The sequence below is a fragment of the Gymnogyps californianus genome, unplaced genomic scaffold, assembly GCF_018139145.2.
Source record: "Gymnogyps californianus isolate 813 unplaced genomic scaffold, ASM1813914v2 HiC_scaffold_203, whole genome shotgun sequence".
In the NCBI taxonomy this organism is placed as follows: domain Eukaryota; kingdom Metazoa; phylum Chordata; class Aves; order Accipitriformes; family Cathartidae; genus Gymnogyps; species Gymnogyps californianus.
The window spans coordinates 7,090-68,235 of record NW_026114084.1 but is presented as its reverse complement, the minus strand read 5'-3'; the positions used below and the strand labels follow the sequence as shown (position 1 = coordinate 68,235).

General features: G+C 55.4%; 1 protein-coding gene and 2 gene segments (V, D, J or C); 1 reads left to right on the top strand and 2 right to left on the bottom strand.

Moving 5' to 3' along the window:
* Positions 1-8,470: 8,470 nt before the first annotated feature.
* On the bottom strand, positions 8,471-28,592 carry LOC127028133 (Ig mu chain C region-like). The segment is given in 6 exon segments: positions 8,471-8,996; positions 10,864-11,193; positions 11,318-11,641; positions 14,354-14,662; positions 24,761-24,863; positions 28,584-28,592. Coding segments are annotated over 6 exon segments (1,470 nt in total).
* An 11,608-nt stretch (positions 28,593-40,200) lies between these two features.
* Positions 40,201-40,980, bottom strand: LOC127028132 (immunoglobulin heavy variable 3-23-like). The segment is given in 2 exon segments: positions 40,201-40,814; positions 40,929-40,980. Coding segments are annotated over 2 exon segments (666 nt in total).
* A 14,751-nt stretch (positions 40,981-55,731) lies between these two features.
* Positions 55,732-57,398, top strand: LOC127028131 (immunoglobulin gamma-1 heavy chain-like). Its single transcript, XM_050913923.1, has 4 exons — positions 55,732-55,911; positions 56,148-56,244; positions 56,352-56,678; positions 56,986-57,398. The coding sequence occupies exons 1-4, from the start codon at positions 55,732-55,734 to the stop codon at positions 57,396-57,398; spliced, it is 1,017 nt and encodes a 338-aa protein (XP_050769880.1).
* Positions 57,399-61,146: the final 3,748 nt, after the last annotated feature.

Genomic DNA, 61,146 nt, shown 5'->3' with positions numbered 1-61,146 from the left:
CCCATTGAAAGACCCCAAAATAACTCCTAGGAGCTTACACCTTATTGTAACCCCCCCCAAATATCTCCTAGGAGCACACACCCCATTGAGAGACCCCCAAAATAACTCCTAGGAGCTTACACCTTATTGTAACCCCCCCAAAATATCTCCTAGGAGCACACACCCCATTGAGAGACCCCCAAAATACCTCCTAGGAGCTTACACCCCATTGCAACCCCCCCATAATAACTCCTAGGAGCACGTACCCCATTGGGAGACCCCCAAAACCACTCCTAGGAGCACACACCCTATTGTAACCCCCCCTAAATAACTTCTAGGAGCTTACACCCCATTGAGAGACCCCCAAAACATCTCCTAGGAGCTTACACCCTATTGTAAGCCCCCCAAAATAACTCCTAGGAGCACGTACCCCATTGGGAGACCCCCAAAATATGTCCTAGGAGCACGCACCCTATTGTAACGCCCCCTAAATAACTCCTAGGAGCATGCACCCCATTGAAAGACCCCCAAAATAACTCCTAGGAGCTTACACCTTATTGTAACCCCCCCCAAATATCTCCTAGGAGCACACACCCCATTGAGAGACCCCCAAAATACCTCCTAGGAGCTTACACCCCATTGCAACCCCCCCATAATAACTCCTAGGAGCACGTACCCCATTGGGAGACCCCCAAAACCACTCCTAGGAGCACACACCCTATTGTAACCCCCCCTAAATAACTTCTAGGAGCTTACACCCCATTGAGAGACCCCCAAAACATCTCCTAGGAGCTTACACCCTATTGTAAGCCCCCCCAAAATAACTCCTAGGAGCACGTACCCCATTGGGAGACCCCCAAAATAACTCCTAGGAGTTTACACCCTATTGTAACCCCCCAAAACCACTCCTAGGAGCACGCACCCCATTGGGAGACACCCAAAATATCTCCTAGGAGCTTACACCCCATTGCAACCCCCCCAAAATAACTCCTAGGAGCACACACCCCATTGAGAGACCCCCAAAACCACTCCTAGGAGCACACACCCTATTGTAACCCCCCCTAAATAACTCCTAGGAGCATGCACCCCATTGAGAGACCCCCAAAACATCTCCTAGGAGCTTACACCCCGTTGCAACCCCCCCAAAATAACTCCTAGGAGCATGCACCCCATTGAGAGACCCCCAAAATATCTCCCAGGAGCTTACGCCCTATTGTAACCCCCCCAAATATCTCCTAGGTGCACACACCCCATTGGGAGACCCCCAAAATATCTCCTGGGAGCTTACACCCTATTGTAACCCCCCAAAATAACTCCTAGGAGCACGCACCCCATTGAGAGACCCCCAAAATATCTCCTAGGAGCTTACACCCTGTTGTAACCCCCCAAAATAACTCCTAGGAGCACGCATCCCATTGAGAGACCCCCAAAATATCTCCTAGGAGCTTACGCCCTACTGTAACCCCCAAAATATCTCCTAGTAGCACGCACCCTATTGTAACCCCCCCAAAATAACTCCTAGGAGCACGCACCCCATTGACAGACCCCCAAAATATCTCCTAGGAGCTTACACCGCGTTGCAGCCCCCCCAAAATAACTCCTAGGAGCTTACACCCCATTGAGAGACCCCCAAAATATCTCCTAGGAGCTTACACCCTATTGTAACCCCCCAAAATATCTCCTAGGAGCACGCACCCCATTGAGAGACCCCCAAAACATCTCCTAGGAGCTTACGCCCTATTGTAACCCCCCCAAAATATCTCCTAGGAGCACACACCCCATTGAGAGACCCCCAAAACATCTCCTAGGAGCTTACGCCCTATTGTAACCCCCCCAAAACCACTCCTAGGAGCACGCACCCCATTGAGAGTCCCCCAAAACGGGTCCCTGCTGTGACGCCCACCCGAATGCGCCCCCAAAATCTTTCCTCCCCCTACCCACCCCCCCACCCCCCCCCGAAAAAGAAGCGGGTGCTGGGGTTGCCCCCCCTCCGGGGCTGCGACGTGGGGGTTCCTCCGCCCTTGCGTTGCGTAACCCCAGAGAAAATCCCGTGGGAAATGGAGGAAAAAAAAAAAAAGGAAAATTTTATTTGGAGGACGGTGAATATTTACAAGGGGGAGGGAATACGAGTGGGGTCGGAGAATCCCGAAAAATTCCGGCAACGTCCGGCGGCGGAGGGGATGAGGCGTTGGTTTCAGGCGGAGAAATGGATCGGGAGCCGGGTTATTTCACCTGGGAAGGGGGGGGGGGAAAGGGAATTAATGAGTAATTAATTAATTGGGGTAATTAGGGGTGATGGGAGGTTGTGGCGGCGCCTACCCAGCCGCTCGCGGAGGGAGAGGGCGTCAAATCCTGGCTCTGGCAAGCCGGATCCGAGCGAAAAAATCCCGTTAAGAGAGAGGATTGATGGAAAAAATTCCATGAATGGGAGGGGGGAATAGATTGTTTTGGCAAGGACGGGGGAAAAAAACGGGATTTTAGTGAAAATGCGGGGGGGAATTAGGGATTTTAGCAAAAATGGAGGGAAAATGGGGATTTTTTGGAAGGAAGGGGAGAAAAATAGGGATTTTAGTGAAAATGAGGGGGAAATAGGGACTTTGGCAAGCATGGGGGAAAAAATAGGGATTTTTGCAAGGATTGGGGGGAAATAGGGATTTTTTGCAAGGATGGGGTGGAAAAAATAGGGAGTTTTTGCAAGAATTGGGGAATAAATAGGGGTTTTTCCAGGATGAGGGGAAAAATAGGGATTTTTGCAAGGATGGGGGGAAAGAAAAAGAGATTTTTTGCAAGGATGAGGGAAAAAATAGGGGGTTTCGGCAAGGATGGGGGAAAAATAGGGATTTTAGCAAGGATGGGGGGAAAAGGGGGATTTTTTGCAAGAACTGGGGGAAAAAATAGGGATATTTTGCAAAGATGGGGGAAAAAGAGGGATTTTTGCAAGGATATGGGGGGAAAAATAGGGATTTTTTGGCAAGGATGGGGAAAAATAAGGGGTTTTGGCAAGGATGGGGGAAAAAATAGGGATTTTAGCAAGGATGGGGGGAAAAGGGGGATTTTTTGCAAGAATTGGGGGAAAAAAAGATATTTTTGCAAAGATGGGGGAAAAATAGGGATTTTTGCAAGGATATGGGGGAAAAATAGGGATTTTTTGGCAAGGATGGGGGAAAAATAGGGATTTTAGCAAGGATGGGAGGAAAAGGGGGATTTTTTGCAAGAATTGGGGGAAAAAATAGGGATATTTTGCAAAGATGGGGGAAATAGGGATTTTTGCAAGGATATGGAGGAAAAATAGGGATTTTTTGGCAAGGATGGGGAAAAATAGGGGGTTTCGGCAAGGATGGGGGAAAAATAGGGATTTTAGCAAGGATGGGAGGAAAAGGGGGATTTTTTGCAAGAATTGGGGGAAAAAATAGGGATATTTTGCAAAGATGGGGGAAAAAGAGGGATTTTTGCAAGGATATGGGGAAAAAGAGGATTTTTTTGCAAGGATGGTGGGAAAAACGGGGATTTTTAGCGAGGAAGGGGGGAAAAAAGGGAGAGCTTTTGCAAGAATTGGGAAAAAAATATGGATTTTTTGCGAGGATGGGGGGGGCGGCGCGGAAATCGGGATTTTTTGCAAAGTTTGGGGGGGAAAACAGGGATTTTGGGGGGGGGGGGGCAGGATGGGTGCCGGCCACCCCGTACCTTGATCAAGGTGACCGTGGCGCTGTAGAAGAGGCTGAGGATGAAGAGGACGATGAAGGTCGAGGCCGTCGCCCAGAGGTTGTTGAGGTCCTCCTCCTCCACCTCCGTGAAGCCATCGAGGAAGGCTTTGGGGGGGGGGGGGGACACAAGATGGGGGGGGGTTAGCGGCGTCACCCGGCCGAGGGGAGCACCCTTGGGTGCAGCACCCTGGGGTGCAAAGGGAGGGGGAGGCGGGAGACCCGGTTTTGGGTTGATTTGGGGCTATTTTGGTTGCGCAGGAGGCTGGGAAGAGGGGGGGGTTTGGGGTGCGGAGGTGATGGCGGGGGGATGGGGGGGGTTGCTTAGCAAGCGAGGGAGGGGGCACCCCGAAGTCGAGGGCATGTACCCCAAAATCTGGGGCGCGCACCCTGAAAGCCGGGGGTTGTACAACAAAATCGGGGGTGCGCCCCCCCAAATATGGGGGTTGTACCCCAAAAATCTGGGGCGCGCACCCTGAAACCCGGGGGTTGTACAACAAAATCGGGGGTGCGCCCCCAAAACGCGGGGTTTATACCCTAAAATCTGGGGCGCGCCCCCTAAAACGCGGGGGTTGTACAACGAAATGCGGGGCGCGCACCCCCAAAACGCGGGGTTTATACCCTAAAATCTGGGGCGCGCCCCCTAAAACGCGGGGTCTGTATAACAAAATCTGGGGTGCGCCCCCCAAAATCCGAAGTTTATACCCCAAAATCTGGGGTGCGCCCCCCAAAACGCGGGGGTTGTACAACGAAATGCGGGGCGCGCACCCCCAAAACGCGGGGTTTATACCCTAAAATCCGGGGCACGCACCCTGAAACCGGGGGTTCTACCCCAAAATCTGGGGTGCGCCCCCCCCAAAATCCGAGCTTTGTACCCCAAAAGGTGGGACGCGCGCCCCAAATTCCGGGCTTTATACCCCAAAATCCGGGGTGCGCTGCCCAAAATCCGGGCTTTGTACCCCAAAATTGGGGCGCACCGCCCAAAATCTGGGTTTTGTACCCCAAAATTGGGGCGCACCACCCAAAATCCGGGCTTTGTACCCCAAAATCGGGGGCGTACCGCCCAAAATCCGGGCTTTGTCCCCCAAAATTGGGGCGCACCGCCCAAAATCCGGGCTTTGTACCCCAAAATCGGGGGCGCACCACCCAAAATCCGGGCTTTATCCCCCAAAATCCAGGGTGCACCGCCCAAAATCCGGGCTTTGTACCCCAAAATTGGGGCGCACCGCCCAAAATCCGGGCTTTGTCCCCCAAAATTGGGGCACACCGCCCAAAATCCGGGCTTTGTCCCCCAAAATCGGGGGCGCACCACCCAAAATCCGGGCTTTGTACCCCAAAATCGGGGGGGGGGGGGGCGCGCCCCCCCAAAAGCCAAAGGCTCGGCCTCATTGCATGCAGCCCCTCCCCCCCAAGGCCTCCCCTCCCCCCCCCCCCCCCCCAATTTCTCGGCCTCCTCGCCTTCCGCCCCTAAATCGCCCCTTTTTGACCCAAAACGGCGGCGGGATCGCCTACACCGGCCGGAGCCCCCCCAAAAAAAGGGGGGGCGAGAGCAAATTTGCAAATTTTGCGGGATTTTGGGGGGGGTGGGCGGCGGCGGGGGGGTGGGTGGGGGGGTGGTGGGAAAAAAGGGGTGCGCCTTCCTGCGAGGGGTGCGAGGGGAGGGTGCGAGGGTGGGGTGGGTGCAAGGAGAGGGTGTAAGGGTGGGGTGGGTGCAAGGGGAGGGTGGGTGCAAGGGGAGGGTGCAAATGAGGGTGGGTGCAAGGGGAGGGTCCAAGGGGAGGGTGGGTGCAAAAGAAGGGTGGGTGCAAGGGGAGGGTGGGTGCAAGGGGAGGGTGCAAGGGGAGGGTGGGTGCAAGGGGAGGGTGGGTGCAAGGGGAGGGTGGGTGCAAGAGGAGAGTGGGTGCAAGGGGAGGGTGCAAGGGGAAGATGGGTGCAAGAGGAGGGTGCAAGAGGAGGGTGCATGCAAGGGGAGGGTGGGTGCAAGGGGAGGGTGGGTGCAAGGGGAGGGTGGGTGCAAGAGGAGGGTGCAAGGGGAGGGTGCAAGGGGAGGGTGCAAGGGGAGGGTGCATGCAAGGGGAGGGTGGGTGCAAGGGGAGGGTGTGTGCAAGAGGAGGGTGCAAGAGGAGGGTGCATGCAAGGGGAGGGTGGGTGCGAGGGGAGGGTGCAGGAGGAGGGTGCAAGGGGAGGGTGCAAGGGGAGGGTGCAAGGGGAGGGTGCAAGGGGAGGGTGCGTGCAAGAGGAGAGTGGGTGCAAGGGGAGGGTGGGTGCAAGAGGAGGGTGCAAGGGGAGGGTGCGTGCAAGAGGAGGGTGCAAGGGGACGGTGCATGCAAGGGGAGGGTGGGTGCAAGGGGAGGGTGGGTGCGAGGGGAGGGTGGGTGCGAGGGAGGGTGCAAGGGGAGGGTGCAAGGGGAGGGTGCAAGGGGAGGGTGCAAGGGGAGGGTGGGTGCAAGAGGAGGGTGCAAGAGGAGGGTGCAAGAGGAGAGTGGGTGCAAGGGGAGGGTGCAAATGAGTGTGGGTGCAAGGGGAGGGTGCAAGGGTGGGGCGCGTGCAAGAGGAGGGTGCAAGAGGAAGGTGGGTGCAAGGGGAGGGTGGGTGCAAGAGCAGAGTGCAACGGGAGGGTGCAAGGGGAGGGTGCAAGGGGAGGGTGGGTGCAAGGGGAGGGTGCAAGGGGAGGGTGGGTGCAAGGGGAGGGTGCAAGGGGAGGGTGGGTGCAAGGGGAGGGTGCAAACGCCGGTGCAAGGGGATGCAAAGCACGGGGACGGCGCAGGGCGGGACGGCGCGAGCGAGGGCGCGGCAGAGGAGGGGGCAGAGGGGGCAGCAGGAGGCCGGGCGCAGGAGGCCGCAGCCAAGGGCCGGCGGGGGGACGGCGGGGGGACAACGCAGCAAGAAGGGGACGCGGCAGGGTGCAAGAGGCGGCCGCTTGCAAGAGGTGCACGCAGCAGGATGCAAGAAGCGGACGCAGCAGGATGCAAGAGTCGGTCGCTTGCAAGAGGACGCAGCAGGATGCAAGAGGAGGACGCTTGCAAGAAGTGAGCGCTCGCAAGAAGCAGATGCAGCAGGATGCAAGAGGAGGACGCTTGCAAGAAGAGACTGCTCGCAAGAAGCGGATGCAGCAGGATGCAAGAGGAGGATGCAGCAAGAAGCAAATGCTTGCAAGAAGAGGACGCAGCAGGATGCGAGCGGAGGACGCTTGCAAGAAGCGAACGCTTGCAAGAAGCGGATGCAGCAGGGTGCAAGAGGAGGATGCAGCAAGAGGTGGACGCCTGCAAGAAGAGGATGCAGCAGGATGCGAGCAGAGGACGCTTGCAAGAAGCGAACGCTTGCAAGAAGCAGATGCAGCAGGGTGCAAGAGGAGGATGCAGCAAGAGGCGGACGCTTGCAAGAAGAGGATGCTTGCAAGAGGAGGACGCAGCAGGATGCGAGCAGAGGACGCTTGCAAGAAGCGAACGCTTGCAAGAAGCGGATGCAGCAGGATGCAAGAACCAGAGGATGCAGCAAGAGGCGGACGCTTGCAAGAAGCAGATGCAGCAGGGTGCAAGAGGACGCACGCTTGCAAGAAGCGGACGCTCGCAAGATGCGGACGCAGCAGGGCGCGAGAGGACGACGCACGCTTGCAAGGGGAGGACGCTCCAGCCGCGGGACGCAGCTTCCCCCAGAAGCACCCCCAAAACCAGCCGCCCCGCCCCCTCCCCCCCTCTTTTTTACCCCCCCTTTTACCAAATATTTGAATAAATAAACGAAGGAAGGAAGGAACGAGCGCCCCAAGAGTTGCCGGGCCGGCGCTTTCCGGACCGGGGGAGAACCGCAAGGCCGCAATCCCGCCGCCCCCCATCCCCGCACCGTCCCCGCCGCAAAGATCCGGGGCGCCGCGGCGCTTCTTTTCCAGGGGAGGGGGGAAAATAATAATAATGATGTTGATTTTATTGCTTTTTTGTTTGTTTGTTTGTTTGTTTGCTTTTTTGTTGTTGTTTGGGGGGGGGGGGGGGGGGGCGGGCGATGCCCGGAGGTTTTGCTTTCCAGGAATCCGTACACGGGGAAAAAAAAAACAACCCACAAAAAAACCCCCCAAAATAAAGCAAAATGAAGCAAAATGAAGCAAAATAATAAAGCAAAATGAAGCAAAATGAAGCAAAATAAAGCAAAATAAAGCAAAATAAAGCAAAATGAAGCAAAATGAAGCAAAATGAAGCAAAATGAAGCAAAATGAAGCAAAATGAAGCAAAATAATAAAGCAAAATAAAGAAAAATGAAGCAAAATGAAGCAAAATAAAGCAAAATAAAGCAAAATAAAGCAAAATAATAAAGCAAAATAAAGAAAAATGAAGCAAAATGAAGCAAAATGAAGCAAAATAATGAAGCAAAATAAAGAAAAATGAAGCAAAATGAAGCAAAATGAAGCAAAATAATAAAGCAAAATAAAGCAAAATAATAAAGCAAAATAAAGCAAAATAATAAAGCAAAATAAAGCAAAATAATAAAGCAAAATAAAGCAAAATTAAGCAAAATAATAAAGCAAAATAAAGCAAAATAAAGCAAAATAAAGCAAAATAATAAAGCAAAATAAAGCAAAATAAAGCAAAATAAAGCAAAATAAATCAAAATAATAAAGCAAAATAAACCAAAATAAAGCAAAATAAAGCAAAATAAAGCAAAATAATAAAGCAAAATAAAGCAAAATAAAGCAAAATAAACCAAAATAAACTAAAATAAAGCAAAATAAACTAAAATAAACTAAAATAAACCAAAATAAACTAAAATAGACCAAAATAATAAACCAAAATAAACCCAAATAAACTAAAATAAACCCAAATAAACCCAAAACCCCCCAAAATAAACCCAAATAAACCAAAAGGGGGGGAAAAAAGGGGGGAAACCCCGACAATAAAGAAGCAAAAGACCCCAAGAGCCGAGGGAAGGGGATTTAATAGCAGGCGGCGGCGGTGTCGGAGAGCACCAGGGACACGTTGACGGCGGTGGGTTTACCCGAAGCTTTGTCCACGGATTTCTGCGCCACCTGCAAGGGGATTTGCTCGTGGCCCACCAGGCAGGTGAAGACGTTGCCGGCCCCCCAGTCCTCGCCGCTGACGGTCAGGGAGCTGTAGGTGAAGAAGGCGGCGGGCGGCTGGGAGTCGGCGAGGGGCGGCGCGGTGACGTAGTCGGCGGGGGGCAAGGGTTCGCCGTTGCGGAGCCAGCGGACGAAGAGGTCGGGAGGGTTGAAGCCCTTCACCAGGCAGGTGAGGGTGGCGGTTTTGTGGAGGGCGAGTTGTTCGGGCGGAGGGGGGAAGACGTAGACGGAGGGGGCTCGGGCGTCGCGGCCTGGGAAAGGGGGATAGGGAGGGAGAGAGAGAGAAAGGTTGGGAAAGAGCGGAAGAAGAGGTGCGGGAGCGTAGGCCCTCCGTTCGGGAACGAAGGGGCGGGCGCGGTTGCGTCCTCCTTCCTTTCTTTTTGCAAAAAGAAACGGTGCGATTGCATCCTCCTTCCTTTCATTTTGCAAAAATGCAAACAGGTGCGATTGCATCCTCCTTCCCTTCGTTTTGCAAAAAATCAACGATGCAATTGCATCCTCCTTCCTTCGTTTTGCAATTGCGTCTCCTTCTTTTGCAAAAAATATTAGGTGCAATTGCATCCTCCTTCCCTTCTTTCTTTTGCAAAAAAGAAACTGGTGCAATTGCATCCTCCTTCCCTTGCTTGCTGGTCAATTGCATCCTCCTTCTTTTGCAAAAAATCAACGGTGCAATTGCATCCTCCTTCCCTTTCTTCTGCAGTGTGCATTGCTCTCCTTCTTCTTTGCAAAAAGAAACGGTGCAATTGCATCCTCCTTCCTCTTTTGCAAATATTCTGTGATTGCATCCTCCTTCCCTTCGTTTTGCAAAAATATTTGGTGCAATTGCATCCTCCTTCCCTTTGCTTTGCTAAAGGAATCGCATCTTTTGCAAATCGTGCAGTCCTCCTTCCCTTCGTTTTGCAAAAAGAAATGGTGCGATAGCATCCTGGATTTGCAAAAAAAAAGGGTGATGTCCATTTGCAAAAAAACTCTCCCACCCATTTTCCTTGGATTTGAAAAAAAAAGGGCTGCTGCCATTGCACCCATCTTCCTGGATCTGCAAGAAAAAAGGGTGCTGCCATTGCACCCATTTTCCCTGGATCTGCAAAAAAAAGGGCAATGCCATTGCACCCACTTTCCCCAGATTTGCAAAAAAATGGCTGATGCCATTGCATGCTGTTTTCCCTGGATTTGCAAGAAAAAGGGCGCTGCCATTGCACCCATTTTCCTCAGATTTGCAAAAAAAAGGGTGCATGCCATTGCACCCATCTTCCCTGGATCTGCAAGAAAAAAAGGGCGCTGCCATTGCACCTCATTTTCCCCAGATCTGCAAAAAAAATGGGCGCTGCCATTGCACCCATCTTCCCTGGATTTGCAAGAAAAAGGGTGTAGCAATTGCACCCATTTTCCCCAGATCTGCAAGAAAAATGGCTGATGCCATTGCACCCATTTTCCCCAGATTTGCAAGAAAAAGGGTGCTGCCATTGCACCCATTTTCCCCGGATCTGCAAAAAAAAGGGTGTAGCAATTGCACCCATTTTCCCCGGATTTGCAAAAAAATGGGCGATGCCATTGCACCCATCTTTCCCTGGCTTTGCAAGAAAAAGGGCGCTGCCATTGCACCCATTTTCCCTGGATTTGCAAACAAAAAAAGGGCGCTGCCATTGCACCCATCTTTCCTGGATTTGCAAAAAAAAGGGTGCTGCCATTGCACCCATTTTCCCTGGATCTGCAAAAAAAAGGGCGATGCCATTGCACCCACTTTCCCCAGATTTGCAAAAAAAAGGGTGCTGCCATTGCACCCATTTTCCCTGGATTTGCAAACAAAAAGGGGCAATGCCATGGCACCCATTTTCCTCAGATTTGCAAAAAAAAGGGTGATGCCATTGCACCCGCTTTCCCTGGATTTGCAAACAAAAAAAGGTGCTGCAATTGCACCCGCTTTCCCTGGATTTGCAAAAAAATCGGTGCTGCAGTTGCATGTGTTTTCCCTTGGATTTGCAAAAAAAAGGGTGCTGCAATTGCACCCATTTTCCCCAGATCTGCAAAAAACCGGGTGCTGCCATCGCACCCGCTTTCCCCGCTCTTGCAGACCCCCTCCCCCACCCCCTCCCCCCTCCCCCCCCTCCCCCCACTTACCCACGGCCTTCTGCAGCTTCACCTCGGTGGGGAAGAGGAGCTCGGGGTGGCTGACCTTGCACGTGTAGACCTCGCCCTTGTCCCACTCGTCGGCGCAGACGCTGGCCACGCCGGCCACGCCGAAGAGCCCGTTGGGTTGGAGGAGTTGGGGGGAGGTCTTGGTCTCCAGCTTCTCGCCGTTCTCCTTCCACCACGACACCGCCAGCCCTTCCGCGCTCGGCAGGTTGGCCACCTTGCACGTCAGCTTGGCCGCCTTCTCCTTGAAGACGTCGGCGAAGGCGGGGGCCACCGCCTCCACCGCGATCTCGTCGGTGACGGGCAAGGGGAGGTCTGGAAGAGCGGGGGAGGGGTTAGAAACTTCCAGGGTGGGGGCGGGGGGGCTCATATCCCCTTCCTTCCCCCCAAAAATCATGCCCATCACCGTCACCGCCGCCGCGGTGACGCCGGCACTTACAACCGCACTCCAAGGCCTTGCTGGTGTTCCTCAACTCCTCGCCCACTTGGCAGGTGTAGACGACACCGGCGTCCCACTCGGCTTCGGTGACGGTGAGCCGGCTGTCGGTGACGGCCGCGCCGCCGGCGTCGGCAGCCGAAGGTTCGGTGGCGACGCCGTCTTGGGAGGGCGCCCCGTTTTTCAGCCAGCGGATTTGGGGCGGCGGGCGGCGGGAGCGGACGCGGCAGAGGACGCTGGCGTTGCGGTAAGGGCCGTCGAAGTCCTCGCGGGACGGCGGGTGGAGGGTGACGACGGGGACGTCGGGGAGCGGCGGGACGGTGGTGCCTGGGATTCGGGGTGGGGCGGGATTGGGGCGGGGGTGGTGAGCCCCAAAATTGTTGCCGCGGGGAGGCGGGGGGAGGGGGGGTGGGGGTTTGAGGGGCGCCGGGATGCTGCGGGGGAGGATGCGGCGGCGGGATGCGGCGGCGGGATGCTCCGGGGAGGATGCAAAGCCGGGATGCAACACTGGGATGCTCCAAGGAGGATGCAGCAGCACCGGGATGCTCCGGGGAGGATGCAAAGCCAGGATGCAACACCGGGATGCTCCGGGGAGGATGCAAAGCCGGGATGCAACACTGGGATGCTCCAAGGAGGATGCAGCAGCGCTGGGATGCAACACCGGGATGCTCCGGGGAGGATGCAAAGCCGGGATGCAGCACGAGGATGCTCAGGGGAGGATGCAGCAGCACTGGGATGCAACACCGGAATGCTCCAAGGAGGATGCAAAGCCAGGATGCAGCACGAGGATGCTCCGGGGAGGATGCAGCACCGGGATGCAGCACCGGGATGCTCAGGGGAGGATGCAGCAGCACTGGGATGCTCCAGGGAGGATGCAAAGCCAGGATGCAACACTGGGATGCTCAGGGGAGGATGCAAAGCCAGGATGCAACACCGGGATGTTCAGGGGAGGATGCAGCAGCACCGGGATGCAACACCGGCATGCTCCGGGGAGGATGCAGCAGCACTGGGATGCTCCAGGGAGGATGCAAAGCCAGGATGCAACACTGGGATGCTCAGGGGAGGATGCAAAGCCAGGATGCAACACCGGGATGTTCAGGGGAGGATGCAGCAGCACCGGGATGCAACACCGGCATGCTCCGGGGAGGATGCAAAGCTGGGATGCAGCATGAGGATGCTCAGGGGAGGATGCAGCACTGGGATGCAACACCGGGATGCAACACCAGGATGCTCAGGGGAGGATGCAGCACCGGGATGCAACACCGGAATGCTCCAGGGAGGATGCAAAGCCGGGATGCTCTGGGGAGGATGCAGCAGCACTGGGAAGCAACACCAGGATGCTCAGGGGAGGATGCAGCACTGGGATGCAACACCGGGATGCTCCGGGGAAGGACGCAGCAGCACCGGGATGCTCAGAGGGGGAAGCAACACCGGGATGCAACACCGGGATACTCCGGGGAAGGACACAGCAGCACGGGGATGCTCAGAGGGGTAAGCAACACCAGGATGCAACACCGGGATACTCCGGGGAAGGACACAGCAGCACTGGGATGCTCAGAGGGGGAAGCAACACCGGGATGCAACACCAGGATGCTCGAGGAGGGATGCAGCAGCACCGGGATGCTCCGGGGATGGACGCAGCAGCACTGGGATGCTCCGGGAAGGGGGAAGCAGCACCAGGATGCAACACCAGGATGCTCAAGTAAGGATGCAGCAGCACCGGGATGCTCAGAGGGGGAAGCAACACTGGGATGCAACACCGGGATGCTCCAGGAAGGGTGCAGCAGCACCGGGATGCTCCGGGAAGGGGGAAGCAGCACCGGGGTGCTCGAGGAAGGACACAGCAGCACTGGGATGCTCCGGGGAAGGATGCAGCAGCACTGGGATGCTCAGAGAGGGAAGCAACACTGGGATGCAACACTGGGATACTCTGGGGAGGATGCAGCAGCACCGGGATGCTCAAGGAAGGACGCAGCAGCACTGGGATGCTCAGGGGGGAAGCAGCACCGGGATGCAACACCGGGATGCTCGAGGAGGGATGCAGCAGCACCGGGATGCTCCGGGGACGGACGCAGCAGCACTGGGATGCTCCGGGAAGGGGGAAGCAGCACCAGGATGCTCAGAGGAAGGACACAGCAGCACTGGGATGCTCAGAGAGGGAAGCAGCACCGGGATGCAACACTGGGATGCTCTGGGGAAGGACGCAGCAGCACCGGGATGCTCCAGGAAGGATGCAGCAGCACCAGCATGCTCAGAGGGGGAAGCAGCACCGGGAAGCAACACTGGGATGCTCAAGGAAGGATGCAGCAGCACCGGGACGCTCAGAGGGGGAAGCAGCACCGGGATGCAACACCGGGATGCTCAAGGAAGGATGCAGCAGCACCGGGATGCTCCGGGGACGGATGCAGCAGCACCGGGATGCTCCGGGAAGGGGGAAGCAGCACCGGGATGCTCAGAGGAAGGACACAGCAGCACTGGGATGCTCAGAGAGGGAAGCAGCACCGGGATGCAACACTGGGATGCTCTGGGGAAGGACGCAGCAGCACCGGGATGCTCCAGGAAGGATGCAGCAGCACCGGGATGCTCAGAGGGGGAAGCAGCACCGGGATGCAACACCGGGATGCTCCAGGAAGGATGCAGCAGCACCGGGATGCTCAGAGGGGGAAGCAACACTGGGATGCAACACCGGGATGCTCCAGGAAGGATGCAGCAGCACCGGGATGCTCAGAGGGGAAGCAACACTGGGATGCAACACCGGGATGCTCGAGGAAGGACACAGCAGCACTGGGATGCTCAGAGGGGAAGCAGCACCGGGAAGCAACACTGGGATGCTCAAGGAAGGACGCAGCAGCACCGGGACGCTCAGAGGGGGAAGCAGCACCGGGATGCAACACCGGGATGCTCAAGGAAGGATGCAGCAGCACTGGGATGCTCCAGGAAGGGGGAAGCAGCACCGGGACGCTCCGGTGAAGGCCACAACCCCCCCCCCAGCCCCCCCCCACTTCCCACCGGAGACCCGACCGTCGCGGAGAGACTCACTTGGGTTGACCACCTTGACGACGGACTTTCCCTGGGGGTGGGTGGCGTGGCAGTAGAAGGGCTGCTGGCCCTTCCCGTCGGCGAAGGGGAGGCTGAGGGCGGCGGCGGCCGCGTAGCGGCCGCCGGCGGCGGGGACGGAGGGGAAGGCGGTCACCCCTCGGGTCACGGTGCGGTTGGCGCGGTCGCTCCAGGCGAAGGCGAGGTCGTCGGGGAGGAAGGCCACGGCCAGGCAGCCCACCGCGTAGAGCTCCTGGGTGGCGGGGGTGCCGCAGGGGGCCAGCGGGAAGAGGCTGGGGGGACCGGGGGGCTCTGGGAGGAAGAGGAGGGAAGGGGAGAGGGGAAAAGGTGTGAGGGAGGGGGGTGATGGGGGGGGGGGGGGGGGGGGGATGCCGGACATGGGGGGGGTGGGGGGTGAGGGTTTTGGGGGGAACCCCCCCCCATGTGGAATGTTCACGGTTCTGGGGCAAAACACCGATATTTTGGTGCAAAAGGCCCTCGTTTCGGTGCGGAGACCCCCGATTTTGGTGCAAAACCTCCTTATTTCGGTGCAAAACCCCCTCGTTTTGGTGCAAAGACCCCCGATTTTGGTGCAAAACCTCCTTATTTCGGTGCAAAGACCCCCTATTTTGGTGCAAAACCCCCGATTTTGGTGCAAAACCTCCTTATTTCGGTGCAAAACCCCCTCATTTTGGTGCAAAGACCCCCCGATTTCGGTGCAAAACCTCCTTATTTTGGTGCAAAGACCCCCACGCATGTGCAAACCCCCCTCATTTCAGTGCGGAGACCCCCTATTTTGGTGCAAACCCCCCTCATTTCGGTGCAAAACCCCCTCATTTTGGTGCAAAGACCCCCTATTTTGGTGCAAAACCTCCTTATTTTGGTGCAAAGACCCCCATGCATGTGCAAAATCCCCTCATTTTGGTGCGGAGACCCCCTATTTTGGTGCAAACCCCCTATTTTGGTGCAAAGACTCCCTCATTTTGGTGCAAAGACCGCCTATTTTGGTGCAAACCCCCCAATTTTGGTGCAAAGACCCCCTATTTTGGTGCAAACCCCCCTATTTTGGTGCAAAGACCCCCTATTTTGGTGCAAAGACCCCCTATTTTGGTGCAAAACCTCCTTATTTCGGTGCAAAACCCCCTCATTTCAGTGCAAAGACCCCCGTGCATGTGCAAAACCTCATCGTTTCAGTGCAGAGACCCCCTATTTTGGTGCAAAATCCCCTCATTTTGGTGCAAAACCTCCTTATTTCGGTGCAAAGACCCCCTATTTTGGTGCAAAACCCCCCATTTTGGTGCAACCCCCCCCGCGTGTGCAAAGCCCCCCCCCGTGCACGTGGGAATTCCTCCCGTGGCCCCAGAGCTGCTTCTACTGGACCAGTACCGGACCAGTACCAGCTGCCCCATACTGGGCCAGTACCAGTACCCCCACATCCCCCCCCCCCCGCAGCCACTTCTGCAGTACTGCTGTGAGACCAGTACCAGACCAGTACGAGACCAGTACCAGCGCCCCACAGCCACTTCTGCAGGACCAGTACTGGACCAGTACCAAACCAGTACCAGTACAAGACCAGTACCGCACCCCACAGCCGCCCCACAGCCACTTCTGCAGGACCAGTACCAGACCAGTACCAGCCAGTACCAGTACAGAACCAGTACGGCACCCTACAACTGCCCCATAGCTGCTTGTGCAGAACCAGTACTGGACCAGTACCAGACCAGTACCAGACCAGTACCAGCACCCCATAGCTGCTTCTGCAGGACCAGTACCAGCTTGTACCGGTACTGGACCAGTAGCTACTGGTACCAGACCCTCCAGCTGCCCCATACTGGGCCAGTACCAGCAACCCACAGCTGCCCCATAGCTCTACCATAGCTGCTTCTGCAGGACCAGTGCCAGACCAGTACCAACTGGTACCAGTACTGGACCTGCCAGCTGCCCCGTACTGGGCCAGTACCGGCACCCCACAGCCGCCCCATAGCTGCTTCTGCTGGACCAGTACTGGACCAGTACCAACTGGTACCAGTACCAGCTGCCCTATACCAGCAGCTACCGGTACTGAACCAGTACCAGCTGCCCCATACTGGGCCAGTACCGGCACCCCACAGCTGCCCCATAGCCGCTACAGCAGGACCAGTACCAGACCAGTACATGCTGGGACCAGTACGGGACCTGTACCAGCACCCCACAGCTGCCCCATAGCTGCTTCTGCTGGACCAGTACTGGACCAGTACCAACCAGTACTGGACCAGTTCCAGCACCCCATAGCTGCCCTATAGCTGCTTCTACTGGACCAGTACCAGCTGGTGCCAGTACCAGAACAGTACCAGCTCCCCATAGCTGCTTCGGCAGGACCAGTACTGAACCAGTACCAACCAGTACCAGTACTGGACCAGTTCCAGCACCCCATAGCTGCCCTATAGCTGCTTCTACTGGACCAGTACCAGCTGGTGCCAGTACCAGACCAGTAGCGGCACCCCATAGCTGCTTCGGCAGGACCAGTACTGAACCAGTACCAGCTGGTACCAGTACTGGACCAGTACCAGCTCCCCGTACTGGGCCAGTACCAGCACCCCACAGCCGCCCCATAGCCGCTTCTGCAGGACCAGTACTGGACCAGTACCAACTGGTACCAGTACTGGACCAGTACCGGCACCCCACAGCCACCCCATAGCTGCTTCTGCTGGACCAGTACCAGTACTGGACCAGTACCGGACCAGTACCAGCACCCCACAGCCGCCCCATAGCTGCTTCTGCAGGACCAGTACTGGACCAGTATCAGCTGCCCTATACCAGCAGGTACCAGTACCAGCTGGTACCAGTACTGAACCAGTACCAGCTGCCCCATAGCCGCTACTGCAGGACCAGTACTGGACCAGTACATGCTGGTACCAGTACGGGACCAGTACCGGCACCCCACAGCTGCCCCATAGCTGCTTCTGCAGGACCACTACCGGACCAGTACCAACTGGTACCGGTACCAGCTGCCCTATACCAGCAGGTACCAGTACCAGCTGGTACCAGTACTGAACCAGTACCATACTGGGGCAGTACCGGCACTCCACAGCTGCCCCATAGTGGCTCCTGCAGGACCAGTACCGGACCACTACCAACTGGTACCAGTACCAGCTGCCCTATACCAGCAGCTACCAGTACTGAACCAGTACGAGCTGCCCCATACTGGGCCAGTACCGGCACCCCACAGCTGCCCCATAGCTGCTACTGCAGGACCAGTACCGGACCAGTACATGCTGGGACCAGTACGGGACCAGGCCAGTACCAGTACCCCACAGCCGCTCCATAGCTGCCCCATAGCTGTTTCTGCAGGACCAGTACTGAACCAGTAGCAACCGTTACCAGTACTGGGCCGGTTCCGGCACCCCACAGCCGCCCCATAGCTGCCCTATAGCTGCTTCTACTGGACCAGTACCAGCTGGTACCAGTACCAGACCAGTAGCGGCACCCCATAGCTGCTTCGGCAGGACCAGTACTGAACCAGTACCAGCTGGTACCAGTACTGGACCAGTACCAGCTCCCTGTACTGGACCAGTACCCGCAACCCGTAGCTGCTTCTGCAGGACCAGTACAGGACCAGTGCCACTACTGGTACCAGTACTGGACCAGTACCAGCACCCCACAGCTGCCCCACAGCTGCTTCTGCAGGTCCAGTGCCGGTACTGGTACCAGTATCAACCAGTACCGGTACTGGACCAGTACCGGCACCCCACAGCCGCCCTATAGCTGCTTCTACTGGACCAGTACTGGCTGGTACCAGTACCAGTTGCCCCATACTGGGCCAGTACCAGCTGCCCCATAGCCGCATCTGCAGGACCAGTACCGGACCAGTACCAACCAGTACTGGTACCGGACCGGTACCAGCTGCCCCATACTGGGCCAGTACCAGCTCCCCATAGCTGCTTCTGCAGGACCAGTACCGGACCAGTACCAACCGGTACCGGTACTGGACCGGTACCAGCTGCCCCATACTGGGCCGGTACCAGCTGCCCCATACTGGGCCAGTACCAGCTCCCCATAGCCGCTTCTGCAGGTCCAGTACCAGTACTGGTACCAGTACCAACCAGTACCGGTACTGGACCAGTACCGGCACCCCACAGCCGCCCTATAGCTGCTTCTACTGGACCAGTACTGGCTGGTACCAGTACCAGTTGCCCCATACTGGGCCAGTACCAGCTGCCCCATAGCCGCTTCTGCAGGACCAGTACCGGACCAGTACCAACCAGTACCGGTACCAGACTGGTACCAGCTGCCCCATACTGGGCCAGTACCAGCTGCCCCATAGCCGCTTCTGCAGGACCAGTACCGGACCAGTACCAACCAGTACCGGTACCGGACTGGTACCAGCTGCCCCATACTGGGCCAGTACCAGCTGCCCCATAGCCGCTTCTGCAGGACCAGTACCAGTACTGGTACCAGTACCAACCAGTACCAGTACCGGACCGGTACCAGCTGCCCCATAGCCGCTTCTGCAGGACCAGTACCGGACCAGTACCAACCAGTACCGGTACCGGACCAGTACCAGCTGCCCCATACTGGGCCAGTACCAGCTCCCCATAGCCGCTTCTGCAGGACCAGTACCAGTACTGGTACCAGTACCAACCAGTACCGGTACCGGACTGGTACCAGCTGCCCCATACTGGGCCAGTACCAGCTCCCCATAGCTGCTTCTGCAGGTCCAGTACCGGTACTGGTACCTGTATCAACCAGTACCGGTACTGGACCAGTACCAGCACCCCACAGCCGCCCTATAGCTGCTTCTACTGGACCAGTACTGGCTGGTACCAGTACCAGTTGCCCCATACTGGGCCAGTACCAGCTCCCCATAGCCGCTTCTGCAGGACCAGTACCAGACCAGTACCAGACCAGTACCAACTGGTACCGGTACCGGACCAGTACCAGCACTGAGGCTGCAGTTCCAATCAACCCAATTAAGGCAATTACTGCACTTAATTAAGGCAATTAATGCAGCTAATTAGAGCAATTAATGCAATTAATGCCCACCACCTTGCAACCCCTCACGCATCCCCCTCTAATTAATCAACCTAATTAATTAATAACCCAGCCCTCATTCACATGGGTGCGATACAGCCTGTAATTAACTGCAATATCCTAATTAACTCCGCTCGTTAACTCCTAATCGCCTCCCGCCTCACCGCCACCCCCGAAATCTCATTAAAAACCCGTTAATTAGCGCCCAAAAATTAGGTACATCTCTTGCCGGACTCCAAGAGCTTAATTAATCGCCTGGGGGGTAATTGGCTGGCCTCATTAATTAATGCGAGGCTTTTAATGGGGCCTTAATAAAGGTTTAAAAGCCAACCTCATCGCATACATTGATTAGATTAATAGGCGTCATCTACATACATTAATTAGTGAGGAATATAGCGATTATAGGGCTCTATATGTTGAGGCAGAGCCTGCTTAATTAACGAACGTAACTGAAGTTTTGTAGAATGAATTATTTTCTATAAATTAATGCTTATATATTAATATATCTATATATATAAAATAATATATCTATATAATAATATACCCGTATTAATATATAATATATTAATGTATCTATATTAATATATTAATACCTGTATATTAATATAAAGACCAAACAATAGATAATGACCTAGGATAGATAATATACAATCTATATATAGTACGCTATGACCTATATTATTATATAGATATACTATATCTGCAATGTATTTAGCACCTATGAAATTTCATATCGATTAATAACGATATTAATATATCTATATAATGTATGATAGATAGATCTATATAGCTCTCCATATAGTAGGTGTCTATAGATCTATTAAAGATAATCTATGTTATCTATATATCATATAATAGACATCTATTAAATGTATCTTATATATATCATATAATAGATACCTGTCTGTCTGTTGTATGTAATATATCTTATATATCTAATATATTATGGATATATCTGTTTTTATGTAATATATATATTATATATTATATATTATATATTATAAAATATATCATATATCATAATATTTTGTATAGATATCTCTAATATATAATATTATAAGACATATTACACATTATTAAGATATATATCTACTATATATTAGGTTGTATATTGATACAGGAAAAGATAGACATGAGATCAAATATCTCTCTATATAATAAAAATATATTAAAATATATATTACAATATATAGATTCACTTTTATAGCTACGTGGTCTGATATTAAATATATATTGTTCTCATATAATATTATTTATATAGTATATATTATATTATATTATATGTATAATATTATATATAATATATATAAATATATATATAATTATATATAAATATATATAATATTATATATTATATATATTATATATTATATTATATTATATATATTCATATATACTCATATATAATTTCTATTATATTTTTATTATACAGTTTATATATCTATAAAAATTTATATATTTTATAAATTATAAAGATTTATAAATTATATAAATGAATATATTTCATATCTTTATATATTTAATATCTATTAAAATAGAGAGAGATCTCTTTTTTCTAAGTCTACGTTTCCACATCTGCATTAAAAACTGCTCGGCTAAAAAAACAAGAAAAAACAACCCAAAAAAAAAAGCCCCTTGCTGGGAAACGACTTTTTGCCCGAAACCGCCTGAATTCAGCCCAAAGCTCCTGTTTACCCCGCCACCTGCCCCAAAAGGCTTATTTTTGACCCAAAGCAGGTGCTGTTTTTCAGGCTGGTTTCGCCCGCTTGGGTTTTATTCATTTGTCATGCAAACCCCAAACTAAAAAAAACAAGACCAAAAAAAAAGGGGAATTAGGAAAAAAAAACAAAAACAAAAAAAAAACCCCCCACTTCTCGTTTCTTGCTGTTTTCGAAACCGAGCGCGGCCTATTTTGGGCGATTCGGGGCCGCGCGGTCAACGAGCGCAGCTGGCGGCGGTGGCAAACCCCCGCCTCGAAAAATGAAAAAAACAACCCAAAAATTCATTTCGTGTCTTTAGATTGTCCCCGCTTTGGGTCGCCTTCGGGGTTGCTGCGCTAAAGGGCGAAAAACAAGGGTTCTAAAGAGAAAACGAGAAAAAAAAAGAAAAAAAAAAAGAAAAAAAAAGAAAAATAGAAAAAAGGGAAAAAAAAGAAAAAAGAAAAAAGAAAAAAGAAGAAAAAAAAGAAAAAAAAAGTGGGGGTTGTGGCCGTATTTGATCATCAGCCCCCGGGGCAAAAAATTCAACTCTTGGAGTCGTGTTGTGACTTAGAGCCCTGCATTCAAAATATCCTCATTTTATATGTATAAAAAATATAAATATTAAAAAATATATAAAAAGATATAAATAGATAAATAAATAGATAAATAAATAGATAAAAAGTAGATAAATACATATAAAAATCTATTTAAAATATATAAATATATTTTTATATATATAAAATAAAATAAAATAAAATAATATAATATATAATATATAATATATAATATATGATATATGATATATGATATATAAAAATATATACAATATTATATATATTATATATTTTTATATATTATATACTTTATATTATATATTTTTATATATTATATATTTATATATTATATCTTTTTATATAATATATTTTATATATTATATCTTTTATATATTTTTATATATTATGTATATTTATATATTATATATTTTATATAGTATCTATTTTAATATATTTTTATACATTATATATTATGTCTATTTATATATTATATATTTTATATAGTATCTATTTTTATACATTTTTATACATTATATATTATCTATATTTTTTTAAAGTAATAACACTAAACCCCACAGCCTACACCATAAATGACCGATTTGACCTAAAAACCCTTAAAAAGAAAAACAAAAAAATCTCACCCCCATTATTCTCTAGATAGATTTTTTTTTTTAAGGCAAGAATTGAGTTTTCATCGCAGGGGAAAAGATCAGAATCGCGGCGAATTCAGATCAAATACTCCTCTCCGCGCTCTAAAAGACTTCATTATCTTTTCACCTTAATTAATAAATGTAATAAAACGCGTTCTCCCTATCAAAAAAATTCCTCCCTGCTCTTGAAAACTCCATTTCTGGCACTTTTCAGCCTCTTTTTAATTGCTTTTTTTTTTTAAAGAGAACAACCGAGGTGCTGAGAAGCCGCCCAAAAATCGCTATTTTTCCCTCAACTCCCTAAACCCCGCTTTTTCGACCCAAAATGGCCCGGCCCGAGCCTGCCCGCTGCCTAAGACCAACGGAAATCGCACTGCCGGCAACCCCGATTGTCGGGAATTAATTAAAAATCAGACTAATGGGGAGATTTCGTGCGGTTATTGGTAAATAAGGAGGGAAAAAAATAGATATAATTCACAATAACGGACCAAAAAGGGCAAAAAAACCCTTTCTGCCTCAAGTCCCCGCTTAAAATTTAATATTCTCTTAATTAATGATTAAATAGCCAAATTTGGGGGGGAAATAATCATTATTTCTGTTGGAATTAATCGATTTCTTATTAACGAAGGAATTATTAAAAAAAAAAAAAGAAATCTCCTCTCGAAGGATTTTAATACAAATTTTTGAGGGTCCTAAAGAAGTCAAACCCCTCTGAAACAGCCCCCCCCCCCCAAAAAAATGTCAAATTAAACTTTTTCTACATAAAAATGGGGTTGGGGTTTGGTTTCGCTAAAAAAAAAAAACCTAAAAAGATTATAAAAATTAAGTTGGGTTGGGTTTTTTTTTAAAAAGCCAAGACTAAGGCTCCCCAAAATGCCACGTCTGAAAGAAAATGGGATAAAACCCACCCAAAAAATCAAGAAGATTCCCCGAGACCCAAATTCAGGGACTTTAACCAGCAAATTTAACTCAAAATCCCCCCGAAACGGCTCCAAAAAAAAGGGAGAAATGACCGAAAATATCACCCCTCAGCCTCAATCTTCACCCAGCGTCTCAGGCCAGACCTCATTAATTTTTTTCCGACTAATTAACTAACCTCCCCGAGCGGTTTAATTAAAAATCGGGATTTTTCTGCCCTTTTTTGGCCCCGAAAACGCTCTCGAAAAAAAGCCGCTTTTAGGGCGCGGTGGGAAGACCTGATATTCAAACCCTCTGATTAAAAAAATATATATAATACATAAAAATATGTCTAAAGCATAATTTCTAATTTATAACTTCTAATTTCTAATTTCTATTTTCTAATTTCTAATTTCTAATGTCTAATTTCTATATAAAAATATATTTTTACAGATTTTGTATCTAAATATCACTATATTTATATTTTTAAATATATATATATATATTTAAAGAAGATCCAACAACCAAACACTTAAAAATCCACAAAACCACTAAAAAAATTCAAAGTCCTCCCCGCTCTTATCTACCAAATCCTTTTTGCGGCTTATTTTGACCCTAAAAGTCCTTTTTTTCTCCCCATTTCGCCCAAATGAAGCTATTTCTCCCCCAGAAAAAATATAGATTTATTATACTATATTCAGGGGAGGAGGGAAACAAAAAAAAAAATCACTATTTCTACTCTACCTAAACCCCCCTCAATTAAATATCATTTCTCGGAGGAAAATGTCATTTTCCGCACCAAAAAAAACATCTCCCGGCGCAAAAAAATCCAGGGACTGAGCCCCCAAACCTGCCTCTTTGACCCCAAATTTCATTAGTTTCCAAAAAACACCCTCAAAATGCCAAAATTTGGGGCTTTTGGACCAGTTTTGCCATCAAATTGCCCCCGGATTAATTTTTTCCATTAAAAAGACCCTAAAATCGACATTTTTTGCCCAACTCTGCCATCAAATCACCTGCGGATGACTTTTTTCTCCTTAAAAAAAGACCCTAAAAATTGACTTTTTGACCATCAAATCACCTCCAAAATTATTTCCGCCCCCCCGCCCCCCCCAAAAAAAGACCCTAAAATTAACTTTTTTGCCCAAATCTGCCACTAAATCGCCTACGGATTAATTCCCCCCTAAAAAAAGACCCTAAAATCGACTTTTTTTGCCCAATTCTGCCATCAAATCGCCTACGGATTAATTCCCCCCCCTCAAAAAAGACCCTAAATTTGACTTTTTTTGCCCAATTCTGCCATCAAATCGCCTCAGGGTGAATTTCTCACACACACCCCCCCGGAAAAAAAAAAAAACCACACCCCAAAATCGACTTTTTGACCTCAAATCGCCTCCAAAATTGACATTTCCCCCACCAAAATCCCCTAAAACCGACATTTTGACCCGCCGACCATCGTTTTGCCCCATTTTTGGCCCCTAAAAAGGGGGGGGTCCTCCTGCCCTCAAGGCCCCTGCCCTCCCCCCCCGCCCCGGGCCAAGATTTGGGGAGAAAAAGACCAAAATTGGTCGTGGCGAAAAGCGGTGGACGAAGACTTACCGGAGGAGACGGTGACGACGACTCCGTTGCCCCACGCATCGATACCACCTACTTTGTCACGGTGAGGCGAAGCCCGCGTCCCGGCGTGCAAAAACTCCCTCCCCTGGCGATTTTGGGGGCGAAAAATCTATTTTTAACCCGATTTCGGGTATTTTTATCCCCTAGGCGCATCCCAGAAATTGGGGGGGGGAAAAAGAGAAATTAAAATCAAACGGATTTTCGTCCTTTTTGGCTGCGTCCCGCGGACTGAAAATTGGGATTTATTCCCGCCGCCGCCGCTCCTCCTCGGCGTCGTGCAGAGTCATGCAACAGAAATTTGGATATTGTACCAAAAAAACATAAAAAAGGGGGCAAAAAATGGAGAGAAAAGGGAAAAAGAAGCCACAAAAGGATAAAGCGTCGCCGTATTTGGGGGAAAAGCAGACATAAAGAAGAGAAAATCCCATATTTGGGACCACAATGCCCATATAAGGCGGAGAAACGCCCATATTTAGGGCAAAAATGGGCATGAAGGCAAAAGCGTCTGAATATTTTGGGGTAAAAATGGCCAAAAGAGGCAAAAGCCTCCAAATATTTGGGGCGAAAATGGCCGTAAAGAGGGAAAGACCCCATATTTGCGACCGCGGTGGCCACAAAAGGCAGAGGTGGGGCTCGTATTTGGGGCGAAAAGGCCACGAAAAAGGCAAAAGCCTCCAAATATTTGGGGCAAAAATGCCGTAAAAAGGCACAAGCGTTCAAAAATTCGGGGCAAAACTGGCCGTGAAGTGTAAAAGTCTCCCCAGATTTGCTGCAAAAATTGCCATAAAGGGGAAAATCATCCCTTTTTTTTTTTTTTTTAACAAAACCGGGTTTAAACGGCAAAATCATCCTCATATCTAGGGGAAAATATCCATAAAAGGCAAAAAGATGGCAATATTTGGGGCAAAAGTGGCCCTAAAAAGAAAAACATCCTCGGATTTGGGGTAAAAATAGCGATAGGAGACAACAGCATCCCTATTTTTATTGCAAAACTGGCCATAAAGGGCAAAACCATTCCCAAATTTAGGGGAAAATTGGACAGAAAGCGTAAAAAAATCCCAATATTTAGAGTAAACTGGACATAAAAGGCGAAACGTGCCCAGATTTGGGGCAAAACTGGAAGTAAAGTGCAAAAATATCCCCCGATTTGGGGCAAAACTGACCCTAGATGACAAAACATCCCCGTTTTGGGGTAAAAATGGCCAGAAAAGGAAAATCATCCCTGGATTTGGGGCAAAACTGGCCAAAAACGGACAAACGTCCCAACAATCGCTACAGAAATGCCCACAAACAGCAAGAGCATCCCCATATTTAGGTAAAAAAAATGGTAGTAAAAACAAAACATCCCCATTTTGGGGTTAAAACTGACCGGAAAGGGGAAAAGGGCACAAACAGACCCAGATTTTCTGCAAAATTAGTCAGAAAAGGGAAAAGCATGCCCAGATTTGGGTCAAAACTGGTCCGAAGAGGCACAACATGCCCAGATTTGGGTCAAAAGGGACCCTAAGAGCTGAAGCGTGCCCAGATTTGGGTCAAGAACGGCCCAAAGGGGCAAAATGTGCCCAAATTTAGGTCAAAACTGGACAGAAGAGGCAAAGCGTGCCCAGATTTGGGTCCAAATGGGCCCGAAGAGGCAAAGCGTGCCCGGATTTGGGTCGAGAATGGCCCGAAGGGGCAAAATATGCCCAAATTTAGGTCAAAACCGGACAGAAGAGGCAAAGCGTGCCCAGATTTGGGTCCAAATGGGCCCGAAGAGGCAAAGCGTGCCCACATTTGGGTCGAGAACGGCCCAAAGAGCCAAAGCGTGCCCGGATTTGGGTCAAAACTGGCCCAAAGACATGAACCATGCCCAGATTTGGGGCAAAATTGCCAAAATAGGGAGGAACATCACCACATTTGTTGAAAAATTGACAACAAATGGTACAAGGTGCCCCGACTGAGGGCAAAAAAGGTCCTAAAAGGAAAGGCATCACCACTTTGAGCAAAAAAAGATATTAAAAGGTGAAAGTCTTCGCATATTTGGAACCAATCTGGCCCTAAAATGCACAAGACACTCGTAGCTGGGGGGGAAACGGTACGAAGAGGTAAAATCATCCTCGGATTTGCTGCAGAAGTGGCCAGGAAGGGGAAGCGGGCCCAGGCGGGGGCTGGTCCCCGGGAAAGGACCCCCCTCCCCCCCGGGACGCAGCCGCTGGCGGGAGCGGAGCTGAGCCCCCAGCACCGTTTTTGTCATTGCCTGCATCACCGTGGTGATAGTTACCGCCACAACAAGAACCAGTACCCACGGTGACACAGCGGGGCACAAAATCCCCCCGGCGCAGCCCCCTCCTCCGCCAGGCCGCACGCCCCAGCAGCCACGGCCTCAGCTCGTCCTTCCCGTGCTCCAAAATGCCCCAAAAAGGGAAAAATAACCCCGGATTTGATGGAAAGCTGGGCATAAAGTGCTAAAAGCATCCCCTGATTTGCTGAAATGGCCGTAAGGAGCAAAAGCATCCTCATTTTTAGGAAAAAAAAGGCCGTAAAAGGGAAACTGTCCTCGCATTTGTCGAAGGAATGGCCACAGAGGACAAAACATTCCCGTAGTTCAGGCAACTCAGGGAATAAGAAGCAAAAACATCCTCATAGCGAGGGAAAAAAGGCGATAAACAGCCAGAAATCCCCAGGTTTGCGGTAAAAGCAGGCACGGAGGGAAAACATACTCAGAGTTGGGCAAAAAGTGGCCATAAAGAGCAAAACTTGCCCTGATTTGGAGCAAAACCGGACATAAAAGGCAAAACATCCCAACATTTGCTCAAAAACTTAACATACAAGCCGAAAGAAAGCCCACCTTGGGGACAAAAAGGGCAACAAAAGGCAAAACATCCCAAAACTTGCTACGGAAATGCCCAGAAAAAGACAAAAATGGTTCTGAAAAGGAAAACATGCTCGGATTTGGAGCAAAAATGGCCATAAAGGGCAAAAAATCCCCACACTGGCTGCAGAGCTGGCTCCAAAACCCAAAGCATCGCCACATTTGGGGCAAAAGCGGTCCTGATAGGAAACGCATCCCCACGTTGGCTGCGAAAAATGACCGCAAAGGGCAAAACGTCCCCGGATTTGCGGCAAAACCGGCCAGAAAGGGGGGAAAACGGCACAGACCACATAAGCAGCCCCACGTTTGGTGCAAAAAGAGCCATGAAGGGCAAAAGCCTGCCCAGATTTGGGGCAAAAGTGGTCGGAAAAGGAAAAGCAGCCCCAGGTTTGCGGCAAAATTGACGATGAAGGGTGAAACGTCCCAAATTCAGGGCAAAAAATGGCCATAAAGGGCAAAAGCATCCCCACGTTTGCTGCGGAAGTGGCCAGGAAGGGGAAGCGGGCCCAAGCGGGGGCTGGTCCCCCGGAAAGGCCCCCCATCCCCCCCGGGGCGCAGCTGCTGGCGGGAGCGGAGCTGAGCCCCCAGCACCGTTTTTGTCATTGCCTGCACCACCGTGACCAGCACCACAAGCAGCGCAAGTGCCCCAACCACAACGACAACCACTCACGGTGACACAGGGCCGTACAAAATCCCCCGGCGCAGCCCCCTCCTCCGCTAGGCCGCACGCCCCAGCTCACCTCCTCCTTCCCGCGCCCCCAAAATGCCCCCAAAAAGGGCAAAACAGCCCCACCTGCGCTGCCCGATGGGCTACGCAGCACACAAGCCTCAACCTCTTCCGCAACACAAAAAAGCCCACCAATGCCCAAATGTCCCGCCGCCTTCCCGGCCGAGCTGCCCACAAGACGAAAACCATCCCCAGACTTGCAGCAAAAGTCACCCTGAAGCGCAAACCGTCCGCATCTTGGGGCAAAAGGAACCAGAAGGGAAAAGCATCCGCCTATTCAGGGCACAAACGGGCACAAAGGGCCAAAATCTTGCCCAGATTCGGGGCGAAACCGGCAATAAAGTGCCAAAACGGTCCCAAAGGGAGGGCGTAAATGGTTGTAAGGGGAAAAGCATCCCCGCCTTTGTGGCAGAAATGGCGACAAAGGGCGAAACGTCCCGATGTTCAGGGCAAAACTGGCCATAAAGGGCAAAACGTCGCCAGAGTTGGGGGAAAACTTCACATAAAGGGCAAAACGTCCCCAGAGTTGGGGTAAAACCTCACATAAAGGGAAAAAACGTCCTCAGAGTTGGGGTAAAACTTCACATAAAGGGAAAAACGTCGCCAGAGTTGGGGTAAAACTTCACATAAAGGGCAAAACATCGCCAGAGTTGGGGGAAAACTTCACCTAAAGGGCAAAACGTCCCCAGAGGTGGGGGAAAACTTCGCATAAAGGGCAAAACATCACCCAGAGTTGGGGTAAAACCTCACATAAAGGGCAAAAAGTCCCCAGAGTTGGGGTAAAACCTCACAGAAAGGGCAAAACATGCCCCGATGGGGGACAAAATTGGCCATAGAGGGCAAAAGGTTCACGTATGTAGCGCAAATATATCTGTAGAGGTGAATGCAGCTCACATTTGGGGGCAAAAGTGACAATCAAGGGCAGACCATGCCCAGATTGAGGGCAAAAATGGTCCTAAAAGGAAAGGCATCGCCCCTTTTAGCAAAAAAAGCTATTAAAAGGCAAAAGTCTTCGCATATTTGGAACCAATCTGGCCCTAAAGGGCACAGGACACTCGTAGCTGGGGGGAAACGCTACGAAGAGGCAAAAGCAGCCCCAGGTTTGCTGCAAAATTAACAAAGAAGGGTGAAACGTCCCAAATTCAGGGCAAAAATGGCCATAAAGGGCAAAAGCATCCCCAGGTTTGCTGCAGAAGTGGCCAGGAAGGGGAAGCGGGCCCAAGCGGGGGCTGGTCCCCCGGGAAAGGACCCCCTCCCCCCCGGGACGCAGCTGCTGGCGGGAGCGGAGCTGAGCCCCCAGCACCGTTTTTGTCATTGCCTGCACCACCGTGACAATCACCAGCAGCACCCCACCAACCACCAGCACCCACGGTGACGCAGGGACGTACAAAATCCCCCGGCGCAGCCCCCTCCTCCGCCAGCCGCACGCCCCAGCAGCCACGGCCTCAGCTCGTCCTTCCCCTGCCCACAAAATAACCCCTAAACCGGATCAAGAACCCCACAATTCCTCAAATCAACCTCTTTCGAGCAAAACGGGACTGAAACTTCCCCACATTTGGGGCGAAACTGGCAGTAAAGGGTAAACCATGCTCAGGTTTAGAGGAAAAACGGACCTAAAAGGAAGCCCATGCCCATGTTTGGTGGCGAAATGGCCAGAAAGGGCAAAAGCATCCCCACGTTTTAGGCCGTACTGCACCTAAGAGCCAAAGCGTGCCCAGATTGTGGTCGAGAATGGCCAGAAGAGCCAAAGCGAGCCCAGATTTGGGTCAAGAATGGCCAGAAGAGCCAAAGCGAGCCCAGATTTGGGTCCAAATGGGCCAAAGAGCCAAAGGATGCCCGAATTTGGGTCAAGAATGGCCCAAAGAGCCAAAGCGTGCCAGATTTGGGTCGAGAATGGCCCAAAGAGCCAAAGTGTGCCCGGATTTGGGTCGAGAATGGCGCAAAGAGCCAAAGCGTGCCCAGATTTGGGTCAAAATGGGCCTGAAGATGGAAAGCGTGCCCAGATTTCCGTCGGGAACGGCCCAAAGAGCCAAAGGATGTCCAGATTTGGGTCAAAACTGGCCCAAAGACACCAACCATGCCCAGATTTGGGGCAAAATTGCCAAAATAGGGAAGAACATCACCAGATTTGTTGAAAAATTGACAATAAATGGTAAAAAATGCCCCGACTGAGGGCAAAAAAGGTCCTAAAAGGAAAGGCATCACCACTTTGAGCAAAAGAGCTATTAAAAGGCAAAAGTCTTCGCATATTTGGAACCAATCTGGCCCTAAAATGCACAAGACACTCGTAGCTGGGGGAAAACGCTACGAAGAGGTAAAATCATCCTCGGATTTGCTGCAGAAGTGGCCAGGAAGGGGAAGCGGGCCCAAGCGGGGCTGGTCCCCCGGGAAAGGACCCCCCTGCCCCCCGGGACGCAGCCGCTGGCGGGAGCGGAGCTGAGCCCCAGCACCGTTTTGTCATTGCCTGCACCACCGTGATAGTCAGCACAACGAGCAGCACCAGCACCACACCAACCACTAGCACTCACGGTGACACAGGGCCGTACAAAATCCCCCCGGCGCAGCCCCCTCCTCCGCCAGGCCGCACGCCCCAGCAGCCACGGCCTCAGCTCGTCCTTCCCCTGCCCACAAAATAACCCCTAAACCGGATCAAGAACCCCACAATTCCTCAAATCAACCTCTTGCGAGCAAAACGGGACTGAAACTTCCCCACATTTGGGGCGAAACTGGCAGTAAAGGGTAAAACATGCTCAGGTGTAGAGGAAAAACAATCCTAAAAGGAAACCCATGCCCATGTTTGGTGGCGAAATGGCCAGAAAGTGCAAAAGCATCCCCACATTTTAAGCCGTACTGCACCTAAGAGCCACAGCGTGCCCAGATTTGGGTCGAGAATGGCCCAAAGAGCCAAAGCGTGCCCAGATTTGGGACAAGAACGGCCCAAAGAGCCAAAGCGTGCCCACATTTGGGTCGAGAACGGCCCAACGAGCCACAGCGTGCCCAGATGTAGAGCAAAAAACAGTCCTAAAAGAACAACCATCCCCGTATTTGGTGCCGAAATGGCCATAAAGGGCAAAAGTATCCCCATTTTCGCTGCGGAAGTGGCCAGGAAGGGGAAGCGGGCCCAAGCGGGGCTGGTCCCCCGGGAAAGGACCCCCCTCCCCCCGGGACGCAGCTGCTGGCGGGAGCGGAGCTGAGCCCCCAGCACCGTTTTTGTCATTGCCTGCACCACCGTGATAAGCAGTACAAGCACCAGCAGCACCAGCACCACCACACCAACCACTAGCACTCACGGTGACACAGGGCCGTACAAAATCCCCCCGGCGCAGCCCCCTCCTCCGCCAGGCCGCACGCCCCAGCAGCCACGGCCTCAGCTCGTCCTTCCCGTGCTCCAAAATGCCCCAAAAAGGGAAAAATAACCCCGGATTTGATGGAAAACTGGGCATAAAGTGCTAAAAGCAGCCCCTGATTTGCTGAAACGGCCATACGGAGCAAAAGCATCCTCATTTTTAGGAAAAAAAAGGCCGTAAAAGGGAAACCGTCCTCGCATTTGTTGAAGGAATGGCCACAGAGGACAAAACATTCCCGTAGTTCAGGCAACTCAGGGAATAAGAAGCAAAAACATCCTCATAGCGAGGGAAAAAAGGCGATAAACAGCCAGAAATCCCCAGGTTTGCTGTAAAAGCAGGCACGGAGGGAAAACATACTCAGAGTTGGGCAAAAAGTGGCCATAAAGAGCAAAACTTGCCCTGATTTGGAGCAAAACCGGACATAAAAGGCAAAACATCCCAACATTTGCTCAAAAACTTAACATACAAGCCGAAAGAAAGCCCACCTTGGGGACAAAAAGGGCAACAAAAGGCAAAACATCCCAAAACTTGCTACGGAAATGCCCAGAAAAAGACAAAAATGGTTCTGAAAAGGAAAACATGCTCGGATTTGGAGCAAAAATGGCCATAAAGGGCAAAAAATCCCCACACTGGCTGCAGAGCTGGCTCCAAAACCCAAAGCATCGCCAGATTTGGGGCAAAAACGGTCCTGATAGGAAACGCATCCCCACGTTGGCTGCGAAAAATGACCGCAAAGGGCAAAACGTCCCCGGATTTGCGGCAAAACCGGCCAGAAAGGGGGAAAACGGCACAGACCACATAAGCAGCCCCACGTTTGGTGCAAAAAGAGCCATGAAGGGCAAAAGCCTGCCCAGAGTTTGGGCAAAAAGTGGTCGGAAAAGGAAAAGCAGCCCCAGGTTTGTGGCAAAATTGACAATGAAGGGTGAAACGTCCCAAATTCAGGGCAAAAAAGGCCATAAAGGGCAAAAGCATCCCCACGTTTGCTGCAGAAGTGGCCAGGAAGGGGAAGCGGGCCCAAGCGGGGGCTGGTCCCCGGGAAAGGACCCCCCTCCCCCCCGGGCCACAGCTGCTGGCGGCAGAGGAGCTGAGCCCCCAGCACCGTTTTTGTCATTGCCTGCACCACCGTGATAAGCAGTACAAGCACCAGCAGCACCAGCACCACCACACCAACCACTAGCACTCACGGTGACACAGGGCCGTACAAAATCCCCCCGGCGCAGCCCCCTCCTCCGCCAGGCCGCACGCCCCAGCAGCCACGGCCTCAGCTCGTCCTTCCCCTGCCCCCAAAATAACCCCTAAACCGGATCAAGAACCCCACAATTCCTCAAATCAACCTCTTGCGAGCAAAACGGGACTGAAACATCCCCACATTTGGGGCGAAACTGGCAGTAAAGGGTAAAACATGCTCAGGTGAAGAGGAAAAACGGTCCTAAAAGGAAACCCATGCCCATATTTGGTGCCGAAATGGCCAGAAAGGGCAAAAGCATCCCCACGTTTTAGGCCGTACTGCACCTAAGAGCCAAAGCGTGCCCAGATATGGGTCGAGAATGGCCCAAAGAGCCAAAGCGTGCCCAGATTTGGGTCGAGAATGGCCAGAAGAGCCAAAGCGTGCCCACATTTGGGTGGAGAATGGCCAGAAGAGCCAAAGCGTGCCCAGATTTGGGTCGAGAATGGCCCAAAGAGCCAAAGCGTGCCCAGATTTGGGTCAAGAACGGCCCAAAGAGCCAAAGCGTGCCCAGATTTGGGTCGAGAATGGCCCTAAGAGCCAAAGCGTGCCCGGATGTAGAGCAAAAACAGTCCTAAAAGAACAACCATCCCCGTATTTGGTGCAGAAATGGCCATAAAGGGCAAAAGCATCCCCACGTTTGCTGCGGAAGTGGCCAGGAAGGGGAAGCAGGCCCAAGCGGGGGCTGGTCCCCTGGGAAAGGCCCCCCCTCCCCCCCGGGCCGCAGCTGCTGGCGGGAGCGGAGCTGAGCCCCCAGCACCGTTTTTGTCATTGCCTGCACCACCGTGACAAGCACCACAAGTAGCACAAGTGCCCCAACCACAACGACAACCACTCACGGTGACACAGGGCCGTACAAAATCCCCCCGGCGCAGCCCCCTCCTCCGCCAGGCCGCACGCCCCAGCAGCCACGGCCTCAGCTCGTCCTTCCCCTGCCCACAAAATAACCCCGAAACCGGATCAAGAACCCCACAATTCCTCAAATCAACCTCTTTCGAGCAAAACGGGACTGAAACATCCCCACATTTGGGGCGAAACTGGCAGTAAAGGGTAAAACATGCTCAGGTTTAGAGGAAAAACAATCCTAAAAGGAAACCCATGCCCATATTTGGTGCCGAAATGGCCAGAAAGGGCAAAAGCATCCCCACGTTTTAGGCCGTACTGCACCTAAGAGCCAAAGCGTGCCCAGATTTGGGTCGAGAATGGCCCAAAGAGCCAAAGCGTGCCCAGATTTGGGTCGAGAATGGCCCAAAGAGCCAAAGCGTGCCCAGATTTGGGTCGAGAATGGCCCAAAGAGCCAAAGCGTGCCCAGATTTGGGTCGAGAATGGCCCAAAGAGCCAAAGCGTGCCCAGATTTGGGTCGAGAATGGCCCAAAGAGCCAAAGCGTGCCCAGATTTGGGTCGAGAATGGCCCAAAGAGCCAAAGCGTGCCCAGATTTGGGTCGAGAATGGCCCAAAGAGCCAAAGCGTGCCCAGATTTGGGTCGAGAATGGCCCAAAGAGCCAAAGCGTGCCCGGATGTAGAGCAAAAACAGTCCTAAAAGAACAACCATCCCCGTATTTGGTGCAGAAATGGCCATAAAGGGCAAAAGCATCCCCAGGTTTGCTGCGGAAGTGGCCAGGAACGGGAAGCGGGCCCAAGCGGGGGCTGGTCCCCCGGGAAAGGACCCCCCTCCCCCTGGGCCGCAGCTGCTGGCGGGAGCGGAGCTGAGCCTCCAGCACCGTTTTTGTCATTGCCTGCACCACCGTGATAATCAGCACAAACAGCAGCACAAGCACCAGCACCACCACAACAACCAGCACTCACGGTGACACAGGGCCGTACAAAATCCCCCCGGCGCAGCCCCCTCCTCCGCCAGGCCACACGCCCCAGCAGCCACGGCCTCAGCTCGTCCTTCCCTTGCCCACAAAATAACCCCTAAACCAGATCAAGAACCCCACAATTCCTCAAATCAACCTCTTGCGAGCAAAACGGGACTGAAACTTCCCCACATTTGGGGCGAAACTGGCAGTAAAGGGTAAAACATGCTCAGGTTTAGAGGAAAAATGGTCCTAAAAGGAAACCCATGCCCATATTTGGTGCCGAAATGGCCAGAAAGGGCAAAAGCATCCCCACATTTTAGGCTGTACTGCACCTAAGAGCCAAAGCGTGCCCAGATTTGGGTCGAAAACGGCCAGAAGAGCCAAAGCGTGCCCAGATTTGGGTCGAGAATGGCCCAAAGGGCCAAAGCGTGCCCAGATATGGGTCGAGAATGGCCCAAAGAGCCAAAGCGCGCCCAGATTTGGGTCGAGAATGGCCCAAAGAGCCACAGCGTGCCCAGATTTGGGTCCAAATGGGCCAAAGAGCCAAAGGATGCCCGGATTTGGGTCAAGAATGGCCAGAAGAGCCAAAGCGTGCCCATATTTGGGTCGAGAATGGCCCAAAGAGCCAAAGTGTGCCCAGATTTAGAGCAAAAACAGTCCTAAAAGAACAACCATCCCCGTATTTGGTGCAGAAATGGCCATAAAGGGCAAAAGCATCCCCATTTTCGCTGCGGAAGTGGCCAGGAAGGGGAAGCGGGCCCAAGCGGGGGCTGGTCCCCCGGGAAAGGCCCCCCCTCCTCCCTCGAGCGCAGCTGCTGGCGGGAGCGGAGCTGAGCCCCCAGCACCGTTTTTGTCATTGCCTGCACCACCGTGATAAGCACCACAAGCAGCACCAGCACGAGCAGCACCACAACCATAAGCACTCACAGTGACACAGGGCCGTACAAAATCCCCCCCGGCGCAGCCCCCTCCTCTGCGGGGCCGCACGCCCGAGTGTCCACAGGCCGGGCTCGTCCCTCTCGCCCCCCAAAGTAACCCTAGACCATGAAACAGCCCCAGATTTGGGGGCAAAACCAGGCGTAAAGCGCAAGTCCTCCCCAGATTTTCTCCGAAAATCACTGTAGAATTTAAAAGCATCCCTAGAGTTGGGCAGAACTGGGGATAAAAGGGAAAAAGCGTCCTCATATTGGGGACAAAAACGGTCATAAAGGCAAAACACCCTCAGATTTCTTGCTGAATTAGCCCTAAAAGCCGAAAGCGTCCTCGTAGTCAGGGCAAAAGGGATGATAAACGAACAAACAGCCTCTACGCTGAGGGCAAAAGACATCCTGAAAGGAAAACTTGCCCTGACTTGCTGCGAAAGCGTCCAGAAAGGGGAAAAGGGCACAAACCACATGAGCAACCCCACATTTGGTGCAAAAAGAGCCATAAAGGGTAAAAGCAACTCCATATTTTAGGCAATACTGCACCTAAGGGCCACACCGTGCCTGGATTTGGGTCGAGAATGGCCAGAAAGGCCAAAGCGTGCCCAGATTTGGGACAAGAAAGGCCCAAAGAGCCAAAGCGTGCCCAGATTTGGGTCGAGAATGGCCCAAAGAGCAAAAGCATGACCAGATTTGGGTTGAGAATGGCCCAAAGAGCCAAAGCGTGCCCAGATTTGGGTCGAGAATGGCCAGAAGAGCCAAAGCGTGCCCAGATTGGGGTCGAGAATGGCCAGAAGAGCCAAAGCGTGCCCACATTTGGGTCGAGAATGGCCAGAAAGGCCAAAGCGTGCCCAGATTTGGGACAAGAAAGGCCCAAAGAGCCAAAGCGTGCCCAGATTTGGGTCGAGAATGGCCCAAAGAGCCAAAGCGTGCCCAGATTGGGGTCGAGAATGACTCAAAGAGCCAAAGCGTGCCCAGATTTGGGTCAAGAAAGGCCCAAAGAGCCAAAGCGTGACCAGATTTGGGTCGAAAATGGCCAGAAGAGCCAAAGCGTGCCCAGATCTGCGTCGAGAATGGCCAGAAGAGCCAAAGCGTGCCCAGATTTGGGTTGAGAATGGCCAGAAGAGCCAAAGCGTGCCCAGATTTGGGTCGAGAATGGCCCAAAGAGCCAAAGCGTGCCCAGATTTGGGTCGAGAATGGCCCAAAGAGCCAAAGCGTGCCCAGATTTGGGTCGAGAATGGCCCAAAGAGCCACAGCGTGCCCAGATTTGGGTCAAGAATGGCCCAAAGAGCCACAGCGTGCCCAGATTTGGGTCAAGAATGGCCCAAAGACCCAAAGCGTGCCCAGATTGGGGTCGAGAATGGCCCAAAGAGCCAAAGCGTGACCAGATTGGGGTCGAGAATGGCCCAAAGAGCCAAAGCGTGCCTAGATTTGGGTCGAGAACGGCCAGAAGAGCCAAAGCGTGCCCAGATTTGGGTCGAGAATGGCCCAAAGAGCAAAAGCATGACCAGATTTGGGTTGAGAATGGCCCAAAGAGCCAAAGCGTGCCCAGATTTGGGTCGAGAATGGCCAGAAGAGCCAAAGCGTGCCCAGATTGGGGTCGAGAATGGCCAGAAGAGCCAAAGCGTGCCCACATTTGGGTCGAGAATGGCCAGAAAGGCCAAAGCGTGCCCAGATTTGGGACAAGAAAGGCCCAAAGAGCCAAAGCGTGCCCAGATTTGGGTCGAGAATGGCCCAAAGAGCCAAAGCGTGCCCAGATTGGGGTCGAGAATGACTCAAAGAGCCAAAGCGTGCCCAGATTTGGGTCAAGAAAGGCCCAAAGAGCCAAAGCGTGACCAGATTTGGGTCGAAAATGGCCAGAAGAGCCAAAGCGTGCCCAGATCTGCGTCGAGAATGGCCAGAAGAGCCAAAGCGTGCCCAGATTTGGGTTGAGAATGGCCAGAAGAGCCAAAGCGTGCCCAGATTTGGGTCGAGAATGGCCCAAAGAGCCAAAGCGTGCCCAGATTTGGGTCGAGAATGGCCCAAAGAGCCAAAGCGTGCCCAGATTTGGGTCGAGAATGGCCCAAAGAGCCAAAGCGTGCCCAGATTTGGGTCGAGAATGGCCCAAAGAGCCAAAGCGTGCCCAGATTTGGGTCAAGAATGGCCCAAAGACCCAAAGCGTGCCCAGATTGGGGTCGAGAATGGCCCAAAGAGCCAAAGCGTGACCAGATTGGGGTCGAGAATGGCCCAAAGAGCCAAAGCGTGCCTAGATTTGGGTCGAGAACGGCCAGAAGAGCCAAAGCGTGCCCAGATTTGGGTCGAGAATGGCCCAAAGAGCCAAAGCGTGCCCAGATTTGGGTCAAGAATGGCCCAAAGAGCCAAAGCGTGCCCAGATTTGGGTCGAGAATGGCCCAAAGAGCCAAAGCGTGACCCGATTGGGGTCGAGAACGGCCCAAAGAGCCAAAGCGTGCCCACATTTGGGTCAAGAATGGCCCAAAGAGCCAAAGCGTGACCAGATTGGGGTCGAGAACGGCCCAAAGAGCCAAAGCGTGCCCAGATTTGGGTCAAGAACGGCCCAAAGAGCCAAAGCGTGACCAGATTTGGGTCGAGAATGGCCAGAAGAGCCAAAGCGTGCCCAGATTTGGGTCAAAATGGGCCCAAAGAGCCAAAGCGTGCCTGGATTTGGGTCGAGAATGGCCAGAAGAGCCAAAGCGTGCCCACATTTGGGTCAAGAATGGCCAGAAGAGCCAAAGCCTGCCCAGATTTGGGTCAAGAACGGCCCAAAGAGCCAAAGCGTGCCCAGATTTGGGTCGAGAATGGCCCAAAGAGCCAAAGCGTGCCCAGATTTGGGTCAAGAATGGCCCAAAGAGCCAAAGCGTGCCCAGATTTGGGTCAAGAATGGCCAGAAGAGCCAAAGCCTGCCCACATTTGGGTCAAAATGGGCCCAAAGAGCCAAAGTGTGCCCAGATTTGGGTCGAGAACGGCCCAAAGAGCCGAAGCGTGCCCGGATGTCAGCAAAACTTGCCATAAACGGCCAAAGCATCTCCATTTTTGGGTCCAAACCGGCCAAATAGTCCCCGGGGAAGGTCTTTCAGGGATTTTCGGGACACAGAGCACAGATGTTCAGGCTCTGTGCAAGGATCCGGATGCGATGCCAGGGCGTTTTGGTCTCGTCCCAAGGGCGCTGGGGCTCACTGCAAAGGCACCCGTGCGCCGTGCAAAAGGTCTGGGCTCCGTGCAAAGGGCACTTGGGCTCATGGCAAGCGCCTGGGCGCCACGCAAGGGTGCTTGGGTGCCATGCAAGGGCGCTTGGGTGCCATCCAAAGGGCGCTTGGGCTCACTGCAAAGGTGCTCGGGTGCCGTGCAAGAGTCTGGGCCCCCGTGCAAAGAGGCCTTGGGCTCGAAGCAAGGATCTGGGCTCCATGCAAGGGTGCTTGGGTGCTACGCAAAGGGTCTGGGCTCCATGCAAGGGTGCTTGGGTGCTACGCAAAGGGTCTGGGCTCCATGCAAGGGTGCTTGGGTGCTACGCAAAGGGTCTGGGCTCCATGCTAAGGGTCTCATCCTCCACGCAAGGGTGCTTGGGTGCCCTGCAAGGGGCCCTTGGGCTCACTGCAAGGATCTGGGCTCCACGCAAGGGTGCTTGGGTGCTACGCAAAGGGTCCGGGCTCCGTGCAAAGGGCACTTGGGTGCCCTTGTAAAGGCGCTTGGGTGCTTTGCGAGGGGCTGGGCTCCTTGAAAGGCTCTTGGGTGCCCCACAAAGGGTCTGGGTGCCGAGCAAAGGGTCTCATCCTCCATGCAAGGGTGCTTGGGTGCTACGCAAAGGATCCAGGCTCCGTGCAAAGGGCACTTGGGTGCCCTTGTAAAGGCGCTTGGGTGCTTTGCGAGGGGCTGGGCTCCTTGAAAGGCTCTTGGGTGCCCCACAAAGGGTCTGGGTGCCGAGCAAAGGGTCTCATCCTCCATGCAAGGGTGCTTGGGTGCTACGCAAAGGGTCCGGGCTCCGTGCAAAGGGCACTTGGGTGCCCTTGTAAAGGCGCTTGGGTGCTTTGCAAGGGGCTGGGCTCCTTGAAAGGCTCTTGGGTGCCCCACAAAGGGTCTGGGTGCCGAGCAAAGGGTCTCATCCTCCATGCAAGGGTGCTTGGGTGCTACGCAAAGGGTCCGGGCTCCGTGCAAAGGGCACTTGGGTGCCCTTGTAAAGGCACTTGGGTGCTTTGCGAGGGGTTGGGCTCCTTGAAAGGCTCTTGGGTGCCCCACAAAGGGTCTGGGTGCCGAGCAAAGGGTCTCATCCTCCATGCAAGGGTGCTTGGGTGCCCTGCAAAGGACCCTTGGGCTCACCGCAAGGATCTAGGCTCCATTCAGGGGTGCTTGGGTGCCCTGCAAAGGGTCCGGGCTCCGTGCAAAGGGCACTTGGGTGCCCTTGTAAAGGCACTTGGGTGCTTTGCGAGGGGTTGGGCTCCTTGAAAGGCTCTTGGGTGCCCCACAAAGGGTCTGGGTGCCGAGCAAAGGGTCTCATCCTCCATGCAAGGGTGCTTGGGTGCCCTGCAAAGGACCCTTGGGCTCACCGCAAGGATCTAGGCTCCATTCAGGGGTGCTTGGGTGCCCTGCAAAGGGTCTGGGCTCCGTGCAAAGGGCACTTGGGTGCCCTTGTAAAGGCGCTTGGGTGCTTTGCGAGGGGCTGGGCTCCTTGAAAGGCTCTTGGGTGCCCCACAAAGGGTCTGGGTGCCGAGCGAAGCCCAGACGCCGCGGCTGCGGCCGCTCAGGCGCGGCGAAGAGGGCCGAGCGCTGCCAGGCATCGCTGCCCTCCGCCTCCCACGGGATGAAGCAGCCAACGCGGGGTTTTTGCGCCGGCGGCGGGCAGGGTCGGCGCCACCGTGAGCAGCTTTCGCGCAGTAGTAGGTGGCCGTGTCGTCGGCCTTCAGGCTGTTCATCTGCAGCGTCACCGTGCTCTGGGAGTTGTCCTTGGAGATGGTGAAGCGCCCTTTGACCGCCGGCGCGTAGGCTGTGCTGCTACCACTGCCGTAAATACCCGCGACCCACTCGAGCCCCTTCCCGGGCGCCTGTCGCGCCCACTCCATTTGGTTGCTGCTGATGGTGAAGCCGGAGGCCTTGCAGACGAGGCGCAGGGACCCCCCGGGTGTCTGGAGGCCCCCTCCGGACACGACCAGTTGCACGGCCGCCCGCAGCCCTGGGGAGAGAGGAAGGAGAGAATTGAGTCGCCCGGTCCCGGCCATCGCTCCCCCTCGCCCCGTATCCGCGCCCGGGGAAGGAGGGGGGGGGGGTCAGCGGGATCGGGTCCTACCTGGCAGGGCCGCGAGGAGGAGGAGGAAGGTGGAGGCCAAGTGGATGCCCATGGTGGAGAGGAGAAGGGTGGGGGAGACCGGGGATGTGCCACCATGGCGGGGCCGGGGGTTTTTAAAGGCGCTGGGTGGCGGGGATTTGCATGGGAGGGGTCCACCCCCCAGCCTTTTGCCCTGCCTTGGCGTTTTAATTGCAAATCTCTGCCGGGCGACTCGTTAGCGGCGGGGATTTGAATTCTCTTCTTTAATTGCAAGCTCTGCCGGGCAGCCGTATCGCTTGTTTACGGGGGATTATTTAATCGCGGTGCCCCTAGGGAGTTCGTCGCAGGTGGGGGACCGGGGATTGTTTAATCGCAACGTCTCTAGGGAATTCCGCGCAGATGGACGTTGAATTAATCAATAACAAGGCCTGCCATGCCCTTAATCGCAGGCGTGCGTCGAATTATTTAATTGCAGTGCGCCCTTGGATTGTTCATATACCAAATTATTTAATTGCGAGCTCTGCCGTGCGCCCTTAGATCGTTTTTATACCGAATTATTTAATTGCAAGCCCTGCAGCGCACCCTTGGATCGTTTTTTATACCGAATTATTTAATTGCAAGCCCTGCAGCGCACCCTTGGATCGTTTTTATACCGAATTATTTAATTGCGAGCCCTGCCGTGTGCCCTTGGATCTTTTTTATACCAAATTATTTAATTGCGAGCCCTGCCATGCGCTCTTGGATCGTTTTTATACTGAATTATTTAATTGCGAGCTCTGCCGTGCGCCCTTAGATCGTTTTTATACCAAATTATTTAATTGCGAGCTCTGCTGTGTGCTCTTGGGTCTTTTTTATACCAAATTATTTAATTGCAAGCCCTGCAGCGCACCCTTGGATCGTTTTTATACCGAATTATTTAATTGCAAGCCCTGCAGCGCACCCTTGGATCGTTTTTTATACCGAATTATTTAATTGCAAGCCCTGCAGCGCACCCTTGGATCATTTTTATACCGAATTATTTAATTGCAAGCCCTGCAACGCCCTGATTAATTATTTACACTGATTTATTTCTTTGCAATCTCTGCAGTGCGCCCTTACATCTTCTTTATAGGGAATTATTTAATTGCAAGCTCTGCCGAGCGCCCTTGTATCTTATTTACGCCGAATTAATTAATTGCAAGCTCTGCCGTGCCCTTAGCACTGATACACGTTGAATTAATTAATTGCAAACTCTGCTGTGCATCCGTCTATCTTCTGTACACGGAATTATTTAATTGCAATCCCTGCAGTGCACCCTTACGTAGTTTTTTATGCTGAATTCTTTAATTGCAAGCTCTGCCGTGCCCTGATTAATTATTTACACTGATTAATTTAATTGCAACCTCTGCAGGGCCCTAATTATTTCCACTGAGTTCTTTAATTGCAAGCTCTGCAGCGCCCTGGTTAATTATCCACACTGACTTCTTTAATTGCAATCTCTGCAGCGCCCTCATCGTTTTCGTACACCGAATTCTTTAATTGCAATCTCTGCAGCGCCCTGATTAATTAGTTGCACGGATTAATTTAATGGCAATCTCTGAAGCACCCTGATTAATTAGTTACACGGATTAATTTAACAGCAATCTCTGAAGCACCCTGATTAATTATTTACACGGATTAATTTAATTGCAAGCTCTGTAGCGCCCTCACCATTTTCATACACTGACTTCTTTAATTGCAATCTCTGCAGCGCCCTAATCACTCATTTACACTGATTAATTTAATTGCAAGCCCTGCAGCGCCCTGATTAATTATTCACACTGATTAATTCTTTAATTGCAATCTCTGTAGCGCCCTCATCATTTTCGTACACTGAATTCTTTAATTGCAAGCTCTGCAGCGCCCTGATTAATTAGTTACACTGACTTCTTTAATTGCAAGCTCTGCAGCCCCCTGATTAATTATTCACACTGATTAATTCTTTAATTGCAATCTCTGCAGCGCCCTCATCATTTTCATACACTGAATTCTTTAATTGCAAGCTCTGCAGCGCCCTGATTAATTAGTTACACTGACTTCTTTAATTGCAAGCTCTGCAGCACCCTGATTAATTAGTTACACTGATTAATTTAATGGCAATCTCTGCAGTGCCCTGATTAATTATCTACACGGTTTAATTTAATTGCAATCTCTGCAGCACCCTGATCACTTCTTCACACCAATTAATTTAATTGCAACCTCTGCAGCACCCTGATTAATTATTCACACTGATTAATTCTTTAATTTCAATCTCTGCAGTGCCCTGATTGATTAATTATTTACACTGACTTCTTTAATTGCAAGCTCTGCAGCACCCTGATTAATTATTTACACTGACTTCTTTAATTGCAAGCTCTGCAGCGCCCTGATTAATTATTCACACTGACTTCTTTAATTGCAAGCTCTGCAGTGCCCTGATTAATTATTCACACTGATTAATTCTTTAATTGCAATCTCTGCAGCGCCCTCATCGTTTTCGTACACTGAATTCTTTAATTGCAAGCTCTGCAGCGCCCTGATTAATTATTTACACCGATTAATTTAATTACAACCTCTGCAGCGCCCTGATCACTTCTTCACACCAATTAATTTAATTGCAACCTCTGCAGCACCCTGATTAATTATTTACACTGACTTCTTTAATTGCAAGCTCTGCAGTGCCCTGATTAATTATTTACACGGATTAACTTAATTGCAAGCTCTGCAGCGCCCTGATTAATTATTTACACTGATTAACTTAATTGCAAGCTCTGCAGCGCCCTGACTAATTATTTACACTGATTAACTTAATTGCAAGCTCTGCAGTGCCCTGATTAATTATTTAAACTGATTAATTGCAATCTCTGCAGCGCCCTGATCATTTTCGTACACTGAATTCTTTAATTGCAAGCTCTGCAGCGCCCTGATTAATTATTTACACCGATTAATTTAATTGCAACCTCTGCAGCGCCCCGATTAATTATTCCCGCTGATTAATTCTTTAATTGCAACCTCTGCAGCGCCCTGATTAATTATCCACACCGCTTAATTCTTTAATTGCCCGCTTTGCAGCGCCCCGATTAATTATTGCCCTCGAATTCTTTAATTGCAAGCTCTTCCCGCCGCTAATTACTTCTTCGGGCTTAATTACGGACTTGCCCGCCCGCCGGGCTGTTTGCGCTCCCTGCAGCGCCCTCATCCCTGACGTCATCGGCGTCGTTTTGGGGTAGGAAGCCCGGAAATGAGTGTTTCGGTGGTTCCCCCCCCCCCCCGCCCTCCTCTCCCTCATCCCGGGGCAAGGAATTTTGGGAAGATGGTGGGATTTTGGGATGCAGGGATGCCGATGTTTGGGGCAAGGATTTTGGGGAAGATGGTGGGATTTTGGGGAAGATGCTGGGATTTTGGGATGCAGGGCAGGGATGCCGACGCTCAGGGCAAGGATTTTGGGGAAAATGTTGGGATTTTGGGGAAGATGTTGGGATTTTGGGAAGATGCTGGGGGTTTTGGGATGCAAGGTAGGGATGCCGATGCTCGGGGCAAGGATTTTGGGAAGATGTTGGGGTTTTGGGGAAGATGGTGGGATTTTGGGATGCAGGGCAGGGATGCCGATGCTCGGGGCAAGGATTTTGGGGAAGATGTCGGGATTTTGGGGAAGATGCTGGGGTTTTGGGATGCAAGGTAGGGATGCCGATGCTCGGGGCAAGGATTTTGGGGAAGATGTTGGGATTTTGGGGAAGATGTTGGGATTTTGGGGAAGATGTTGGGATTTTGGGAAGATGCTGGGGTTTTGGGATGCAGGGCAGGGATGCTGATGCTTGGGGCAAGGATTTTGGGGAAGATGGTGGGGTTTTGGGATGCAGGGCAGGGATGCCGATGCTCGGGGCAAGGATTTTGGGGAAAATGTTGGGATTTTGGGAAGATGCTGGGGTTTGGGGATGCAAGGTAGGGATGCCGATGCTCGGGGCAAGGATTTGGGGGAAAATGTTGGGATTTGGGGGAAGATGTTGGGATTTTGGGAAGATGGTGGGTTTTGGGATGCAGGGCAGGGATGCCGATGCTCGGGGCAAGGATTTTGGGGAAAATGTTGGGATTTTGGGAAGATGCTGGGGTTTGGGGATGCAAGGTAGGGATGCCGATGCTCGGGGCAAGGATTTGGGGGAAGATGGTGGGATTTTGGGGAAGATGGTGGGATTTTGGGAAGATGGTGGGGTTTTGGGATGCAGGGCAGGGATGCCGATGCTCGGGGCAAGGATTTTGGGGAAAATGTTGGGATTTTGGGAAGATGCTGGGGTTTGGGGATGCAAGGTAGGGATGCCGATGCTCGGGGCAAGGATTTTGGGGAAGATGGTGGGATTTTGGGGAAGATGGTGGGATTTTGGGAAGATGGTGGGGTTTTGGGATGCAGGGCAGGGATGCCGATGCTCGGGGCAAGGATTTTGGGGAAAATGTTGGGATTTTGGGAAGATGCTGGGGTTTGGGGATGCAAGGTAGGGATGCCGATGCTCGGGGCAAGGATTTGGGGGAAGATGTTGGGATTTGGGGGAAGATGTTGGGATTTTGGGAAGATGGTGGGGTTTTGGGATGCAGGGCAGGGATGCCGATGCTCGGGGCAAGGATTTTGGGGAAAATGTTGGGATTTTGGGAAGATGCTGGGGTTTGGGGATGCAAGGTAGGGATGCCGATGCTCGGGGCAAGGATTTGGGGGAAGATGGTGGGATTTTGGGGAAGATGGTGGGATTTTGGAAGATGGTGGGGTTTTGGGATGCAGGGCAGGGATGCCGATGCTCGGGGCAAGGATTTTGGGGAAAATGTTGGGATTTTGGGAAGATGCTGGGGTTTGGGGATGCAAGGTAGGGATGCCGATGCTCGGGGCAAGGATTTTGGGGAAGATGGTGGGGTTTTGGGGAAGATGCTGGGGTTTTGGGATGCAGGGCAGGGATGCTGATGCTCGGGGCAAGGATTTTGGGGAAGATGTTGGGATTTTGGGGAAGATGTTGGGATTTTGGGATGCAAGGTAGGGATGCCGATGCTCAGGGCAAGGATTTGGGGGAAGATGTTGGGATTTGGGGGAAGATGTTGGGGTTTTGGGATGCAGGGCAGGGATGCTGACGCTCGGGGCAAGGATTTTGGGGAAGATGCTGGGGTTTTGGGGAAGATGCTGGGGTTTTGAGGAAGATGTTGGGATTTTGGGAAGATGCTGGGGTTTTGGGATGCAGGGCAGGGATGCCGATGCTCGGGGCAAGGATTTTGGGAAGATGCTGGGATTTCGTGGAAGATGCTGGGATTTTGGGATGCAGAGGGGCCTGGGCTCAGCGCAAGGATCTTGGGAAGATGGTGGGATTTGGGGAAGACTGTGGGATTTTGGGATGCAGGGCAGGGATGCCGACACTCGGGGCAAGGATTTTGGGGAAGATGCTGGGATTTTGGGATGCAGGGCAGGGATTCCGATGCTCGGGGCAAAGATTTTTGGGAAGATGCTTGGATTTGGGGATGCAGGGCAGGGATGTCTGGGCTTGGGACAGGGGTCTGGGCTCGGTGCAAGGATTTGGGGAAGATTCCGGGTGCCTGTTGCGCTCATTCCATGCCGGAGCTGCCGGAGGTGAAGCCAGAGCCCTTGCAGAGGAGGTGGAGGGCAAGGATTTGGGCCCAAAGCCAAGGATTTGGGCTCGATAAAGGGTTTCGTGCTTGGTGCAAAACGGTCCAGACTTGCTAGAAGACCCGGATCTTTGTGCAAGGGTTTCGGGAAGATGCTGCGATGTCGGGGGCACGGTGCCGGGCTCGGGGACACCGCTAGCATCAGCATTTTTCGCGCAGTAGTAGGTGGCCGTGTCGTCGGCCTTCAGGCTGTTCATCTGCAGCGTGACCGTGCTCTGCGAGTCGTCCCTGGAGATGGTGAAGCGCCCTTTGACCGCCGGCGCGTAGCCTGTGCTACTACCATCGTAGCTAATAGCCGCGACGTACTCGAACCCCTTCCCGGGCGCCTGTCGCACCCAATTCATGCTGGAGCTGCCGAAGGTGAAGCCGGAACCCTTGCAGAGGAGGCGCGGGAGAGGGGGGTTTTTGGGGTGAAGACCCAGGGATTATGCACCCCGCAGGCGTTCGGGCTGGTTGAAGCGGGTCTGGGTTGTGCGCAAGGGTCCGGACTCGGGGCGAGGGTCTGGCCGTGGTGCCAGGGTTCAGGTTGAGGCAAAGGTCCAGCTTTGACGCGAGGGTTTCTCGAAGGCGCCGGGATTTTTGGCGGGGGGAACAGCGCAGGGATGTCAAGGAACGGTACAAGGCAGGGATTTGGGGAAGGGGCTGAGAACAGGGGGAAGAGCGCAGGGGCGTTTGAGGTCGGCGCGAAGGGTCTGGGCTCGACGCAAGGGGTCTGGGAAGATGCTGAGAGGCTGGGGCACGCTGCAGGGATGTTGGGGGCACAGTGCCGGGCTCGGGGACACCACCAGCATCAGCACTTTTCGCGCAGTAGTAGGTGGCCGTGTCGTCGGCCTTCAGGCTGTTCATCTGCAGCGTGACCGTGCTCTGGGAGTTGTCCTTGGAGATGGTGAAGCGCCCTTGCACCGCCGGCGCACACCATGCGCCGCTACCATCGTTCCTAATACCCGCGACCTCCTCGAGCCCCTTCCCGGGCGCCTGTCGCACCCACAACATGGATTTGCTGCTGAAGGTGAAGCCGGAGCCCTTGCGGGACACGGCTCGGGCACGGATTAGGGCTCAGGGCATTGGGCTGGGTGCAGGGGTTTGGGCTCAGGGATTTTGGCCCCGGGCAGGGGGTTTTTGGGGGTCTCCTGGGATGGAGCAGGCAGGGGGCAGGGATGGGGTGTGGGTGCACAGGGGTAGGAACCAGGCGAGGGGTTCCGGGGTCGGGGCAGGGGTTTGGGGTCGGTGTAAGGGTGTGGGCAGCCTGCAAGGGTCCTGTGCTTGGTGCACGGGGTTTCGGGAAGATGCTGGGATTGCGGGGCCCAGGGGAGGGATGTTGGGGACACGGTGTCGGGCTCGGGGACACCACCAGCATCAGCACTTTTCGCGCAGTAGTAGGTGGCCGTGTCGTCGGCCTTCAGGCTGTTCATCTGCAGCGTGACCGTGCTCTGGGAGTTGTCCTTGGAGATGGTGAAGCGCCCTTTGACCGCCGGCGCGTATTCTGTGTAACTACCACTGCTGCCAATACCCGCGACGAACTCGAGCCCCTTCCCGGGCGCCTGTCGCGCCCAGACCATGTTGTAGCTGCTGAAGGTGAAGCCGGAGCCCTTGCAGGACACGGCTCAGGGCAGGAATTTGGGCACCAAGCGGGGCGTTGGGCTGGGTGAAGAGATCCGGGCTCAGGGCAAGCGTATTTAGCGCCAGGCAGGAGTTTGGGGCTTGCAGGGAGGGTGCAGGATTTGGGCTTCGGGGTACGGGGCGGGAGGCGGGCGGGGGGGGTGTTCCGTTGTCGGAGCAGGGAGCTGGGCAGGGGGCAGGGATTTGGGTTCAGCGCAGCGATTTTGGGGAAGGTGCTGAGCTGCTGGGATGCGGTCCCAAGGGATATCTGGGCTCGGGCTTGGTGAAAGGGCCCAGGCTTCAGCGGAAGAGTTTTGAGAAGATGCTGGGACGCGGCGCAGGGATGTTGGGGGACGGTGCTTCCCGCGGTAGTAGGTGGCCGTGTCGTCGGCCCTCAGGCTGCTCATCTGCAGCGTGAGCGTGCTCTGGGAGTTGTCCCTGGAGGCGGTGAAGCGCCCTTGCACCGCCGGCGCGTATCTTGTGGTGCTACCATCGTTGTAAATACCCCCGACCCCTTCGAGCCCCTTCCCGGGCGCCTGTCGCGCCCAAGCCATGCTGACGCTGCTGAAGTCGAAGCCGGAGCCCTTGCAGACGAGGCGCAGAGACCCCCCGGGTGTCTGGAGGCCCCCTCCGGACACGACCAGTTGCTCGGCCGCCCGCAGCCCTGGGGAGGGAGGAAGGAGAGAATTGAGTCGCCCGGTCCCGGCCATCGCTCCCCCTCGCCCCGTATCCGCGCCCGGGGAAGGGGGGGGTCAGCGGGACTGGGTCCTACCTGGCAGGGCCGCGAGGAGGAGGAGGAAGGTGGAGGAGCGGGGGCTGATCCAGGGTGTGTCCTGCTTGGGGGGGGGTCCTCTCTGCCCAGGGGTGACTGGCGTTGGTCAGGGTGATGTTTAAAGCAAAGGAAGGGTGCAAGGGGGCTTGAGCATCCCTGCCCAGCCCTCTTTCCGGACCCCTGACCCAATCCCGGACCCCTTCCGCTAAGCCCGGACCCCTTGAACTGAGCCCGGACCCCCTGTCCTATCTTTGGACCCTTGCTCCGAACCCAGACCCTCTCCACCAAGCCCAGACCCCTGCAAAAGGCTCCGGCTTCACCTTCAGCACCTTCTACACGCAGTGGGCGCGACAGGCGCCCGGGAAAGGGGCTCGAGCGGGTCGCGAGTATGAGAAGCGATGGTGGTTTTTACCGCGCGCCGGCGGTGCCTCCGGGGACGACTCCCAGCGCACGCTGACGCTGCCGATGAGCAGCCTGAAGGCCGACGACACGGCCACCTACTACTGCGGGAAGCAAGCTGCTGGTGCTGGGTGGTGTCCCCGAGCCCTGGCGCCGTGTCCCCGACGTCCCCGCCCCGGTTCCCCGAATCCCAGCAACTTTCTGAAACCCTTTGCCTTGATTCCTGGGACCCCTGCGCCCAGCCTGATCTTTTGCACCCAGCCTGGATCCCCTACCCCGCGCCCAAACCCTTGCCTTGAGCCTCGATTCTTCGCGCCCAGCCCGGACTCATTGCACCCAAGCCGGATCCTTTGCGACGAGCCCGAATCCCGGCACGGTGCCCGAAATCCTCGGCTCTTCAACCAGCTGGATGCCGCCCCGCCGTCTCTACCACCACCACCGCCGCCGGTGATTTCTGCGACCCACTCGAGCTCCTTCCCGGGCGCCTGTCACACCCAGTCCGCGCCGGAGCCGCTGGAGGTGAAGCCGGAGCCCTTGCGGAGGAGGAGCGCGGCGGAAGTTTGGGGCAAGAGACCCGGATTTGGGCACGGTGCAGGGATTCGGGCTCGTTGCAAAGGATCCAGAGTCGTGCAAAGAGTCTAGGGTCCGGGCTTGGGTCAGGGATTTGGGGAAGATGTTGGGAATAGGGCAGGGATGTTTGGGTCCAGGCTCGGGGCAAAGGATCCCGGATGGGTGCAAGAATCCGGGCATAGGGTAAGGATTTGAACTCGATGCAAGGGTCTGGGATCGCTGCAAGAGTCTGGGCATGGGGCAAGGATCTGGGCTCGGTGCGAAGGGTTTTTGGGAAGGTGCTGAGATGCTGGGATGCGGCGCAGGGATGCTGGGGCACGCTGCCGGGCTCGGTGCCAGCACCAGCTTGTTTCGCGCAGTAGTAGGTGGCCGTGTCGTCGGCCTTCAGGCTGTTCATCTGCAGTGTGACCGTGCTCTGGGAGCTGTCCCTGGAGATGGTGAAGCGCCCTTTGACCGCCGACGCGTAGTATGCGCTACCACCGCTGGTAATACCCGCGACCTGCTCGAGCGTCTTCCCGGGCGCCTGTCGAACCCAGTCCATTTCATAGCCGCTGAAGGTGAAGCTGGAGCCCTTGCAGATGAGGCGCAGGGACCCCCCGGGTGTCTGGAGGCCCCCTCCGGACCCGACCAGTTGCACGGCCGCCCGCAGCCCTGGGGAGGGAGAGGGGGAGAAGGGGAGACCCCCCCCAGGTCCCCAAGCCCTGCTCCAGGCTGGCACCAGCGTTAGGGGAGCAAAGCTGGGGTTCTGGGGGGTCTTGGGACAGGAAGGGGTCCGGGCTGGGTGCAAGGGTTTTGGGAAGGTGCTGAGATGCTGGGACACGCTGCAGGGATGTTGGGGCACAACGCCGGGATCCCGGCTCGGGGCAGGCAGATGCGCCGGCCGCGGCCGTCCCAGCGCGGCGCAGAGGGCTGGGGGCTGCCAGGCATCGCCGCCTCCCGCGGCGACACCGCTCGCCTGCGGTTTTCCTGCCCAGACGCGGGGTCGGGTGTCAACACCACTACCAGCAGCTTTCGCGCAGTAGTAGGTGGCCGTGTCGTCGGCCTTCAGGCTGTTCATCTGCAGCGTGACCGTGCTCTGGGAGTTGTCCCTGGAGATGGTGAAGCGCCCTTTGAACGCCGGCGCGTAGCCTGTGCTGCTACCACTGCTGTAAATACCCGCGACAGCCTCGAGCCCCTTCCCGGGTGCCTGTCGCACCCATCCCATGCCTTTGCTGCTGAAGTCGAAGCCGGAGGCCTTGCAGACGAGGCGCAGGGACCCCCGGGTGTCTGGAGGCCCCCTCCGGACTCGACCAGTTGCACGGCCGCCCGCAGCCCTGGGGAGAGGAGGGAGGGAGGGAGGGAGAAGGGGAGACCCCCCAAAGTCCCCTTCTTCCTTGCTCCAGGCTGGCCCCAGCTTCGGGAGAGCAAATCTGGGGTCCTGGGGAGGGGTTTGGGGGTCTCGGCACAAGGAGGAGTCCGGGATCTGTGTAAGGATCCAGGACTCCAGAGCAAAGGGTTGAGCAGCGCGCAGGGGTCCCGGCTGGGTGCAAGGGTCTGACGTGGGTGCAGAGGGTCGAGGCTGAAGGCGAGGGTCTGGGTTGGGTGCAGGGGTCAGGGCTGGGTGGAAGGGTCCAGGCTGGGTGCCGGCGTTACGGGAAGATGCTGGGAGGTGGGGGAACGGCGCAGGGAAGTTCTGGCTTCAGGCAAAGAGCCCTGGTTGGGTGCAGAAGGTTTTGGGGAGATGCCGGGATGTGGGGACCCAGCGGAGGGACGTCGGGGGACACAACCATAAGCAGCACCATAATCTTCTTTCCCGCAGTAGTAGGTGGCCGTGTCGTCGGCCTTCAGGCTGTTCATCTGCAGCGTGAGCGTGCTCTGGGAGTTGTCCCTGGAGATGGTGAAGCGCCCTTGCACCGCTGGCGCGTACCATGTGCTGCTACCAATACCACTGCTGTGAATACTCGCGACACCCTCGAGCGTCTTCCCGGGCGCCTGTCGCACCCAGTCCATTTGGTAGCTGCTGAAGGTGAAGCCGGAGGCCTTGCAGACGAGGCGCAGGGACCCCCCGGGTGTCTGGAGGCCCCCTCCCGACTCGACCAGTGCACGGCCACCCGCAGCCCTGGGGAGATGGGGGGCAGAAGGGGAGACCCCCCCCAGGTCCTCCAAGCCCTGCTCCAGGCTGGCACCAGCGTTAGGGGAGCAAATGTGGGGTTCAGGGGGGGATGTCTGGGCGCAGGATGGGGTCCGGGCTCGGAGCAAAGGGTCTGGGATGGGTGCAGGGGTCCGGGATGGGTGCAGGGGTCTGGGATGGGTGCAAGGGTCCGGGCTGGGTGCAAGGGTTCCAGGCTTGGAGAAACGATCTCGGTTAGGTGCAGGGGTCCGGCCTCGGTGCAAAGGTCCAGGCTGGGTGCAGGGGTTTGGGGAAGCTGCTGGGATTTTGGGAGGCAACGCAGGGATGTTGGGGAACGGTACCGGCACCTGTGTAACCGCTAGCAGCTTTCGCGCAGTAGTAGGTGGCCGTGTCGTCGGCCTTCAGGCTGTTCATCTGCAGCGTGAGCGTGCTCTGGGAGTTGTCCCTGGAGATGGTGAAGCGCCCTTGCACCGCCGGCGCGTAGTTTGTGTCACTGCCATCGCTGTAAATACTCGCGACCTCCTCGAGCCCCTTCCCGGGCGCCTGTCGCACCCAGAACATGTCGTAGCTGCTGAAGGTGAAGCCGGAGCCCTTGCAGGACACGGCTTAGGGCTGGCTTTGGGCTGGGTGCAGGGGTTTGGGCTCAGGGCAGGGGATTTTGGCACCGCGGAGGGCTTTGGGGGTGACTAGGACGGATGCCGGCATTTGGGGGGGACAGCGCAGGGATGCTCAGGCTCGGTGCGAGAGTTTTTGTGGCAGGGGTCTTGGCTTCCTGCAAACATCTGGGCTCGACGTAGATCGGTCCGCGCGGGTGCAGAGGGTCGAGGCTTGGGGCGAGGGTCTGGGTTGGGTGCAGGGGTCGGGGATGGGCGCCGGGGTTTTGGGAAGATGCCGGGATGCAGGGGCACGGTGCCGGGGTGGGGGACACCAGCATAACCACATCTCCCACAGTAGTAGGTGGCCGTGTCATCGGCCCTCAGCCTGCTCGTCTGCAGCGTGACCGTGCTCTGGGAGTTGTCCCTGGAGATGGTGAAGCGCCCTTGCACCGCCGGGGCGTAGCCTGTTCTTCTACCACTGCTGCTAATACCCGCGACGCCCTCGAGCCCCTTCCCGGGCGCCTGTCGCACCCATCCCATGTTGTAGCTGCTGAAGGTGAAGCCGGAGGCCTTGCAGACGAGGCGCAGGGACCCCCCGGGTGTCTGGAGGCCCCCTCCGGACTCGACCAGTTGCACGGCCGCCCGCAGCCGTGGGGAGAGAGGGGGAGAAGGGGAGACCCCCCCAGGTCCTCCAGGTCCTGCCTCAGGCTGGCAGAGGTGTTAGGGAGCAAAGCTGGGGTCCCGGGGGGGGTCTTGTCTGGGTGCCGGGGTCCGGACTCGGAGCAAAGGGGGTGAGCATCGTGCAGGGGTCCCGGCTGGGTGCAAGGGTCTGACGTGGGTGCAGAGGGTCGCGGCTGAAGGCGAGGGTCTGGGTTGGGTGCAGGGGTCAGGGCTGGGTGGAAGGGTGCAGGCTGGGTGCCGGGGTTTCGGGAAGATGCCGGGAGGTGGGGGAACGGCGCAGGGAAGTTCTGGCTTCACGCAAAGAGCCCTGGTTGGGTGCAGAAGGTTTCGGGGAGATGCCGGGATGTGGGGACCCAGCGCAGGGACGTCGGGGGACACAACCATAAGCAGCACCATAATCTTCTTTCCCGCAGTAGTAGGTGGCCGTGTCGTCGGCCTTCAGGCTGTTCATCTGCAGCGTGAGCGTGCTCTGGGAGCTGTCCAGGGAGATGGTGAAGCGCCCTTGCACCTCCGGCGCGTAATAGATATGACTACCAGTGCTGTAAATACTCGCGACCCACTCGAGCCCCTTCCCGGGCGCCTGTCGCACCCAGTGCAGGTAGGTGCTGCTGCTGAAGGTGAAGCCGGAGGCCTTGCAGACGAGGCGCAGGGACCCCCCGGGTGTCTGGAGGCCCCCTCCGGACTCGACCAGTTGCACGGCCGCCCGCAGCCCTGGGGAGAGAGAGGAAGGAGAGAATTGAGTCGCCCGGTCCCGGCCATCGCTCCCCCTCGCCCCGTATCCGCGCCCGGGGAAGGGGGGGTTCAGCGGGACTGGGTCCTACCTGGCAGGGCCACGAGGAGGAGGAGGAAGGTGGAGGAGCGGGGGCTGATCCGGGGTGTGTCCTGCTGGGGGGGGGTCCTCTCTGCCCAGGGGTGACTGGCGTTGGTCAGGGTGATGTTTAAAGCAAAGGAAGGGTGCAAGGGGGCTTGAGCATCCCTGCCCAGCCCTCTTTCCGGACCCCTGACCCAATCCCGCACCCCTTGAACTGAGCCCGCACCCCTGCCCTGAGCCGGCACCCCTTGCACCGAGCACGTCCCCCCGACACCCCGGCACCTTTCCCCAACCCCTTGCACTCAACCCAAATCCCTGCCCCACGGGCAGACCCCTGCCTCTGCTCACCTCCCCACCCCGTTGCCCGCGCCCCCTGCCTTTTGCACCCCCCCAAAGGGCAAGGGGTGTTTTTTGGCCCCCGGGCAGGGGGTTTTGGGGTCTCCTGGGATGGAGCGGGCAGGGGCAGGGATGGGGTGTGGGTGGACGGGGCAGGAGGTGGGCAAGGGTTCCGGGGTCGGGGCAGGGGTTTGGGGTCGGTGTAAGGGTGTGGGCACCCTGCAAGGGTCCTGTGCTTGGTGCAGGGGTTTCGGGAAGGTGCTGGGATGTTGGGGTGCAGGGCAGGGACGCTCAGGCTCGGGGCAGAGGGTTTCATCGAAATGCCGGCACGCTGGAAGACATCCGCTTGAGCGACAGGGCGTGCCGTGTCCAACTGCCACCACTCCAAATACCCGCGACCCGCTCGAGCCCCTTCCCGGGCGCCTGTCGCACCCATCCCATGGCGGTGCTGCTGAAGGTGAAGCCGGAGCCCTTGCAGACGAGGCGCAGGGACCCCCCAGGTGTCTGGAGGCCCCCTCCAGACCCAACCAGTTGCACGGCCGCCCGCAGCCCTGGGGAGGGAGAGGGGGAGAAGGGGAGACCCCCCCCAGGTCCCCCAAGCCCTGCTCCAGGCTGGCACCAGCGTTAGGGGAGCAAATGTGGGGTTCAGGGGGGTCTGGGCTCGGTGCAAGGGTCCGGGCTGGGTGCAAGGGACTGAGCTTGGAGCAGGGCTCCAGGCTCAGAGCAAAGGGCCCGGGTCCGTTCCAGGGGTCGAGGCTGGGTGCAAGGGTCCGGGTTTGGGGACGGGGTCCCTGCTCGGTGGAAGAGTTTCGGGGAGATGCCGGGATGTGGGGACCCAGCGCAGGGACGTCGGGGGACACCACAATAAGCACCACCATAATCTTCTTTCCCGCAGTAGTAGGTGGCCGTGTCGTCGGCCTTCAGGCTGTTCATCTGCAGCGTGACCGTGCTCTGGGAGTCGTCCTTGGAGATGGTGAAGCGCCCTTCGACCGCCGGCGCGTAGTATGTGCTGCTACCAAAACCACTGCTCTGAATACTCGCGACCCACTCGAGCCCTTTCCCGGGCGCCTGTCGCACCCATCCCATGCCGGTGCTGCTGAAGGTGAAGCCGGAGCCCTTACAGAGGGGTCTTGACTCAGGGCAGGGGTGTAGGAAGATGTCCCAAAATGAAACCGGGTGTTGGGTTTCTGCACCGTGTAAGGATTCGGGCACCAAGCAGGGGTTTGGCACCGGTGCAAGGGTCCAGGCTGGGGTGGAAGGGTCCGGGCTGGGTGCAGGGATTTCGGGAAGATGCCGGGATGTGGGGACCCGGCGCCGGGATGTTGGGGGACGGTGCCGGGGTCGGGGACACCACCAGCTTCTTTTGCGCAGTAGTAGGTGGCCGTGTCGTCGGTCTTCAGGCTGTTCATCTGCAGCGTGAGCGTGCTCTGGGAGTCGTCCCCGGAGATGGTGAAGCGCCCTTTGACCGCCGGCGCGTGGTAAAAGCCACCACCGCTGTTAATACCCGCGACGTGTTCGAGCCCTTTCCCGGGCGCCTGTCGCACCCACTGCATGCTGTAGCTGCTGGAGGTGAAGCCGGAGGACTTGCAGGGGTCTGGATTTAGCGGAAGGGGTCCGGGATTGGGTCAGGGGTCCGGAAAGAGGGCTGGGCAGGGATGTTCAAGCCCCCTTGCACCCTTCCTTTTGCTTTAAACATCACCCTGACCAACGCCAGTCACCCCTGGGCAGAGAGGACCCCCCCCCCAAGCAGGACACACCCCGGATCAGCCCCCGCTCCTCCACCTTCCTCCTCCTCCTCGCGGCCCTGCCAGGTAGGACCCAGTCCCGCTGACCCCCCCTTCCCCGGGCGCGGATACGGGGCGAGGGGGAGCGATGGCCGGGACCGGGCGACTCAATTCTCTCCTTCCTCCCTCCCCAGGGCTGCGGGCGGCCGAGCAACTGGTCGTGTCCGGAGGGGGCCTCCAGACACCCGGGGGGTCCCTGCGCCTCGTCTGCAAGGCCTCCGGCTTCGACTTCAGCAGCTTCTACATGCAGTGGGTGCGACAGGCACCCGGGAAGGGGCTCGAGTGGGTCGCATATATTAACAGCGATGGTAGCAGCACATCCTACGCGCCGGCGGTGCAAGGGCGCTTCACCATCTCCAAGGACAACTCCCAGAGCACGGTCACGCTGCAGATGAACAGCCTGAAGGCCGACGACACGGCCACCTACTACTGCGGGAAATATTATGGTGCTGCTTATTGTGGTGTCCCCCGACGTCCCTGCGCTGGGTCCCCACATCCCGGCATCTCCCCGAAACTCTTCCACCGAGCAGGGACCCCGTCCCCAAACCCGGACCCTTGCACCCAGCCTCGACCCCTGGAACGGACCCGGGCCCTTTGCTCTGAGCCCGGAGCCCTGCTCCAAGCTCAGGCCCTTGCACCCAGCCCGGACCCTTGCACCGAGCCCAGACCCCCCTGAACCCCACATTTGCTCCTCCGAGACTGGTGCCAGCCTGGAGCAGGGCTTGGGGGACCTGGGGGGGGTCTCCCCTTCTCCCCCTCCCTCCCCAGTGCTGCGGGCGGCCGTGCAACTGGTCGAGTCCGGAGGGGGCCTCCAGACACCCGGGGGGTCCCTGCGCCTCGTCTGCAAGGGCTCCGGCTTCGACTTCGGCTACGTCGGCATGGAGTGGGCGCGACAGGCGCCCGGGAAGGGGCTCGAGTGGGTCGCGGGTATTAGCAGGAGCGGTACCTCATCCTACGCGCCGGAGGTGCAAGGGCGCTTCACCATCTCCAAGGACAACTCCCAGAGCACGTTCACGCTGCAGATGAGCAGCCTGAAGGCCGACGACACGGCCACCTACTACTGCGCGAAACATCCCGATGGTGTCCCCGACTGTGCCCCGACGTCCCTGCGCTGGGTCCCCACATCCCGGCATCTCCCCGAAACCTCGGCACCCACCCTGGACCCTTCCACACAGCCCTGACCCCTGCACCCAACCCAGACCCTCGCCTTCAGCCGCGACCCTCTGCACCCACGTCAGACCCTTGCACCCAGCCAGGACCCCTGCACGATGCTCACAGCCTTTGCTGCGAGCCCGGACCCCTGCACCCAGCCCAGACCCCCCCAGCACCCCAGCTTTGCTCCGTAACACCTCTGCCAGCCTGAGGCAGGACCTGGAGGACCTGGGGGGGGTCTCCCCTTCTGCCCCTCCCTCCCCAGGGCTGCGGGCGGCCGTGCAACTGGTCGAGTCCGGAGGGGGCCTCCAGACACCCGGGGGGTCCCTGCGCCTCGTCTGCAAGGCCTCCGGCTTCACCTTCAGCAGCACCGCCATGGGATGGGTGCGACAGGCGCCCGGAAAGGGGCTCGAGTTCGTTGCGGGTATTCAGAGCAGTGGTTTTGGTAGCAGCACATACTACGCGCCGGCGGTGCAAGGGCGCTTCACCATCTCCCTGGACAACTCCCAGAGCACGCTCACGCTGCAGATGAACAGCCTGAAGGCCGACGACACGGCCACCTACTACTGCGGGAAAGCAGATTATGGTGGTGCTTATTGTGGTGTCCCCCGACGTCCCTGTGCTGGGTCCCCACATCCCGGCATCTCCCCAAAACTCTGCCACCGAGCAGGGACCCCGTCCCCAAACCCGGACCCTTGCACCCAGCCTCGACCCCTGGAACGGACCCGGGCCCTTTGCTCTGAGCCCGGAGCCCTGCTCCAAGCTCAGTCCCTTGCACCCAGCCCGGACCCTTGCACAGAGCCCAGACCCCCCTGAACCCCACATTTGCTCCTCCGAGACTGGTGCCAGCCTGGAGCAGGGCTTGGGGGACCTGGGGAGGGTCTCCCCTTCTCCCCCTCCCTCCCCAGTGCTGCGGGCGGCCGTGCAACTGGTCGAGTCCGGAGGGGGCCTCCAGACACCCGGGGGGTCCCTGCGCCTCGTCTGCAAGGCCTCCGGCTTCACCTTCAGCAGCACCGACATGGGATGGGTGCGACAGGCGCCCGGGAAGGGGCTCGAGGGTGTCGCGGTTATTTACAGTGGTAGCAGTTACACAGAATACGCGCCGGCGGTGCAAGGGCGCTTCACCATCTCCAGGGACAGCTCCCAGAGCACGGTCACGCTGCAGATGAACAGCCTGAAGGCCGACGACACGGCCACCTACTACTGCGGGAAATGTTATGGTGGTGATTATGGTTGTGTCCCCCGATATCGCAGTGCTGGGTCCCCACATCCCGGCATCTCCCCAAAACCTTCTGCACCCAACCAAGGCTCTTTGCGTGAAGCCAGAACTTTCCTGCGCCATTCCCCCACCTCCCGGCATCTTCCCGAAACCCCGGCACCCAGCCTGGACCCTTCCACCCAGCCCTGACCCCTGCACCCAACCCAGACCCTCGCCTTCAGCCGCGACCCTCTGCACCCACGTCAGACCCTTGCACCGACTCCAGACCCCTGCACGATGCTCACCCCCTTTGCTCCGAGCCCGGACCCCTGCACCCAGCCCAGACCCCCCCCGGGACCCCAGCTTTGCTCCCTAACACCTCTGCCAGCCTGAGGCAGGACCTGGAGGACCTGGGGGGGGTCTCCCCTTCTGCCCCTCTCTCCCCAGGGCTGCGGGCGGCCGTGCAACTGGTCGAGTCCGGAGGGGGCCTCCAGACACCCGGGGGGTCCCTGCGCCTCGTCTGCAAGGCCTCCGGCTTCGACTTCGGCTACGTCGGCATGGAGTGGGCGCGACAGGCGCCCGGGAAGGGGCTCGAGTGGATCGCGGGTATTAGCAGGAGCGGTACCTCATCCTACGCGCCGGAGGTGCAAGGGCGCTTCACCATCTCCAAGGACAACTCCCAGAGCACGTTCACGCTGCAGATGAGCAGCCTGAAGGCCGACGACACGGCCACCTACTACTGCGCGAAACATCCCGATGGTGTCCCCGACTGTGCCCCGACGTCCCTGCGCTGGGTCCCCACCTCCCGGCATCTCCCCGAAACCTCGGCACCCACCCTGGACTCTTCCACCCAGCCCTGACCCCTGCACCCAACCCAGACCCTCGCCTTCAGCCTCGACCCTCTGCACCCACGTCAGACCCTTGCACCCAGCCAGGACCCCTGCACGATGCTCACAGCCTTTGCTCCAAGCCCGGACCCCTGCACCAGCCCAGACCCCCCCAGCACCCCAGCTTTGCTCCGTAACACCTCTGCCAGCCTGAGGCAGGACCTGGAGGACCTGGGGGGTGTCTCCCCTTCTGCCCCCTCTCCCCAGGGCTGCGGGCGGCCGTGCAACTGGTCGTGTCCGGAGGGGGCCTCCAGACACCCGGGGGGTCCCTGCGCCTCGTCTGCAAGGGCTCCGGCTTCACCTTCAGCAGCTTCGGCATGATTTGGGCACGACAGGCGCCCGGGAAGGGGCTCGAGTTAGTCGCGGGTATTACCAGCGGTGGTAGCGCATACTATGCGTGGGCGGTCAAAGGGCGCTTCACCATCTCCCTGGACAGCTCCCAGAGCACGGTCACGCTGCAGATGAACAGCCTGAAGGCCGATGACACGGCCACCTACTACTGCGCGAAAGCTGCTGGTAGTGGTGGTGACACCCGACCCCGCGTCTGGGCAGGAAATCCGCAGGCGAGCGGTGTCGCCGCGGGAGGCGGCGATGCCTGGCAGCCCCCAGCCCTCTGCGCCGCGCTGGGACGGCCGCGGCCGGCGCATCTGCCTGCCCCGAGCCGGGATCCCGGCACCGTGCCCCAACATCCCTGCAGCGTGTCCCAGCATCTCAGCACCTTCCCAAAACCCTTGCACTGAGTAGGGACCCCGTCCCCAAACCCAGACCCTTGCACCCAGCCCGGACCCCTTCCTGTCCCAAAATGCCCCACAACCCCAGCTTTGCTCCCCTAACGCTGGTGCCAGCCTGGAGCAGGGCTTGGGGGACCTGGGGGGGTCTCCCCTTCTGCCCCTCTCTCCCCAGGGCTGCAGGCGGCCATGCAACTGGTCGAGTCCGGAGGGGGCCTCCAGACACCCGGGGGGTCCCTGTGCCTCGTCTGCAAGGGCTCCGGCTTCACCTTCAGCAGCAAAGGCATGGTTTGGGCACGACAGGCGCCTGGGAAGGGGCTCGAGTTAGTCGCGGGTATTACCAGCGGTGGTAGCGCATACTATGCGTCGGCGGTCAAAGGGCGCTTCACCATCTCCAGGGACAGCTCCCAGAGCACGCTCACGCTGCAGATGAACAGCCTGAAGGCCGACGACACGGCCACCTACTACTGCGGGAAAGCTGCTAGTGGTTACACAGGTGCCGGTACCGTTCCCCAACATCCCTGCGTTGCCTCCCAAAATCCCAGCAGCTTCCCCAAACTCCTGCACCCAGCCTGGACCTTTGCACCGAGGCCGGACCCCTGCACCTAACCGAGATCGTTTCTCCAAGCCTGGAACCCTTGCACCCAGCCCGGATCCTTGCACCCATCCCAGACCCTTGCACCCATCCCGGACCCTTGCATCCATCCCAGACCCCTGCACCCATCCCGGACCCTTGCACCCATCCTGGACCCTTGCACCCATCCTGGACCCTTTGCTCCAAGCCCAGACCCCTGCACCCATCCCAGACCCTTTGCTCTGAGCGCAGACCCCATCCTGCGCCCAGACGTCCCCCCCCCAAAACCCCACATTTGCTCCCCTAACGCTGGTGCCAGCCTGGAGTTGCGCTTGGAGGACCTGGGGGGGGGTCTCCCCTTCTCCCCCCTCCCTCCCCAGGGCTGCGGGC

Coding starts and splice junctions, on each gene's coding strand:
- LOC127028131 (XM_050913923.1), top strand. CDS start 55,732: ATGTGGGGACCCGGCGCCGGGATGTTGGGGGACGGTGCCGGGGTCGGG. Junction 55,912..56,147: donor CCTTTGACCGCCGGCGCGTG/GTAAAAGCCACC, acceptor GACCAACGCCAG/TCACCCCTGGGCAGAGAGGA. Junction 56,245..56,351: donor CCTCCTCGCGGCCCTGCCAG/GTAGGACCCAGT, acceptor CTCCCTCCCCAG/GGCTGCGGGCGGCCGAGCAA.